This window comes from Lissotriton helveticus, chromosome 11 (assembly GCF_964261635.1).
Source record: "Lissotriton helveticus chromosome 11, aLisHel1.1, whole genome shotgun sequence".
Taxonomy (NCBI): domain Eukaryota; kingdom Metazoa; phylum Chordata; class Amphibia; order Caudata; family Salamandridae; genus Lissotriton; species Lissotriton helveticus.
The window spans coordinates 29,163,539-29,235,627 of NC_136072.1; the positions used below are offsets into that span (position 1 = coordinate 29,163,539).

At 44.4% G+C, this 72,089-nt stretch overlaps 1 protein-coding gene across 2 annotated transcripts; it reads right to left on the reverse strand.

Annotated features, from left to right (window-relative positions):
• Positions 1-7,597: 7,597 nt before the first annotated feature.
• On the reverse strand, positions 7,598-58,435 carry PDCD1 (programmed cell death 1). 2 transcript variants are annotated; one of them, XM_078665652.1, is made up of 5 exons: positions 58,230-58,435; positions 30,014-30,367; positions 20,457-20,621; positions 15,050-15,084; positions 7,598-8,557 (listed from the first exon to the last, which is right to left on the reverse strand). In XM_078665652.1, the coding sequence occupies exons 1-5, from the start codon at positions 58,261-58,263 to the stop codon at positions 8,390-8,392; spliced, it is 756 nt and encodes a 251-aa protein (XP_078521778.1). In that variant the 5' UTR covers positions 58,264-58,435; the 3' UTR covers positions 7,598-8,389. The 2 variants fall into 2 exon arrangements, with proteins under 2 accessions (XP_078521778.1, XP_078521777.1); XM_078665651.1 differs by having other exon boundaries at positions 58,067-58,435.
• Positions 58,436-72,089: the final 13,654 nt, after the last annotated feature.

Consider the following 72,089-nt stretch of genomic DNA (forward strand, 5'->3'; position numbering starts at 1 on the left):
CTGGATGACGCATCTTGTTCAATATTTCCGAATATGGGTCATTGAAGAAGTTTCTAAGTGCAATTAATCCAGATCATCTACAACCAATAACATGAAGTAGTGAAGAGACTGACAGTCACATATTTTGCAGAACATTAACCCTCCTTCAGCAATCCATAGGGAATTTGGATACTCAGTTGTGAGTGTGCCTGTTCTAGGCTTTCTGTGACTGAGGCACATCATAAACCTAGAAGTGAAAATGTATCTGCTTGTTGGTTTTCATACTTTACTCAAACTTAAAGCATCAAGATGTATGTTCCGGTGAATCCTTATATCATGGTGTGCATTGAGGTTCCGACATCTTTCAAATATTGACGGAACAGGGTGGTCTTTGGCGTCTTTTTGAAAGTATATCACTTTCTCTGATTGTGTATTCTTGTGTATTCTTGTAAGTAGGTTATTTCCTCCCCTGTGGTCTACAATAATCCCAACAACCATCTAAACTACTAACTGGCTCTCAAGGCCAAAGAGAACTCAGAAGTCTTTCGACAACCTTAAGTACCTAAGTTCAGCATCTTGCTGGAGCCACAACCTCATCCTGGAACTCCTGCTTAAATTTTAGGAAATTCCTAAAAATCTAATTGAGTTAGATCAGAAACAAGTCAGATATTTCAACAAAGGGAAGATGTGCAGAATAGTCACAGTTCAATCCAAGGTGTGATAGTCCAACTAGCAATAGTTCAGTAGTAGGAATAAGCGGTAGTTGCAAAGGTAACAATCATAGTATAGGACATTTGATAATGGTAAAATGGTTAAATAGTCAATAGTTCAATCTTACTTGCGACAGTCCTTAGAGCAGTAGAACAAACAGAAGTAGTAGGAGAAAATGTGGCTGATTGTAGGAGAAACGGGATAGGTCTAGAGGAATGTGAGGGAGGAGTTTGAACATTGAAAGAGACCAACGCCCATCAAGTGACGCAGCAACGCAGGTATATAGGATATCCAAAGTGTCTTTAGAGAGTAGTCTTAGGCGAAAAGGGAATAGAAGACAGCAGGATGGAGGAACAGTTGCAGAGTTGTCAGCTCAAGAGAGTAGGAGGTATCAGGTGGAAGAGAATAGTCTGGTGGAGAATTAGGGTTTTTAGATTAGGGATTTATTCTTCTCTGGTTACTCTTTGGTATTCAATGAAGTTATTTGTAGCATGACTGTTCCTTCCTGTGTCAGTCCTTATTTAACTTCTTTCTATGAAGATATGACGCAAGGGGTTCTATGTAAGCACTCTAATTCTCTCAGTGGTGTAGATCTCTTATATACAAATGTTAAATAATTTAATAAACATAAAGCAATAGAAAGGAGAAAGACACTGACCCTCGACCGTAGATCGCTTCTGAGTCAATGTGGTAAATAGATCTCCACTTGAACGATGATGTGTTCTGTGTGGAGCACAGTCATAATCCTGGTTTCATCCTATTTACTCTGGGTGATATCTAAAGAACTCAGGGGCATATTATCAAGGGGGTTTATCTCAGCTTTTTTGGCTTTAAAAGCCAAGAAAGCGGAGATAAAATTATCTCCCTATTACCTAGCTGTCGCTAACACCAGTTAGCGACAGCTAGTAGGAGATAGCGACCATCTTGGGCCCCGCTTTGCATGTCAGAGATATTTATCACTAATGACATGCAAAGTGGGCGTGCCAAGATGTTAGCGACTGGAAACAGTCGCTAACATCGCTATCTCCTATTACCAACTTTTGGAGATATTCGCGCTAAGCGCGAATATCTCCAAAAGCTAACACCTGCCCTGAGCAGTTCTTAGCCATGTTATCCAATGGTAGGTGGATAACATGGCTAAGAGCATTAGCTCGGTAATGCCTGAATATCGCTGACTTTACAGCGATATTCATGCATTTCGGCCGATTTGTATCGCTTATATGGCTGCTAAACCAACATAGCGATAATTATCGCTAGTAGTTGGTAATATGCCCCTCAGTTATTGAAACCCTTTAATTGACTTCTTGCATGCAAATATTGATATTTGTGGAGCCTATGATTTTTGTTGCCAAAGGCAGTCCTTTAAGAGAAACTTCTTAATACTTGGGAAGGCGCTGAGCTGGTTCCTGTTCACTCACAGGGATCCTAAGATTCTCCAGATTGTATATTGGACCCAGCTCAATATATTTATAGGAAACTCACATTAGTCAGACTGGATGGTTTGCTGAAGATTAACACTATCTTATCATACCTGCAAGATGACTTTCAACATGGTCTGGGACCTATTAATGAGCATTGAGACCCATGGTTGAGGTTATGAAGCATCTTCAACTAATCAAAGACCCACGTCTTGTGCCAAAGACAGACCTATAAACAGTTTCAAGGGCATTGCCAGGTCCAGGTCCAAGTTGGGGCAGGTTTAGGAATAGTGTAAGTGCCCCCTTTTTCTTTATCAACATTTAAAACAGTGCATTCTGGAAACCACTCAGGAGTTAGTTGGGTGGAAGGGTGAGACAACATATTTTCCATTCATCAGGGGAAACAACCTTTACAACGCAACTTTTACAACGCACTACCATTACAACTAAACTTTTACAACGCAACATCCATTACATCGCATGCCATTACAACGCACCCATTACAATGCATGACACTACAACGCATACCACTACAACGCATGTCATTACAACGCATACCATTACAATGCATAACATTATAGCGCATAGTACCCTTACACTATCCAACACTTACCCTACTGTTGCACTCACTGGAGTTAGAATAGTAATTGTTACCCCTACACTATCCAACACTTACTCTACTGTTGCACCCCCCTGGAGTTAGAATAGTAATTTTTACCCCTACACTATCCAATACTTACCATACATGCAATGTAATGTTATGCGTTGTAATGGAATGTGTTGTAAAGGTAGATTTTAAACATTCGTTGTAATGGCATGCATTGTAATGGAATGCGTTGTAATGGATGTTGCGTTGTAAAAAATGCGTTGTAAAGGTATGCGTTGTAAAAGTATGTGTTGTAACGTCATACATCCATTCATCAGTGGAGTATGGTAGCGGCGTGAAAGGGTTCCTTCTGCCTTTTTGATAACGGGGTTCATTCTTTGAGACAGGTTACATGTTGTACCCCTGTATTAGGAGGAGAATGTATAACAAGTGATGTCACAAATTCTTAGGTCATGACAGTGAAGGGTAAGGGGGGCTCAATCATACCCTCATGCAATCACTGACCCTTACCACCCACTTTCACAAGGCTATGCATGTCCTGTCCCTTTCAGCTCACTCCTCTCCCCTGAACTTTCTGCCTCTTGCCGGCCATCTTTCTTAATCTCCTGTCTCTTCATCTGGTTATCTCCCTTCACCCCTTTCTATATCACTTGTCCAGAGCCGTCTGGCAGGGAACGGGCATGGGCAGGAAGGGAGAGGGGGGTTGAAAAAAATATATATTTTAAACCACTTACCTTTTCTGCCGCCTCTCCTCCGTCTCCACTTTTCTTCTCTTCCTGCCTCCAGTCTGAAAGAAGCTGCAGGAAGCACCCAGGCACACCAGCTTCTCTGAGCCAATCACAACGCTACAATGCAGCGTTGTGATTGGTCTGAGCGCCGCGGATCGGGGCTCAGATGGGGACAGGAAACCTGTACATATTCCCCACCAGGCTGGTGGGGAACATGCAAATAGTGCATGACTATTTAGCCGGGCCAAGACGGCTGGCCAAGCAGTCATGCGCACTTAAGTGTGCACAAACCACTCCACCTCCCTGAGCCATAAGCACCACCCTAACACAGCCCTGCAGCAACAAAAAATAAAATTATAATAACGTTATTATCATTTAATTTTTTCCTTTTTCGCTGCTCTAAGAGCAGTGGGGCTACGCTTCTCCACCTTAGCGGAAGAGCCGCCACTGCACCCATCTCTGTTACAACGGTACCCCTCTTTCTCTCTTAGCTCTCTTGCTCTTTCATAGCTGACTTTCTGTCACTGTTCGCCTTTCTCTACTTTTCTAATCAGCTACTGTCACTTTTTTTCTATGTGTCTCCTCACTCGCCAGTCCATCCTGTCTCTCAACTGTCTCTTTCCCACTTACCTCTCTTGCCTCTTTTCCTCAGCATCCTTTCTCAACTGGCTCTATTCTCACCCATGCCACCCCTCTTTTGTCTGTCACCTGTTTCTGTCTCTATCGCCCTCTGAACGGTCACCAGCGCTCTCTGAACTGCCTCCTTCTCACCTGTTTGTCTCTTTATCACCTCCCCTACTTACCTGCTCATCTCTCAGGTCTTTTTTCACCTGTCTTTAATCAACTCCTACATTTCTCTTCTCAATTTTAGTTGACTCTTTCTCGCCTCTCTTCTCTTCCTCTGTCTCTCATAGCTCTTTCCCACACTTGTTTCTCTTTGTCCCATCGCTTCCTAGCTCCTGTCTTGCCATCTCACTACTATCATATTTGTTTGTCACCTGCCCTCCTTACACCCCCAGATCGTTCTCACCTTTATCTTTTTATCCCATCATTTTGAATCTCCTGTCTTCTACTCTACTATAAAATATATTTTTCTCACCTGTTTCTCTTTGTCACTTCTCTCTGCTGCCTTTCACACTTTGCACAGCTGCCCCCTTCCCACACATCCATCCTTCACCTCACCATTTTCTCACATCTCACTTCTCTGTCTACATTTTTGCTATCGCTCTCGCCTCTCTACTTCCCTTAGCTGCATCTATCTGATGTCTGTCTCTTTATCACTCTCTTACAACACTACCCACTCTCACTCTGACATGTGTTGTCACCTTCAGTTCTCTCTCATCCCTCGCCTGTTTCCTTCAATCAGGTCTTCTTCTTACCTGTTTCTTTTGAGTTATCTCCACTCTCTCCCCTGTTTCACTTAGTCCTTCACTCCTCTCTCAATCACCTGCCCTGCTCTCTCAAGTGTCTCTTTCCTCACCTGATTATAAAAATGAAGGGGTATATTATCAAGACAGGCGATAAAATTATCGCTGCTTTATCGGCAGAAAACTGCCGCTAAAGCGGCTTTAGCGGCAGTTTTCTGCCAATAAAGTAGCGATAATTGTATCGCCTGTCATGATAATATGCCCCAAAGTCCAGTATTTGGAAAGCACACAATTACCCAAGGGTGTCAAGGCGCTGGGAAGATTAAGCAAGCTATAGACTAGAGTCACATGGTGCTGGGCTAACCTGCCGCGGGGCGGGGATCAAACCGTGAACCCTGTGGTCAGTAGTCAGGCACCCTGGCCGCTGCGCCACACCTCTCACTGTCACTGCAAACTCAGCTGTCTCTACTTAACCTCTCTCTGTCTCCGCTGTCATTACCTTTCTGCCACCTCTCTCATTTGTACCCTCTCACTCTCCCAGCCGTTTCAAACTTCCACCGTCGTCATTGTAATACATCGGCGCTTAAACTTACAATGTCAGTCAGAAAGCTTTCGACCGAAATTGTAATTAGGTCCTTAATCTTTTTGGGGCATATTACCGAGATGAAGCGATATTTATCGCTTAACACGGTTAGCGGCAATATTATTATCGATGAGCTCCGCCGATTTTTATCGCAGATAAACCTTGCTATTATCAAGGTTTATCTCAAAAGCGATAAAAATTGTCTGTAATGCATGAATATCGCTGAAAAGTCAGCGATATTCATGCATTACCGAGCTAATGCTCTTAGCCATGTTATCCACCTCCCATTGGATAACATGGCTAAGAACTGCTCAGGGCAGGTGTTAGCTTTTGGAGATAATCGCGCTTAGCGCGAATATTTCCAAAAGTACCCCTTTGTAGGTAATAGGAGATCGCGATGTTAGCGACTGTTTCCAGTCGCTAACATCTTGGCACACCCACTTTGCATGTAATTAGCGAGAAATATCGCTGACATGCAAAGTGGGGCCCAAGATGGTCGCTACCTCCTACTAGCTGTCGCTAACTGGTGTTAGCGACAGCTAGGTAATAGGGCGATATAATTATCGCCGCTTTAGCAGGAAAAATTCCCGCTAAAGCGGCGATAAGGCCCTTGGTAATATGTCCCTTTGTGTTTTAAAAAAATGAATGTGTCTTTGTGTAACGTGACTTATGCTCATGTAAAGCGCTCAAATACCTTCAGGTCGAGTTCGCCCTACATAAAACTGCAACAAAATAAAATGTTTGTGTTACCATTTGGAAATGTTGTGAAGGCTGTAGCCAGGCAGGGTCTGCTGCTAAGTTTAGGGGAACTTGACACAGGCTGTGGAGGTGGCAAAGGGGCCCCTAAAAGATTCAGAAACCTGGGGTCCTGCTGCACCACAAGGGATACTGGGTTTTTGTTACACTCTTATTTTTAGCCACTTTATTGCATATAATGAAACACTTTTGTCAAGGACACCTATGGGGTTAAACAATCTGTTGAGCAGCCTCTCCACCTTATGCCAGAAGCATGGCTTGACCATGAATAAGCTTAAAACTAGATTTATTGTCTACCTTCAAATAATAAATTCAAAAGGAAAACCTTGTAGAGGCAAACACTTAGGGGCCGATTCCGATGTTGGATGGACCTGAGTTCGTCCGACATCGGTCAGGAGCAGTAACCCACCAACCTGCTGTTGTGGGTTACTGCCCTGGTAGTACAATGTGACCAAACAGGGTTCAGTTGCATTCGTATACCTGACAATGCAAGCAAGCCTGTCGTCTGCAATCTGGAAATCAGAGTCGGATTCCTTCCCGACCGAGCCCATCGGAATGGCTCGGTCGGGAACGAATCCGGACGGCAATGACCGATTCGGTCGGAAGGGCTCCGAACATGGTTCGGGGCCCTTCCGACCGAAATCGGAATCGCCCCCTAAAGTGTAACCACATTAAGATTCCCAGTTTGATATGGAGAGTAATGGGGTATATGTTTTAGTTTACTCAGTGCCAGGAATCAGCTCCTTACTACTGACTGCACTGATCTCATTTTGAAGAATATTATAGTGTCAAAAATTCACATTCAGATTTGTGATGTTTTGTGCTACTCCAACCTGTTATTCAAAAGGCTCCGGGGGTGAAAGGTCACTCAGGACTGTTCGTCTTTCTGACCAAAGCATTGGAAGCTCCAACTTGGTACAAATAATTGAAGTCTATTTTGGCTCATCCGAGATTCAAATTTTTACCGGTATGTGGGTAAATCTGGAATGGAAGTAGAATTTTTTAAGAATCCATCACACCAGGGTATCATTGGCATCGGATTGTAGTGATATCAGCACATCCTGAAACATGCTGAACAGGTGCCAGAGATGTGTTGAAAAGGGAAGGCGAGAGGGACGCAACCAGAGGAACGCCACACGAAGATCTGGCAACTCTCGGTGTAAAAGTTCCTACATTTTGTTTTCTACATGTATTAGATTTATATAGCGCTGAATACTGAAAGGTATGAGGCACTATCATGCAGTTATCATGGACCCGAGGGTTAAAAAATTGAACATGCCATATACATTCTACTAATAAATAACAACGGGGGAAAGAGAGTGGAGCGGAAGGAGGAGGGAGTCTGAAAGGAAGAGGTAGAAGGCGTAAATGATGGAGTGAAGGTAGGGAGAGGGTGGGCGGAGATGGGTGAAGGGATTGAGAGGCAGGTGGAGGGAAAGCAGAGGAACCTGAGGAGGGCCTGAGGGAAGAGTATATGAGGGGGAGGAGGCGAGAAGTACAGGATTAGGAGAGGAGAAGAGGTATGAAGAAGAGGCATGTATGAATGTGGGTAACACAGGGTGAGAGAAGAGGGAGAGAAGGCTGAGGTGGACTCAGAGGAGGATGGAGAGGTGGTTGATAATACAGACAAGGAATGTAAACATTTTTAGCAACTGAGCAAATACAGAATGGTCCAGAATCTGTGCTATGAATCTCTTAAAGGCCTTCTTCATCTCTTCAACCAACAGAGCTCCTGGTGAGAAGGTAGATGAGTTTTTTGCAGGGTATTAGCTTTCACCCAGTAGGTTATCAGGGGGTAGACCATTTAACATTTGCCGTTCAGCTCATCCCTGGTGGCCTGGGTGAACAGAAGTTAGGTACCGTCATGGGAATGTGTTTCGCTCCCTTCCTGCCCAGACACTTTCTCTCGCTTACTTACAAAGAGCCACTCATGAGTCTCTCTAGGACTCGGAAGTACTTGGAATAAGTGTATATTATAAGAAGGGGTACTGTGGAATGAGCCCCCTTAATTCCTTAACAAACAAAAAATAATGTTTTGAACTTCAGAATTTTCTGTGAAGTTTCAAGTACACAAAGATGATTCAAGTAGAGTGGAGAAGATGGATATAAAATACAAAAACTTTTGTTAAAGTTCTGTGTCATCATCTGAAGCCCTCTTAGGAGTGGTCCAGTGCACTCCATAAGCCTCCATCCAGTCCCTGCTGAGTGTTCTTCACAGACGCCCACCCCTCCTCTCTGGTTCAGTGCCAGCCTCCTGTGGCCGGCAGGCTTGGTGGGAACATGATGGTGGCGTACTCCACATTGTCCGGTACAAGGACAGAGCTGAGCCTGTCCGCCTTCTTAGCCGTCTGAAATTCCAAGACGCTGTAGTCCATAGTATCAACAGGCTCATCTGGTGTCTCCTTTTTCTGCAAGAGGAGGGCAACCGTTACAAGGGGCAGAAAAAACATACATAATGCACCGATGTTGGCCAAGGATGGTTTACTTAGTCGCAACACGGGTTCAGTCTGATGCTTCAGAACTAATATATTATTCTGAAATTGTATGCTTCTGTAAATGCAAGATACACATCACCAACCTTGATTCAATGTATGCCTACTCTCTCCATGTCTGGAGCTATGGCCACTCCAGTGCCTTGAGACACACCCTCCATGGAGAGTCCACCAGCTGACAGCCTGTGCTGCAACCCTTTCTGTGGTGCATGCTGCCACTACTGTGCCACCTGCCTGGCTCCAGGCAGTGCCCCTTCCTCTTTGGATGCTCCTGCCTGCTTCAACCTCATTTCTTCTCTTTGACTCACTGGGAAGTTCAGGGAGAGAGAAAGAAAGTGGATGACAAGTGTGGCCAGAGAGAAAACCAGCAAGTGGATTTTAGAAAATGTGAGGGTGATTTGACAAGCCTGGACTCACTGGTGTTCAATTACAATATTTCTAAGCACTATCTTCATCCGATTCCTCAAAAAAGCATCATTCTCTTTCCAGTTATGTCTCTGGAACATCATTCAGGGGTGTTATAGGGCAGCAACTCATACTCCTATGCTGCAGCATTCAAGCCCTTCTCACAGCCCTTCTCACCGCTTTACAATCCTTGGGCCTCATTTATGAGCCCTTGCGTCACTTTTACGCCGCCAGTGCGTCACTTTTTGTGACGCTCCAGTGGCGTAAACAATGCGCCTTGTTGCGCCATATTTACAAAGTGACGCATCTAGGTAGATGCGTCACTTTGTAAACCCCTGCGCCATATTATACCTGCGCCAGGTATAATGTATGCAAGGGGGGCGTTTTGACGCAAGAAAGGGTCATGGAAGTGACGCCGTGAAATCTATGAGATTTCACTGTCCCACTTCTAGGACACAAATCCGTCAATTTTTTACGCCTGCCTCACAGCAGGCGTAAGACTTTTGTGACACACTCCAGCAATGCGTCACTTTTGCGCCATACTGATACGTCAGAAATACTGACGTATCTGTAACTCCTTGCGCCATAATGCGTCATACTGTAAATATGACGCACCATTGGTCTCGCAAGGAAAGCGCAGTGAAAAGTGACGCATCACTGTTTTCATGCAGCGATGCGTCACTTTTCATAAATGAGGCCCCTTGTGTTCAACCAACATGGCATTACAAGTGGGCATCCACCTTTATCTTTTATTGGCTTGGCAAAGGTTTCTGGGCTCTTATCAGTTACATTCTGCAGGCTTCAGGGAAGATATTTTTAAAAAGACACAAACGGATAGGCTTCACACTTGTTCGGTCGAGTAATTTGATTTCCTGTAATGTCATGGGTGGCAAAGGCTACGTGAAGTCACTTCCTCTACAATTTGGGTCAGATGACACCACTGCCTGTATTTTTTTCTGCCATATATTTTCTGCTACTTCTGTTTTGTTTGTCTCCTACACTTACAACCTGGCTGTTGCTTTCAGCTATTTCCTTCCTTCTCAGTAGCACATTTCTGCAGAGTGACCTGTATGTCATGCACATCAGTACACCCTTGACTTTATTATTCCCCAGGTCTTTGGCTCAGGGCTGTACATGGAGTACATGCTAAAGACTTATGGGGCATTTTACCCTCAATGCGTTTCTTAAAGTAAATACAGCCCAGTGACTCTAGGGCTCCTGCTTCAGGAGGGTGTCTACATTCTGAATTAATTTCTATTTGTTTTATATAAAGCAATACCTAACTGATAAACACTTCACTTTTATTACTATGAAGATGCTAAGGGCACGAGCCAGTGCTGTAACAACAATGAAGGAATATGTGTTATGTTGTACAGACTCCTCCAACTTAGCTTCAGAGCTCCATCCTGTTTTTAGTTCTGATCCCTTGTGGGTGTATCATGTTCTGTTCTTCCACTTCCTGTTTTTCTAATGCATGTTTTTTTTCTCCAGACAGACTTGGTTCTAGTGGTGGATGTAGCAGGGTGTCAAGATGCTAAAGGGCTTGCTTGGCTACCTCAGAGCATCCCAACCCCAATCCCACAACCTGTTGACTCGTGCAACAGTTTTCAACCACTTCTTCACTGCAAAAGGTAAGAAGTCTGAGGCCACACACCAACACAAAGCAGACATACATTTAACCTACAATCCCAGATCTGCAAATGGATGAACTTTAGATACCTCTCAGACACCCAACTGAGACCCTCATGCACTCAAGGCCACCTAATGTGAAGGTAACATTCACCTATCGCTTCATGGAGAAGAACTAACCCCTCCCCTTTGCCTTAGCACATTCGTGGAACACTCTCACTACCTGGACCCTCACCAGGCAGGTTTTAGATCTGAGCATTCCACGGAATCCATCTTACTAGCAGTCCACGATGAGTTGAGACGTGGTGCGGACCATAACATCTCGCAAGCACTTGTCCTCCTGGATTTGTCGGCGGCCTTCGACACGGTCGACCACAAACTTCTGGTCGAACGTGTCGAGGGTGCCGGCATCCACGGTATTCCTTTAAAATGGATTTCCTCCTTTCTCAGTAATCGTCACCAAGCTGTCCGCTTATCCGACTTCATGTCGGAAAAAAAGGAACTCACCTGTGGTGTACCCCAGGGCTCTTCCCTTTCCCCACTCCTATTTAACCTTTACATTCGGCCATTAATATCAGATCTAAGGAAGAGGGACGTAGCCATCTTCAACTACGCTGATGACATTCAGCTTGTTTTCTTCATCAATTCCTCTCCTTCTACAATCAAATCCTTTCAGTCTACTTTGACGTTCATCCGAACCTGGATGAACACAAGTCAACTCAAATTAAATCCTGACAAGACTGAACTAGTATTAACCAGGCCCTCATCAAACCCTTGGAACCCCAGTTTCTGGCCACCCAGCCTAGGCCCTCCACCTACCCCCGCTGAAACAGTCAAAAGCCTTGGGGTATCCATCAGCAGCGATCTGACTCTAAAGACTCAAGTTAACTCTGTAGTCTCATCCTGCTTTTTTCACCTGCGCAGGATCAGAAAAATCAGCAAATTCCTCTCTTTCGAGGCCCTGGTTCAGGTTACCCTGGCCTTGGTAATATCCCGAATCGATTATTCTAATTCTTTGTATGCCGGGATTCCCGCCTATCAGTTGCAGAGGCTTCAGCTGGTTCAGAACCAAGTGGCCAGACTCGTACACGGCCTACCCAAGTCGCACCAAGCCAAATCTCTTCTCAAAGGCCTTCACTGGCTCCCTGTGGCGCAACGTTCCCTCTTCAAGATTGGGTGCTTGACCCATAGGGCCCTGTCTTCCCATGGGCCTGTCTTCATCTCCAACAAAGTCCGGCGCTACATCCCCCGCCGCACCCTTCGCTCTGCAAACACAAATCTCCTGACACTCTCCACCTTCAAGCGCAAGAAACACGGGGGGGATGAGATTTGCGTTCCTCGCCCCCCAGTTCTGGAACTCACTGCCACCATCACTACGTCTAACAGAGTCCTACCCCATGTTCAGAAAATCCCTCAAAACCTGGCTGTTCTCCCAGGCTTATGACCTATAACTCACACCGTCCCCTCTGCTCACGCATCCCTACCTTAGCGCCAAGAAACCGTTGGTGAACGTGCGCTTTACAAATTCTTTTTATCATATCATATCATCCCCTAAGCATGTCCATTGACTCCCTGACCAATGGATTCTTCCTGGACGACCACAAAACAGAAAAGACCCCCCTTGCCAAAAACACATACCCGGCTGAACTTGACAACTACAGACCCATCAAGCACCTCCCTATGAACAGAAAATCATGTACAGGATAAGAATGTCAAGAAGAACCATCTGCAGGTCTATCAATCAGACTTCACACCATGCTGTAGCACAGCGAAAGCACCCTGACCCGTACTCACTCGAGCTGTTCAATTACAAAGATCCCTACTGCCTGCTGATTCTTTTAGACCTCTTAGCTGTCTGAAACAAAGTGGGCGAACCCACTGAGGAAAGAATTTTGACTCACTGTTATAGTGAACTGTGCCAGGGAACCATTAGATTTGTTAAAAGACCCCTCATACACCAACCTGGTTGGTGTCATGCTTCATCATTGGGGTCCCAACCAGGTGGCCGAGTGTCCCCCGGTTGTGCTACGATGCCTGATTACACCAGAGCTGGTGGTGAATTTGTGTGAAGTGGTGTAGTGAAAATTTAAAAGTATCTCTGGGAATACTTTCCTTATGTGTTTAAAGATGGCGGCCTAGGATACAGCTAAAAACAGATAGCACAACTACTGGAGTGAATTGCACTCTTAGTTGTCTAAAATGTGGTCTACATGTTTCAGCCCTAGAGAAAAAATGTGGGGGCTTTCGTCAGGACCAGGTGAAAAGTGAGTGAGTGGCAAAAATCATGCCACTTGACAAGTGAATATTCAAGACACGCGCTAAGGTGTGTTGTGGTGCTCAGTGGTGTCAGTATACTTATGGGCCCACTGTGAAAACACTCTATTTAAGTGTTAGGTAGAAATTCAGGGTTCCGGGAGGGGTACCGTCTATTGCGACATTTGCATCAAGACGTGTAGCCCGCTAAGAACCTGCTGTGGTCTCCCGTGATCCTGGCTTGCACTATTGATCACAAGCAGCGATCAATGCGCTTGAAACAAGCGCAGGTTTCACTAAGACAGTCCTGTCACGGTTTACCCCTTACCTCAACAACTTCCACCAGCTTGTCCAGATCAGAAACTCAAGTTTTAAAACCTCCTGTTCCTACTAGAGTCCCAGGAGCCATTCTCTGCCTCATCATCTTTAATCCTCTACATGAATCCCTGGGTACCTTACTTACAGACAACATCAGAACACATTGATACTTAGACAAATAAAAAGCTACTTTACAAAATCTTCAGTTGACATCTCTCAGCGGCTTAAAACATCCTGTGCACTAATTCAGATGTGGATGTTGGGCGCCAACTTAAAACACGACCACACATAGGCAGAAGCTCTCTCCTTCTCTAACACTGCCAAACACCCTATGAACCAAGGCTGGCTAGCACATACCAGTCATGGTGGCTTCACCCAAAGTGGACAGCGAGCACACTAAATTTAAGGGGCTCACTCTCAATGCAGACCTCTCCTTTGCTAACAAACTAAGACAGGTTGGCACCATTACTAACTCCAGAAAAAGGTGAGCCTTTTTATACTTGGAACTGATTTCAGATCAGCTGTGGAAGCTTCGGCCATCTCTATCTGAACTGAGGCAACAATCTACTCGACAACATCCTCGACTCTGACTCTTAAGTCACCGTATTACAATGACGGCAGTCAGAGTTTAAACCAGCTGGGGAATCTGACTGGGTTCCGTCCAGGCCTGTTTCATCTACAGGCCCACGTGCATCAATTACACGGTTTTCAGAAACAATATTGCAACATATCAGGCTAGAAAACTGACCATCTAAATTAGATAATGTTACACAAGAAGAAAGGAACAGCATCCTCAGTCCATACACCCAGGATCTGGAACAACAGGCCCGATTCACAGTACTAACTTACGACAAAATCCTAAACTTACTACTTTCGGTATTCACAGAAGGCATTTAGTAGTCTTAAATTAGGATTTTGTCTTAAATTAGGATTTTGTCTTAAATTAGGATTTTGTCCTAAATTAGGATTTTGTCTTAAATTAGGATTTTGTCCTAAATTAGGATTTTGTCTTAAATTAGGATTTTGTCTTAAATTAAACTTAAGTTTAACTTAAGTTTGTATTAAATTTAATTTAAGACAAAATCTTAATTTAAGACAAAATCCTAATTTAAGACAAAATCTTAATTTAGGACAAAATCCTAATTTAAGACAAAATTCTAAATTAGGACAAAATCCTAACTTAAGACAAAATCCTAACTTTAGACAAAATCCTATTTTAAGACTACTAAATGCCTTCAGTGAATACCAAAAGTTGTAAATTTAGCATTTTGTCATAAATTAGTTCTGTGAATCGGCCCCAATACTCCTATTGACATGAGAAGTGCTCCAAACCTCTTGGAATTTGGAAACTCAGAGACTGAGGACTCACCTCTTATCTCCTCACCTTTTTAGATACACTACATTCTTCTCCCTTACTGTAACCTTCTTAACATACCTTGGGCTCACCATATTTTTGTTCTGTTGCTTTGTGATGTGGCATACTTCTTCAGCCTTTTGTACCATTTTTGCTTAGTTGGTAAAAAGTGATCCATAAATTCAATCAAACAAAATTGTCTATTAGCACATTAAGCGTGTTCTGAGTAATGGAGCAACTCAATGGTACTTATGTTATTGACTTCAGAAGAATGAAATGCTTAGTATGGTTTGTCAGAATTTGAAGCTTTTTTCATCGGCTTACACACTGGTCTCAAAACCCACACAGGACGTCCACCCGAGCAGTGACCCACGAGCGAGCCGCCACATTCACCTCAGCTGTCAAAAAGAAATGAAAGAAAAATGCATGGTTGATGGGAGGAAACTTACCAACTGCGAGGTTCCGCTTCGAGGTTTTCTGTTTCCTGCAAAGCAAATGTTTCTTTTTCAGTGAGCTGGTAAGTGAGTTTCCACATTAAGCGAAAGTTTTATTTTTACCGTAATCGTGTTTTCACAGCACTGCACAAACCTTAACACTGGTGGGCATAGGGTGCTTCAGCTAAATAGGACTGACCACAGAAGGGGGAGTCGAGATAACAAACCTTAAGTGAAATAGGGCCCAATGGCGCACTTTAAAATGCAATTTGAAGAATATATTGGCTAAAAACATAATTTTACAGACAGTTCTGGAGGGGCACTCAAGAACGGGAAACAACCTTTACAACGTAGTCATCATTACATCGCACTACCTTTACATAGCAGTCATTACATCTCAACACCCTTTACATAGCATGTCATTACAATGCAGCCTTTACATTGCATGTCGCTACAACGCATGTCATTACAACGCATGTCACTACAACGCAGGCATTACATCACAAGTCAATACAATGCATACCATTACAATGCATAGTACCCTTACACTATCCAACACTACCCTACTGTTTCACTCACTGGAGTTAGAATAATAATTTGTACCCCTACACTATCCAACACTTACCCTACTGTTGCGCTCACTGGAGTTAGAATAATAATTTTTACCCCTACACTATCCAACACTTACCCTACTGTTGCACTCACTGGAGTTAGAATAGTAATCTTTACCCCTACACTATCCAACACTTACCCTACTGTTGCACTCACAGGAGTTAGAATAGTAATCTTTACCCCTACACTATCCAACACTTACCCTACTGTTGCACTCACTGGAGTTAGAATAGAAATTATTACCCCTACACTATCCAACAGTTATCTTAAATGCGATGTAATGGTATGCATTGTAATAGTAGGCTCTGAAAAAGCGATGTAATGGCATGCAATGTAAAAGAATGCGTTGTAAAGGATGTTGCGATGTAAAAACTGCGTTGTAAAGGCATGCATTGTAAATGTATGTGTTGTAACGTCATACATTCCTCAAGAAATGCCTTTTGTGGGTGGATGTCACTCCCACCTCCATTAACATTTTAAGGATTAACCATCAAGATAGATTTCCTCACCCCCATAACATCAGCCAAGGAAGTGAGTGAACTGCAGGCGTTGTCTGTGGTGTCACTGTACACTTCACTCTTCAGAGACAAACTAGTCCTCGAGACAAAAGCAGCATTCCTGCTCAAAGCAGTCTTAAACCTTTAGCATCGGGTAATTCATCACATTGCCAGCTTCCTGTGCACCACGTCACCCCTCCAGCTACACCGCAAAGTGGTCAGAAGCAGGAGATACCAAGTGCCCATATTGTGAGGAACACGCAGAAAAGTATCAACATGTTCTCTTTATATGTCCCGACTACACTACCCCACGAAAGATTTGGCTAGTGCCTATGTGTAAGAACTTGGGCACCAGGCAAAGCAGCAAAGCCTTAAGAATTCTAAGGACTGATTCCTCGTCTCGTTATGCTACCCCCTTGGCCAAATACCCAAAGTGGGTTTGGTGCATCAGATCAAAAACTGTTCCAGCAGCAGCATCAATTTGATTATTGCATAGTATGATTGAACCTCACTGTGTATAATCTTTTATTACTTGCATTTTAAATCTGTTTAACAACCTTTTAACCCCTTCACCAGAGGGCAAATTCCACCGCGGTGTGAGGGGAAGCGGGTTGGGCGTAGCGCTCCGGTACTCATGGCGGCTCCCGGCCATCATATATCACGGTGGGTGTGCGCTCAACTCCGTCCACTGATTAATTCTCCCGCACAGGCGGGGAATTAACACTGCGTGGGCAGAGCGGCAACGTTCGGGCGGCTCCCGGCCGTCATGAGCACACGCCTACCGTTACTCATGACGCCCAGGAGCCGTCATGAGCATGGAAGGAGTTAAACCTTTTATCTTTATCAGGCATGGAGTTTTATTAAATGCTGATGGTATTGACTTGATATATTTTATAGGTTACTTTTTAATTGGTTAACCTTGCGTCTTGAGGTTTGTGCCCCTGAGTTGTGGTATTTTACTACATTATACATCATGCTTGTACTGTATAGTGTATTATATATAAATTCTGTGGCGATAGCATTGATGACATTTCTTATTTTTAAATCCTCTAAGATGTAATGATTAACCTTTTTTGCTTTTACCACTGTATATATTGATTTGTAAGATCAATCTATTAGTCAAATTATGTATACCGTGTTGCCTTGCTTTTATGACAATATTGTCGAAATAAAGCTTTTTGAAGTGAAGTGATTCACTGACCTACTTCTATAGGATGCGGATGCAACATGCCTGCAAACAGGGGAGCTTGAGTCTTAGACAGTGCAGCTAATTGGGATCTGTGACAGATTACGGGAGATCCCTGGACCCAGAAGCCGATAATTGCCATTCTGAAGCTCGATGGCCTCAGGCCACCCGTCAGAATGAAAATAACAGCTTTTGCTCCTCTGTTGACTGCTTCATCATATCATCCAGCTCACTCCTGAAAAGCTATGGAAACAAAAGTTGGTGATGAACAATCTGGCTGTCCAATGAGCTATTCATATCTCCATCACCCAGATATACTGGCACATGCATCAAGGTATGATTTTGCGAGTCCTTAATTGCTATAATTAAGGAATCGCAATTAAGGATTCGCAAAAGCCTATGCATGTAGGAATCTCTATAAAAATACAGATTCCAACACATTCCTTATTTGCGACTCGCAAATTGCGATTCCTTAAATGCAATCGCAATTTAATAAATCGCAAAAAATTGCAATGGGGCAAGTTGTTTCATGCATTGCAAAAGCTAATTTTGCGATCGCAAACGGCAGATTGTTGCAAATCGCACCGTTTGCGATCGCAAAAAAAGCTTTGATGCATGTGCCTGATACGATTTAGCTGCCACTGCAACTCCTGATGCTGAAGCTACTAAAGGAGAGATATCAAAAGTAACTAATAAAAACCAAACTGGCTGATCCATAATCCCCTGAAGGGGAATCCCATCCCCTCCTTACTAGATTATGTCAAGATAATATGCAGAAACCATGATGCAGTGACTGGAAAGTGTAGGCTGCAAATATACTGGAACATAAGGCAAGTTCTTAGGTCAAAAAAGGCAGTTCAGAGATATTTCCAGCTTGTTATCAGGTGGGTCAGAGGATTTAGCATCATAGTGGACACAAACGAAGGACGGCTCACACTGTAAAGCAGGGAATCCACCAATGCATATTCAAAGGCTTTGTCTATATTCTCCCCACAGGTCTGGGAAAGAAACAAGGGAATATTAACTGTTCCACAGCTCACCTCTCTGGTATTAAGATTTTTCCTGCTTCCAAGAGAAGTGGAGCGGGCTGAAGTTGAGGCTGGAAATTGGCTGCACAAATCATGTTTTGTGGGGCCGCTGAGGTCAATGGAAGACCTATGTTGTGGTTCTTGTGTTGAAGCATCTCTCTGTCTGATACCCAAGGCTGTGTCTCCTTTTAGCCTCAGACCCAGAGACTATGTATTCTGTCTCATAGTCACTATCATCATGGCCAACATAGAAGGAGGCTGCGATTCTGGCTTTCTGTATGATTTAAACTAAAGTCACATTATTCAACCCCGGAGTTTCCTGTTGTTACAGGGCTACAGGGAAGCAGGAACCCTGAGCCTCATTTATGAAAAGTGACGCATCGCTGCGTGAAAACAGCGATGCGTCACTTTTCACTGCGCCCTCCTTGCGACACCAATGATGCGTCATATTTACAGTATGACGCATCATGGCGCAAGGAGGTACAGATACGTCACTATTTCTGACGTATCTGTATGGCGCAAAAGTGACGCATTGCTGGAGTGTGTCACAAAAGTGACGCAACTCCAGCAATGTGTCCTTTCACATGGGGCAAGCCCCATGTGAAAGGGCCTGCGTCAGTCTTACGCCTGCTGTGTGGCAGGCGTAAGAAATTGACGCATTTGCATCCTAGAAGTGGCGCAGTGAAATCTTATAGATTTTACGGCGTCATTTCTAGGACATTTTCTTGCATCAGAACGCCCCCTGCATACATTATACCTGGCGCAGGTATAATGTGGCGCAGGGGTTTACAAAGTGACGCATCTACCTAGATGCGTCACTTTGGAAATATGGTGCAACAAGGCGCATTTTTTACATCACTGGTGCGTCACAAAAAGTGATGCACCGGCGGCGTAAAAGTGACGCACGGCCTCATAAATGAGGCCCCAGCTGTGGCGCCAAGACTCAGACGCGCAGGAGATGTGGGGCCATTTTTGTACTCCCCTCCACAACTCCGTGCCTGACCGCGGTAAGAGATGAAATGCACTGGTGTAAACGTACTGCTGTAACTGCACCACCACCGTGTTGTCATGAGACCTTGTAAATTATGATAAACCCTGAGAGGCCAGCCCCATAACTGGGTCAATCATGTCTTCTGTGCAGGTACCACATATCCCTAGATCACCCCTCTCCACCTCAGACCCCCTCTGAATGCCCACTATCAAGCAGGGCTGCTCTTCCTAGCCTCAAACACACTGGGGTATATTCCACTACATTAGCTTGAGCACACTACCATGGGGGTGTGGGGATCTTTAACCAGCAATCACATTTACCAGAAAATAACATAATTTACAGTAAGGAATAAGCACACACCCACTATGTACCCACTAGAAAAGGAGGCAATGTCTCTCCACAGGAGACATAAAAAAAACAGGACAACTGGTGTGGGAAGGTGATTAATAGAGAAGGAAGTTGAGGAATTTAAAAAGGAAGAAATGTTGAGAGATTGAAGTAAGCAGGAATCTTCCTATTAACAGTCATGCATGTGCCTGCATCTACGGAGCAAGGTTCTCACATTTAGTAAGGGGTGTGTTAAGAAAGGTGGTCAAAGTACTAAAGGCATCTCCCAAAATGCATTGTGAAGAATGGATTTCCCAATGTTTGAGGTGTATTCTAAGAACAACCAACCTTTTTCAGCATTATTTATCATTTAATTCCACAATCTCTTCATCCTTCTTTTCTTTAAGAGCTTCCAGGAGCCTTGGTTTATTCTTTAACGCACTTTATTTCTAATAGTTTAATAGCAGAATGTGATTGTCAGAATATTGTCTAACTTAAATATTGTATCCTAAATAGCATCTATAAAAATATTGCCCCATTAGAGTCAGAACAGAAAATGTACGCCCATTTCTATATACAATGGACTTACATGCACGTAATAACTCAACTGACTTGGATTGAAGATGCAAGTAAGCTGGACAAAGACAGACCAGTATTGGATATCAAGTTCTTGCTTATGTGCAAGCTCCTGACACACAAGGGTGGAAAATGAACAATCAGAAGACTACACAATAACATGACAAATTGCATGACTACAACACATACAGAAAGCTGAACTTACCTCTCTTCCTCCATGTAAACATAAACACAATGAGGCCCAGCAGCAGGAAGAAAGCCACTAGTGCAACCCCCAATATGATGCCAGTTTCCGCGCCAACGCTATTTGTCCTTTTCTCCTGGCATTGGGTAACATTTGGAGTTTCAGTGGATATTATCTTGACTGCTCCTAAGACACAGAAAAGTCTGGGTTAAGTCTTGCATCCTGATGGTCAGCAGAGAAAAGAGCCACTTCAGTACACAGGCTGACCCTTGAGATGATTCAACCTTCACCACATTAATACCTCATATCTAAAGTCAACTGGACTGCATTCAGGAAGTAATTCAAAAGTAACTAAAACTCCTTCCTATCACAGTCAAGAGTAGGTACCACGGTCGTGAACTCCCTTAGAAACTACACAGGGCCCGATTCACAGAACTAACTTAAGACAAAATCCTAAACTTACTACTTTTGGTACTCACCGAAGTTTGGATTTTGTCTTAAGTTTGTCTTAAGTTTGTCTTAAGACAAAATCCTAACTTCTGTGAATACCAAAAGTAGTAAGTTTAGGATTTTGTCTTAAGTCAGTTCTGTGAATCGGGACCACAGTGTCTCTTTATCCAAACTACCAGCCACCAACCATCCCCCGCATTCGTTTATCTCCCTATAAACGTAATGTTTGATCGATAGTCAAGTCAATTTGTGACTGGTACTTTACAGGTTCAATTAAAATACATCTTCCAAGTGGACTTTCATGGGAGCTAATTACACCTCATGGTCACCAGGAGAAGGAAGAGAGGTGATTTGGAGCAAGAGAAAGAGAGAGAGGAGAGTGAGAGGACTTGAAAATCTCCTGCAAAACACACAATGATGAACCAATGATGAAGTAACAAGAAGAACTGAAGGAACAGGAGTGACTTCAGCATTTTATAGACCAGTGAGAGGTGCAGTAGAATGAATGTACATTTCCCAACAATGGAAGTGTGTTCTTTCTGCAGATTCTTTATCTGGTACCCACTGATGTTCCAAAGTGTTGCAAAAGTGTCATGAGACACAAACTAGCTGTTACAACACATCAACACACTTCTGCCTTATCTCAGGTCTTCCATCTGCAGAACATCCAAGGTCTATGAGGGAAAATGGCAGATGTGAAACAAGATCCACCAAAACCAGTGCAACTGAACATGTGTTATAATTTGTCCACCTGTATACTATTCCCACTTCAGATCTTTAACTCTAAAAGAGTTCCCAGCAAGGTCTAATAATTAGAAAGAAAGGCCATCAGGTGAACAAGAAGTAGAAAAAGAGAAACAACTATTTGAAAATCTGCTTGATCACTGATCTTCCAAACAATGCATCTGCCTTGACACCTGAGTCCAGTTTCACAGATGTATGACGGGAAGACCAGGTGCCTGCCTTGCACATGTCCTGCAAAGGCACAACTCAACAGAAAGCAGCAGTGATTGTTTTGGTCTCAAGAGAATGTGCTGCTATACCTTGACACAGAGGCCTGGTGGATAAGCCCTACCATACTCTGATGATTTTGTTAGATTGTGATATTCTGTGTTTTATTACAGTCACACCCTTGGAAGTCCATCCATGGGCCAAAAAATCTGCCTGGTAATCTTATATTCTTTAAATCTGGAAACACAGTCTATGGTCTATAAGTGCTGCATAGGATAGTAGTCGAATGAAAAAAAAATGTTTGAGGCTAGCAAAAGAGGACACCTTCAAAGTGTCAAGGCAGAGTGGAGAGCAAGAGTAGAGATGCGATGCATTAGAAGAGATATGGCTGCAACACCATTAATTTTGGATTACCACTGTACGCGCCATTAGTAGGACTTCGTCTGCAGTAGTTTATGCTAGATTGAGGTATTTTGCGGAGGCATGGAGTACCCGCAATGGACTATTTTGTCCATTTGGGGAAGTTCCTCCATTGGGCTTGTTTCCTGTTAAAGTTTTATCTGTAGTATTTTTAATGTATATATGGCATTTCTATAGCCTGGTCCTAGCATAAAGGTAGTGGAGCACTGTACCGGGTCAAAGAAAAGGATAAAGTCGACAAGTTATAGGAGTGGTAGCTTGGTCGTGCACCGTTAATGCACTGCGGTGTAGCGTTCTCTAAACACGTCCGTCTTCAACTCCTCCCTGATTTGGAGCAGGGCTGGGGCGGTCCCGATTGATATCGGGATGGTGCCCAGATCCTAGGTGAACAGATGGAAAAGGCCTGCTGCCTTGTGTTTTTTCTTTTTTACACTTCTTAGCCTGCAGTCTGATGGTGTACTGACTGCGGGTGTGCTGAGAACCACATTACAGAGTGAACTTGCCTGCAAGATAAGCGGGGGTATTGGTCGTGACGGCTTTGTAAATGATGCAGCTGGGTTTGAGGGTGGTGCGGGCCTGCAAGGGGAGCCAATGGAACTCCATCAGGAGACTATTAACCCCTTTGCCGCGGGGGTAATTCCCCACGGCGCAGGGGATGGGGGGGCGGCGCTGCGATGCTGGTGACGAGCACAGCTCATCATGAGTCACAGTGGAGTTGTGCTCTGACGAGCTGGGTTCGTCATGAGTCCGCCCACTGATTGATTCTCCCTTACAGGTGGGGAATCAATTGCGCGTGGGAGTGCTGCGGTCGTTATGACGAGCCCAGCTCGTCATGAGCACAGCTCCACTGTGCCTCATGACGAGCTGGGCTCATAATAAGCAGGCAAGGGGTTAATACTGAACGGTCATAAGTACTACATGTCTCAATTCTCTGTCCACATACCTCTGCCCTCTCATCTTTTTTGGCGGGGGCATGCAAGGTGTTATGCTATGTCTGCAGGTATGTGTAGAATATTGTTAAATGTGAGATGAGTCTATTTTAATTTTCATATTTGTAATTATTTCGGTATATGCATTTGTTACGTTAACACGGTATATGCATTTGTTACGTTAACATTGTTTTATCTGTGTGTAGGCACTGTCTAAAGATATATGCAAACTTTTTTGCATGAATTCTAATTCTTGTATTTTTTTAAATATTTTAATGTGATTTCTGCAGGTTCTGCTATGTATAAGGTTACATGACCATATTTTATATTTAGTTACCATATTTTTGTGAACATTTTAGCATGTTTCTGATATACTGTAAGTCTATAATAATAGTGTATTGTTACCCAACTCAATGGCACTCATTTTATCGACTTCGGAAGGATGAGTGAACCCACTGGGACTTGAACTTATGACCGTAAGGTCAAACACAGGCCCCTGCAGTGGGCACATGAGCCTACTCAGCCACCAGACGCGACTAACTCTCCTCAGAAAGTATAGGACTCACTTAAGCAGAGCTCTCCACCCATTCTAGTAGCCTTATCTGTATGTCATATCTCTCAATACGGAGTTTGGTTCTCTTAGCTACATTTTGTATGGAATTTAAGAGTTTGACTCTTTAAAAAGGGCGACAAAAAAAAGACTCAAACTGCAAAGATGCATACAACAGAGGATAGAACCAAAAGGTGACATAACAGAGATTTTCCAATCTTAAAGAAACAAATGTAAAACAAAAAAACAAACATTTCCTAAAATAGAGTAGCTATCATTGCCTAAAATCCTCTCGCTTATTACCGAATGTTCTGTTTTCATCTGCAATAAACCTCTTCAGATCGAACCTTCCTACCAGCCACTTCCTTCTTTAAAGATGTATAGCTTTTGCCAGTTTCTGTGGTAAAGTGCTCAGTGAATAATGAGACTGTCTCTGATTGGTGGGTTGGGCTGCTATTGATTAGCCAATGGCTACAGGTGCTCATGAATCTCGCCAGGAGTAGAATTCATTACAGTAAAATGTAATAAAAACCATTAACAAATATAAAAGGACACTAAAAGCCACTTGTATACAAATTTAAATTCACATTTGTCACAGCCACCCAGACAATATACCATATAACGCAAGTAGGACCCAAATGAGGATTCTCTTTTACACCGTAGTCCGGCATGTCCACTTGATTTTACTTCTTATCTTGCTTATAGCTCTTTATAATTTCACAATACTTCAATATTCACCATGCTGCACACACATTATTCAATTGACCTACTGCTAAGACAATCATTTTTTACTTCAATCGTGAAACTTGTATTCTCTTTACTGAAATCAGGTTTCCATTTCACAACAAATACAGCAGATGCACCATCTCTTTTTCATCACAACTACTAAGTTACAACATTAGAATCTGTATGGTGACAAATCCAACTGAATCTAAATTCTGCTATGTTTACTTTCAAACACTGAAGGTGGATAGGCCTGGTCCTCACTTTTAATTTGAGTGGAAGGCCATATGTTTGGATTCTGAGTGTTCTCTAATTAGTGCACACAGTTCAAATCTTTCTATGTGAAAAATACCATAAAATCCTCATCTAGTGTCAACTTTATTACACTTCTTTGCTACATCTTTTACAGGATGAGGCAGTCAAAGTCTCCTTGCTCCAGGTTGAGAGCAACCAATGTCATATCGAGAAGACAACTGAAACAGGTAGACAAAGAAGTTACAACTTTAGTGTTTTGAAAATACTTCTTTCCATATCAAGTCTTTCAATTTTCACCTGCCTTCTCTCCTTGCTTTAAAGAAGTATTTCAGTAATAACATATCTGTCAGAAATCACAAATTTACAAAAACATGGAAATAAATGATAAACTTACTTTGATGAAAATCTGCTTGTAGACAACAAGTTTGACCAAGAACCTAATAGAGTTGACGTTATCGCTAAACTTTACCAAGCCTTACATTAGTATTTGTTTGAGTATGGCTTTTATCACAGGTAGATTTGGGACAATTGCACAAACTCTTATGTAGTTAGGTCATAACACAAGGTACAAGCAGCACTTTTGTTTCCATTTCTGTACTGGGACCTTTGCTTCCCAAGGGCTTTGAAAACCACACCTTTAAGTAAATCTTTCTCCAAAACCTGTGCCTGAAAATCAGTAGATATGAAAGACAGAGATATGGAAAGCAAATTTCTTTCATTAAAACAACTTTTTCCGTGAAGGCTATTTTTCCAGCAATTTGACTAACTTCCTTGTCAGTGCTTACACTAGGGGTAAAACTATTCTCTCTTCTTGCCTCCATCAACTAAGGCTGCTCCACTCACCCCACAACCTTCTTTCACCTCAAATATACCAAAATATGCCAGTGGGTATGATGAACGGATATATCTATAAAGATACTAACTTGAGAGACAGAGGGAGAAATTGATGTATCAGAGGGAAAGAGAAACAGATGCATAACAAACACTCAGAACATAATTCTTGTCATTTTTTCTTTTAGCACCTAGATATGTTAATTATTTATATTTCGTTAAATTTTGAAATGTATTAAATCTTTGTTCAAGCAAGATATTAGTTGTTTATTTTATTTTTTATTGTTAATTGGTTTTGGTCAATGGATTTAATGTGTATTCCATGATATGCACTTAATGGTGGATGGTGTGGGAGTATTTACAGCACTGATACCCATTGCCAACAAACTTTGTTCTCTTTCTTCTTATTCAAGACTCACACCAAAACCAACATTCTAATATAATTTCAATGTAACAGTTATCACCCACGTGGAGAAACTGTATAATGGAATTTTCAAGCTTATGTACATGTATAGGGAAATAGAAGTGATACCGACAAATTAGTCACAGGCACGTCCACAAACATGTGACAAACAGTTTCGATCACATCATTTTTTTAAGACTGCCTTCAACAGCACTTTATATGGAAGTATTTCTATTTTATCTGATAAAATCCAGATGAGTGGCAGTTGCGTAAAGGAAGTCTACATAGGAAAAACCACTCATGGAGCTGAGCACCTACTCTGATTATCTCAAGGTTTAATTAAACATCTTCCACTCCCAGAGCAGCCGCGTGCTGCAAAACCTACGTTGCAGCGCTTGGTGTGTGGAAGTCAGTACTATATCTGGGTGATATTAAAAGGTTGTTTTATTCTGCTATCGAAGAGGGCAAACTACTTTTATAAATATCTTTCCAATTTATTTAGGACTGGCCCAGTTTCAGCTTTAACTGTCGAGTCAGCCTTAAGTAATAAAAATAAATCATAAATGCAAAATACATACCTAGAGTGGATTTGCATGAGCCCTCTTCATCCATTGGTCAGTTCAGCTGCCATTCACATTTTGCTTTGGCCCATCACAGTAAACAGTGTGGAGCAATGGTTGAGTCCACTTTAGCCATTGGCAATTCTCATAACAAGTGGTAGAATGATACCTTAACACATGGGCACCTCCACCTAAAAAGAAGTGTGCTTCACCCCTGGAGAAGGTGGCCAACACTTTAGTTTGTCAATGCTTTTTTCTTTAGTCTTTAACTTTTTTTTTTTTACTTTTTCATTCATTCTTGTATGTTTAAACTATTTATTTACCATTTTTCTATACTGCTGCTGCACCTAGTAGGATTATTGTACTTTACAACTAGGAGAAACACATAATACGCTTTATACTGTACAAAGACCAAATATAGATAACACCTATGGAAACTAACAAGCAACATTCATGAAGGGTGAGGGAGAGGGTGGTCCTTGAATTGGTAAGGAGTCATACGGGCATGTTCACATTAGTAATGAAGTGTGCAGATCACAGGCAAGTCAGCGATTTAAGGGTGAAAGGAGTGTCTTCAAGACTTTTCTGAAGGAGAGAAGAGGAGATTGTGTTTTCAGATGGACTATGAGCAAGTTGCTGTTTGTGGGGATCCCTAAGAAGGATTGTTTTGTGACTTGAGAGGTTCTGTTGTTCTAAATAATCACTGCATTTGCATGACCACCTAGGCCTCCTGAATTAGTCAACAGGTGGACCATTGCATTAAAACTAAAAATGGTGTATTTGCCTGTTCTATGTCCACCTGACAGGAAGGAAGGACCTCAACTGTTCTGCTATATGTAATGACTATTTTTTTAATTTAACATTTTTTATTTCAGGCATATGGCTGCCACAGTGAGGCAGAGGCATGTTTTCTTTTTTTTGTTTTAATTTGTGGCCTTCCAGTAAAAATATAACATAAACAGTTAACCATTGCAGCAAACTAACAAATAACAATCGTGTCTGCACGCTAAAGCAAGAACTATTAGCTTTACTAATGCCTGCTTATTTATTCTTGTAATGCTACTAGAAAGCCACTTCACAGCGCTTTTTTACAGGTGGAAGATTGAAGGGTTACAAGAGAACAGGTGGGAGAGCACTGCCAGTTAAGAAGGTGGAAACAACTTCTACCCAATCGTGGGCTCTTCAATGGCGCCCTACCCTTGGGCCTTCCTGTCATGACTGACACATGGCTGTGAGATGTCCAATGTGACTAGTTAGGCCAGCCCTGTGTTTTTTCTTAGAGTTCTGGGATGTGTAGTCTTATTTATCCATGCATGAAACCAGAACTACAAGTCCCAGAATCTAAGCAAAAGCAGGCCCCGGACTAACTAGTCCCACATGCACCCGGGAAGCTTGGCTGGCATACAATAGGTCCACCCAGAGCTGAAGCAGAATCAGCAATATAAGTAAACCCGCCTCCTTCATCCTGCATTCCAGCGAGTGTAAGTGTGCGCTGACATTTTGGGTCAGTCATCGATACTATAGAACAGACCTGGGGATGGCGCGTGAGTGAGGAATATTTGATCAGGGCCACGGCCTACAACCAGCTGGACTCTGGCTAACCAACAGCAGGCACCTTTGTTCTACGCTGTGTGGTGAGTACTCACGAGACCATGCTTAGCGCTGTAAAAAACTAAACAAATAAATATAAAATTAGTTGTATCCAATTTATAGTTTTTTTATCATCTGTATTTGGACATATATTTACATATCTGGTTGTGTTGGCTCTTTAAAGTGGCTAACACCATCACTTAGGTTTTTGCTCAGATTGTTTCAACCTCTAAATAGATGTTGAGTTTTCCCCCATCTACTTTGCTTTCTATTGAACTTCAAACAAGAGAGTCCACATATCAAATTCACTGTTTTGTGTCCTAGGAAAAAACATGCTTTGTTAAATGTATTAATTCAAACTTCTTGGTTTTCTGAGTTTGCATAAAATATGTTCACTTATATAAGGTATATTTAAAGTGATTCAAGCACACAGCTCTAGGCGCTAGCAAGTCTAGGCGGTGGAGGAACACTCAAGAGAATTCCTGGGCTCTAAACTCATGATGGTAACACAGCATGGCCAGACTATGGGGAGACTGCAGGGTTGGTAGCATTCTATCAATAACTAGGGTACAGCTTTTCTGCTGTAACCTTGTGTAAATTTCCTAAAGTCCTCCATACCCAAGGACCAGGGCAATGGTAGTGAAAAGTGCAGTTGAGCATCCTGCAGAAGTAACATTGCAGGTGGGGGCTCACCGGCACAAAGGCACGCTTGAACCCACACCCATCCGCTGCCTTGGTGTCCATGTCCTGCAGCTGGGGACCAAGCGTGTCTGAACATACTGTGTTCGGCCATCTTAGGAATCCAGGTTCTGAACCTTGTGCATCCTATCCAGAGGGCGCCCGAGACAATTGGACCCACTCAGGCCATGGTAAGCCATTAGATATGCCCATCCACAAGGTCCCTGGACCAAGAAGGCCTACATCCACTGAAGCATGGCTCAGCTTATATGGTCACTGCTCCCTGTTCACTGCTTTGTGCTGTGCAGTGGCCAGCCGGTTCGGAGTTGAACTCTGAGAAGTGTTTCGATCACTAGTAGCAACTCCATGATGTCCTTCTCCTTCATGGAGAGTGGGACTGAGCTTTGCTTTCTGAAAACTAAGATATCAGGTTTGTGACCAGAACTCTCACTGTGCACATGGATGCCTCCAGAGTCAAAGTACCGCCACCAACATTCCTGCTCTTCGGTTTACGTCATGATGGTCTGAAAAGCATGCCGGCACGAGCACCACTCCCTCATGCAGATGTATCATGGGTCCGATGAATAAATCCAGTGCCCATGAGCGGCAGAGGGCCTATGTGTCGGTTTGGTTGAACAGCTCTGGATTTAGCATATACATTAGTTCTACAGAGAAATCTGAAGAGGAACCACTGAGCTCCATGTTTTCTAGCATGTGCTGAAGACAGGCCTGTTTCAGTAAAAAAGGAACTGGACAGCTTGGAAGAGAGATATGAGTAATATGAAATTAGATAGGAAAGGAGGTGAAAAGAATAACATAAAGTACCTTGAAATAATACATTCAAGGAAAGGTTGCAACCAGGTAGGACCAGGAAAGAAGGGAAAAACAATTGTGAAACTGGAATCAACAAGGGACGTAAAGAGGAAAGAAATAACATTTCTTTATAAGCGCAGGAAAAAGGGCCATCCCCATGATTTTGTACGGGGCAAAAAAGAGTGAACACTGATAAAAACCGATTTATTTCTTACAATTTTTTGAAAGATTTTAAAACACTGAAAAAAAAAACACCAGAATTCACAATAGAAACTGAAAACAGAAAATCCTATGTATATATAATGTTTTTGTGGTGGAATGCATATATCAAATAAATAAGCCAATAAATATATACAATTTTGGAATGAAAAACTTGCGTTGCTGCCTGTGACACCCTAGCAAAGAACGAATAAAAGCATTGGCACCTGTAACGTTGAGCCGCACTGTGTTGCTCTTCTCAATTATAGAATTCGGAAGGTGAATGAATTCACAATGATATTCTCCACTGTCCTCCTCCTTCAGCATTGTGATCTCCAGTTCAGCATTTTTCATGCCTTCATTCCAGGATATTCTGTATCTCCCAATTATTGGCGTTGATGAATCTGCAATCTTTTCAGGTTGGCGGCCATTATAAGATGCATGCCAGTTGACGTAAGACTTGCTGTCACTGCTGCTGGGCGAAGGGTGGTTGATCGAGGAGATTTTACAGATGAACTTTACGCTCTCGTTCACATACATCCATGATTCGGAAGGCATGTAGGATAGAACCAGTTTTTCCTCTTGAACAAAAAAAACATATTTAGTATTCAGTAACTATTTCATGGATTTAGTCATACTCAGATTTTGTGGTGCAATCTTCGCCATTTAAATGAACCTCCTTTCCTTCCCTCAAACACCTATATGTGAACGGGAGATTCCAGACTTCATAAAGATAAGCACCACCCAGGGGCTCAAACCTGCCTATTGCATAGTGTTTCATGCAGGACTCAAACTTGAAAAGTGGAAAGGGTAGAGTTATCAACCCATGGATGAGCCAAACTGCCGAATTGGATTCTGCTACTGAAAAAGATAAAGGTTCTAACTTTTCAATATGCAACAGTGAAAACGTGGCATCCTTCATTGGCATAAACTGCTGTTTAAGAGTCAAATTGAAAGGCAGAAATAATAAACTTGTGTTCATTTAATCCCATGGAACTCTGCCATTTTTTAACGTTTGCAAAGTCCAGGCAAACTGCATAACAGAACGCAATTGATTTTGCCCATGATACAGTACGGTGACATCTTCTTGCACAATATCTACTACAGATGACACAATATTATCTAGAGTGTAAATTCGGGAAGAAAGGGTGTTAATGCTGTTATCTAGAACGGCAAGCACTTTTTCTAAATTGGACTGATCAATAGCTCTAAGCCTAGAAGCAGCTTCAATTTGAGATAGTTTTTAAACCTCATTATAAGCAGCATATATCCATCTTTTCGATTTGCCTGCTGCAGGACCTTTCACAAAATCATTTAAGTCGACAGTAAGTTTGGTAAATGTGGCTTAACAGACGCTAAGGATGAATGTCTGAGCCAACTCTGGCACAATTTTCAACATAATCATAAAAGTAATTTAGGGGTAGACAAACGACGAGGGAGATACCCCTTCTTTATCCTTTGTTGCCCCCGGCACTGCTCTACTTATCCCTATTCCCAGATGTCAAGAAGGTATTGACATTAAGGGCGTGATTCCGAGCTGCATGGTACTGGGGCATGAGATTGTACCATTACCATCCAACACAATTGCCCCAGTACTGTGCAATTCAAAGGCCCTGTGGAATGGGGAATTATTGTGTGAGGCCCATTGTTTTGTTGTAAAACCACACAGAATCCACTATTCCAGGCTGTTTACCAGATATATTTACCAGCTGCTCTGATCAAGTGTTAAATGTATATGAGGGTGGATGGATGATGTTGGATGTGGAGCAGGGAAGGTGGTGTTTTTTTCTAGCAGGGTGGGTTCAGGGAGAGAGAGTGGGAGACGGGGGTGTTAATCGTTGCATGTTAGAAAAGCCAAACCCTCATGCAATTACTCTGGCCAGGATTACCATTCAGTGATATTGTGCTTCGTTCTTCCACACCCAGTAAAACCCAACCAACAACTAGCGATAATTATCGCTATGTTGGCTTAGCGGCAATAATTTTATCGCCGTGTTGCGGCGATTTTTATCGCTTAGGAGCCTTGCTATTATCAAGGTTTATCTCCTAAGCGATAAAAATCGGCCGAAATGCATGAATATCGCTGAAAAGTCAGCGATATTCATGCATTACCGAGCTAATGCTCTTAACCATGTTATCCACCTACCATTGGATAACATGGCTAAGAACTGCTCAGGGCAGGCGTTAGCTTTTGGAGATATTCGCGCTTAGCGCAAATATCTCCAAAAGTTGGTAATAGGAGATAGCGATGTTAGCGACTGTTTCCAGTCGCTAACATCTTGGCACGCCCACTTTGCATGTCATTAGTGATAAATATCACTGACATGCAAAGCGGGGCCCAAGATGGTCGCTATCTCCTACTAGCTGTCGCTAACTGGTGTTAGCGACAGCTAGGTAATAGGGAGATCATTTTATCTCCGCTTTCTTGGCTTTTAAAGCCAAAAAGCGGAGATTAATCCCTTAATAATTTTCCCCCCTAGTGAGGGAAAGCTATAAGTGATATTCAGGTGGAACAAAATGAATGCAAAAAAATATATGCTTATTTCGCTCCGCCTAACTTTAACCCCTTTGCTGCGGAGGTAATTCCCCCACGGTGCGGGAGGGCGGGGGGTGAGCATGGCCCCGCGGTGCTCGTGAAGAGCCCAACTCGTCATGAGTCACAGTGGAGCTGTGCTCATGATGAGCTAGGCTCGTCACGACTCCGCCCACTGAATAATTCACCCGCACAAGCGGGGAATCAGTCGCGCGTGGGTGGCGCGGAGCCGTTATGACGAGCCCAGCTTGTCATGAGTACAGCTCCACTGTGACTCATGCCGAGTTGGGCTCGTCATGAGCACCGAAGGAGTTAAATCAGAGCCTGAGGGGAGAGCTGTGGGAGCACTCAACTTTCTGAAGTTTGTACTTCTTGCCCTTGCATTGGACCCACAACAGCAAAGAGGAAGGGTTGAGGGGCCAACAATGGGACATCCCCACCCGAAGGGTGCATGAGGCCACTTTCATCACCCTTGCCATTTCAGTGAACTGATGGCCATGAACTTAGGAAGGTTAAGACTGACAGGGAAGGATGCTGCAAATTCCGAAGCTAGAGGCAAGCTCACTGATAGGATAATTTGATATGTGGTCGACTCTGCCCCAGACCCTACTGGCCGTTCATTGTCGCGGTTTCTAAATAATCCTCCCAAATCACTAAAGGCGAAATGACACTGGTCAGTGTTTTCACGCCTTCCAGGTAGCCCCTCCTACCAATCGAACCCAGCATCATCCCTTGCTCCACCCCTTCTTCTTATTCCCCATAAAATCAGGTTCTGGACATCCAAGTGATGCGCACATTCACTAATGAGGGATGAGTGCAGAATACGTCCTCCTCTGACCTCATTGAAAAAGTTTTGAAGTCAGCATGAACTGAGGTGGTTTATAACCACATGCTCAGTTCTGTTTCTGGGCAGCTATTCTTGATCCACATCCTTTTCCTGGCAAAAATTGCATTTGAGGGAACGTTGCGCAATAAATTTTCTGGAATATCTGCTCCCTGACAAAACTTGCATTTGGTTGAATTATTTAAAAAAACGTCTACGCCATGACATAATATACATTTACACAAACTGTGCCAAAACGCATAAAAAAATGTTTTCATGACAACACTGCATTCAAATGAACTGTGCCAGAATGGATGTACGTCAGTACAACGCGATCTTTTAGATCGCGGTACTTAAAAACGCGGTTATTACAACGCAAGTCGTTGCAACGACTTGCGTTGGAGGGCGCGGATTGAGGAATATTATAATTTTATATTCCAACACCAGTCCCCGTAACAGTAGGGAAGGTGTTGGAATATAAAATTACAATATTCCTTAACCAACAGCGCCATCCAGCGCAAGTCGTTGAAACGACTTGCGTTGTAATGGCAGCGTGGTAAAGGTCGTGCGGTGTAAACACCGTGTTGTAAACAACGTTTACCTGCCAGAATGGAAGGTAAAACAAAGGCTCTCAAGTATAAATCTGAACCTCAGCAACTATACTTCTATCTTTCTTAAATGCCATTTTTTGCCTCATCTCAATAGCCCTCATTCCAGTCTTCACATAATTGCAAGCACTGCTGCACAAAAAAACACACACTCACTGTAAGAAAGTGGGTTTTCGATTGCAGGGGGGGGTGAAAACTCTTCCCAGACAACAGCCAAAATCCATGTCAGGATGAATTACAAAAGTCACTTAATTAACCTGTGCTTAATCCTCTGGAAGCTGGGCACAAAAGCAGCCAGGCTTAACTTAGTAGGAATGTGTGAAGTATTTATGCAGCACACAAATGGGAATAAAGTGAAAACACAACACAAAAAGAAATCCCACACCAATTCAGAAAAGGGTACAATGTAATACATAAAATGAGACCAAAATGAGAAAAATCCAATCAGTACAACCAGAGATATGCAATTATACAGTTTTTTTTTTAATTGTATTATTTTATGCAAGGAAATACAGCAGTGGAAGAGAAAAAAAAAAGATAAGCAATTCAAAGCATAAATATAGGATTACATACAGACTCAAGAAAACAAAGGAAGTTAAATCCATTCCGCAATTGGTGCCCATATTTTCTTTCCCAAAGCCCTTTTTTTAGCAACCTTTAGACTGATAAATAGCAGACTCCATATTATATATAAACAATAATTTTTCTCGCCAATTAAAAAAAGAAGGAGGTTCAGAGTTGATCCACTCCCTAGTAATGCATGCTCTGGCCACTGCCATACAAATGAAGAGAAAACAAGTCAGTGATTTAGATCTTGAAGTGCTAGAATCTATACCTATTATCAACAGCTCTGCAGTTACCCTGATATCGCAATTAAGAACAGAAGAAAAAAACATTTCAATTTGATGGAAAAAATCCCCAAGCTTAGGACATTGAAAAAACATGTGCATGTCGTTAGCTGCATACAAACCACAGCGGTTGCATTTCGTTCCCACCGTCGTACTCCATTTAACCACTTTGCTAGGGGTGTAGTAGAGGTCATGAATACATATAAAGGGGCAGATTTATGTTGGGAATGCGCCACGTTTGCGTCACGCAACTGCGGCGTAAACGTGGCGCATCCCTACGACCCATTTACAACGTGAGGCATCTATGCAGATGCGTCACGTTGTAAAGCCCTGCGCCACTTGTGGGCGTTCCGGCGCAGGGTGGGCGTTCCGGGGCAGGTGCGCCTCGCAAAAGTGGCTGAGTGAAATCTATAAGATTTCACTCAGTCACTTTCAGGCCAATGCTGCGTCAAAACCCTGCGCCTGCTTGAAGCAGGCGTAGGTCTTGACGCAGCATTGTAAAGATGGGGCACCCCCGAGCCTTGCTGGAGCTGCGTCGCGCTTGCGACGCAACTCCAGCAATGCGCCACCTTTACGGCACAGATGCGTCACGCATCTGTGCCGTTTTTGCCCCATGGTGCGCCGCATTGTAAATGCGGCGCACCATGGGTGGCGGAGCAGCGGCGCAAAATAACTGGCGCATCCCTGGGGATGCGCCAGTTATCATAAATCTGCCCCAAAATGTTTAGATTTCATCATCCCGGTAATTAAGATTTCAGACGCTAATTTAACAGATTCTAGAACATCAATATCCGGGATCCCTAATTTGCTAACCCATTTCAGCTGACAATACTCTAAGTCATCCCCAAATTCCTGAATCAAACACAAATAAAGGATACCTATCGGAATTTTTCCATACAAGTGTTCCATAAGGAGGACTTTGTACATGCTAACATCAGTGATGGAGGAAGAACTTTGAAGAAAACTGTGAATCTGAAGGTATTTAAAAAAAACATTTTTAGTTAACAAAAACTTATCCTGAAGTTCCTGAAACGAGGCAAGTTGGCCATTAATATATAAATCACCCAAATAGGGTATTCCTTTCAGCTTCCATCTAATAGTAATTAAGTCACAGAAAATCGTAGCTGGTAAAAGACCGGGAGCGGCGATCGGTGTATAGGCATTCAATTTGCTTAGTCCCAAATGCTTCCGAACTTTTTGCCACACACCAAAAGCTGCCTTCAGCGTCTTAAATTTGATTTTCTTGTGATAACTAGGTTCAACCACCTTAAGAAAGCAAGCTTTTACTTTTTCACCCATGATCATTTCAAAAATAGAAGGTGTTTGGCAGAAGGGAATACAGGCCCTATCACCGATTATCAGTGGGGAGATGTATTGAAGTGTTGCCGCTAGGTAATAGAACATAAAATACGGGACATTCCACCCCCCACATTCTTTTCTCAAACTAATTTTTTTATGGGCTTTCGGATGTCGCTTTTAGCCCCACAAAAATCTGGATGTGGCCCTTTCCAAGTTTTTAAAAATCGAAGAAGGAAATTCTAAAGGTATTGTACGGTACATATACAATACCTTGGGTAAGATTAGCATTTTAAAAATATTAAGTCTGCCATGCAACGATAAATGCAGGTGGTCTAAACGCTCTAACATAGAATTAATTTTAGTCACTGCAGGGTTCATATTTATCTCAGGTATATTTGCTATAGGCAGTGAGATTTTAATTCCAAGGTATGTCACCTCCATAGCCATGGAAATATTTGTAGAAGGATTATCCCCAGAACATAGAATTTGGGTTTTATCCAGATTAAGTTTATAGCCGGAGAAAGATCCGAATTGTGTGGCTAAGTCATTAAGAGCCGGTATCGCAGTCTGAACGTCCATAGTGGTAATAACAATATCATCAGCATAGGCTAATGCACGGTAATTCACATTGGCTAAATAAATAGGTTTGATTTTTTCCTCCAAAATAAAACGATTAATTAAGGGATCAATATAAAGTGCGAAAAGTAAAGGTGAACAGGGGCATCCTTGACGAGTACCCCTGGTGATTGAACAAAAGGAAGAAAGTTGAGCATTAATACGAACACAAGCTTTCGGGCCACGTACTAAGGGGCTCATTAGGATGGCGGACGGAGGAGCTACCGCGGGCCTGGAGTACGCGGAAAATGCCTTTTCCGTGTCCGCCTGCCGCGGACACTCCGTCCGCCATATCAGGATAGGAAACAGTGTCAAATTTCCATCCGCCACGGAAAAGCACGCACCGCCGCCCAACTACACCCGACCACGCGGCGGACGGAACACATCCTGAGACTCCGCTGTACGTACTGACGTCGAAGACCGTCCCTCAAATCAAGATGGCGGAAATTACACAAAAAACAACCTGTCTGAACACGGCGGATTCCCCACAGCGAAGAAAAGATACATAGCAGAGATACCCACCACAAGCTGCTCGCCACCATGGACCCAGCGCTACACGCTTTCCCGATGCTCTTCGCGATCCACCACGTCCTAGTCTTGGCCCACCATGGACGCCGACGCAGGAAAAGGCACAAACCATTGGCTGCATGGAGGGGAATACCTGCAAGGGTCGTGACGTAGGGAGGGGGAGTGTCATGTTACCGAAACCACTGATGAGAAGCAAATTGAAATACACATTTGTAGTACGCAAGCATGAATGACAACGACAAACCACGAGACTTGATTGACTACCTTTATTGCACATAATAGGGGTATAATCACAGTGTACGCGTGAGCATGGGCAAAGTGGGCACCAGAGCATGAACATCAGAGGCAGCACGTGAGAGGGCAGAATGCAGTATCAGAACAGCAACAGGGCATTGTGGACAACAGAGCAGGTACATCATTGGCAGTAAACGAAAGGGCAGAATGCAGTATCAGAACAGCAACAGGGCATTGTGGACAACAGAGCAGGTACATCAGAGGCAGCACATCAGAGGGCAGAATGCAGTATCAGAACAGCAACAGGGCATTGTGGACAACAGAGCAGGTACATCATTGGCAGTACATGAGAGGGCATAATGCAGTATCAGAACAGCAACAGGGCATTGTGGACAACAGAGCAGGTACATCATTGGCAGTAAACGAGAGGGCAGAATGCAGTATCAGAACAGCAACAGGGCATTGTGGACAACAGAGCAGGTACATCATTGGCAGTAAACGAGAGGGCAGAATGCAGTATCAGAACAGCAACAGGGCATTGTGGACAACAGAGCAGGTACATCATTGGCAGTAAACGAGAGGGCAGAATGCAGTATCAGAACAGCAACAGGGCATTGTGGACAACAGAGCAGGTACATCAGAGTCAGCACAAGTATGTGTCCCAACCAACCCATCCCAGGGACCACAACAGTGCAAGGCTGTTCTCAATGGACAATGGACACACCATGTGAAATAACATGCGAGTGAAGTGATCAGCACCTCACATCACAGAATCAGGTGGACTGCGTGAACTACCTGCCTCGGACACACTGCCAGCACCAGAAACAGGAGTGTGAGACACAGCCACAGCCCGAGTGACAGACACATGGGCCACAGACCCAGACACACTGCCAGCACCAGAAACAGGAATGTGAGACACAGCCACACCCCGAGTGACAGACACATGGGCCACAGACCCAGACACACTGCCAGCACCAGAAACAGGAGTGTGCGACACAGCCACAGATCTACTCACTGACACATGTGCCAACGACCCAGATACACTGCCAGGACCTGCAACAGGAGAGGGCACAACTGAGACTGTGCTACTACATGATGCATGACAGCAAACAACAGACACAGTGGCACTATCTGATACATGAGAGTCAACTGCACCTGCGGCACTGGGACCACTGAAATGATGAGCCACAGGGCTGTATGGGCCAGGAGGCAGGGTGGCCCTGGGAGCTGGGGATAGCTGACCTTGAGCGACATCGGGGTGGGCAGGTGTCAATGGTGTGTGTCTGCGTTTCTTAGGGATATGTGAGTGCACCCTGGACAGGACAGGACTGCCAAGTGGTGGTGACTCTAAACAAATATCACCCACCATAGGTGGAGCATCTGCAGCCGGGGATCGGGTTTCTGGGGACGTGCTGGAGCCAGCTTGTCGTTTGCTGTGTGCCTGCCGCCTGGACTCAGATTCATGTGTAATGGGGGATGCAACAACAGGGGACTCCCTCCTCTGCTTCTGACTGGCCTGGATGGGAGTGGAGGTATGGGGGGACTCCGCCGCGGAGACATCTGTTTGGCGTACATTCGAAAACATCAGCCGCAGTGCAGCCAGGGGTGATGTAATCCTGTCCTTGACTGCGCCATTGTCCATGGTAGAAGCCTCGTCCGTAGGAAGTGCCTTATCCGTAGGTGGAGTGTTGTCTCTGGATTTTGCCTGTGCCTTGGTCGGTGCCCTGTTCCTGCCAGCAGACTTGTCGTCTGTGGTGTACCTGTCTCCAGTAGACACCTGCTCTCTGTGTGTGTCCCTGCCCTTGGGAGATGGACCTTGCTCTGTTGTGTGTCTGTCCTTGGGACTCTCCCTGCTCTTAGGATGTGCCTTTGTCTTTTGACTGTCCCTGTCCCTGTCCTTGGAATTGGCCCTTTCCTCTGTTGTGGGCCTGCCCTTGGGATTCTCCCTGCTCTTAGGAGGTGCCTTAGTCTTTTGACTGTCCTTGTCCCTGTCCTTGGGAGTGGCACTTTCCTCTGTTGTGGGCCTGCCCTTGGGACTCTCCCTGCTCTTAGGAGGTGCCTTAGTCTTTTGACTGTCCCTGTCCCTGTCCTTGGGAGTGGCACTTTCCTCTGTTGTGGGCCTGCCCTTGGGACTCTCCCTGCTCTTAAGAGGTGCCTTTGTCTTTTGACTGTCCCTGTCCCTGTCCTTGGGATTGGCCCTTTCCTCTGTTGTGGGCCTGCCCTTGGGACTCTCCCTGCTCTTAGGAGGTGCCTTAGTCTTTTGACTGTCCCTGTCCCTGTCCTAGGGAGTGGCCCTTTCCTCTGTTGTGGGCCTGCCCTTGGGACTCTCCCTGCTCTTAGGAGGTGCTTTAGTCTTTTGACTGTCCTTGTCCCTGTCCTTGGGAGTGGCCCTTTCCTCTGTTGTGGGCCTGCCCTTGGGACTTTCCCTGCTCTTTTGTGGTGCCTTTGTCTTTTGAGTGGCCTTGTCCAAGGGACTGTCCATGGACTTGTGAGTATCCCTTGCCTTGGGAGTACCTTTTGTGTTGAATGCCTGTGTAGCATGTGAAGGCATGTCCCCCAACAACACTTGTGGATCCTGTGTGTGTACTCCAGTGTATCTGACGTTGTCTTCGTAAACAGATTTTGCTGACCTAGGGGATGGTGTCTGTGCCCTCCGTGCCCTGACGTGCTGTCTGACGCTGCTTTTAGTGCAATACCCTGTATTAGAGTCCTGCTCAGAATAATCACTACCCCCTGAGACATCCAGTGGTGTAGATGGGGAAACAGAAGTAGCACCCTGTCCATGCGACTGTACTATTGCAGACGACACACTGCTTGCCAATGACTGCACTGTCCTGTGTAGACCAGCAAGATCGCCATGCATCCCTTCCATGAATGCCACCACCTGCCCCAACTTCCTATCATGGTCTTGGAAAGCATTTGTCATATTGGTCTGCCCCACACACAGCTGTCGCAGCAGATCAACGGCCTCAGCACACAGTGCATTTTGGCTCACCGTGGCAGGGGCAGCGGTGCCTGCACCGAACGCCACTCTGCTCCCCCTACTCCTGCGTGCACGAACAGTACATGGTGCAGTTGGCGGCAGTGTGGGCCCTGTGTGCTGTGTTCCGACAGAAGGTGTTGATTGCCCACTCCCAGTCTGTGACAACAGTGCTGGCTCACCAAGATTTTCCGAAGATGAGGACGATGGTGTCTCCACATGCGAGTCCTCAGGGACGGTCCTGTCCCCCTCTCCGACGCTGCCCTCCTCTTCCTCTGTGTCAGTCTGCGTGTGCCGAAGTCTGACCCGGAATCATTGCCTCGACTAATCTCCTCCGTCTGTGGCTGAGTGTCCTCTGTCATAGCTGAAATGCACATAAAAGAGGTGTAAGTCATGGGCACACTCACGTACAGAAGTATAAGGATTCCCTAATTCCATAGCTGACAAAGTTCTTGTAGCCCCCATCCTGCACACGGCCCACCTCTACCAGTCATCCTCACATTACATAAGCGTTGGTGGCCGTGACACATGTACAGCATGCGGACAGGGCAGGAGCACGTACATGTGCACACATGTCTTGCCATGGGGCCACGGACCACTACGGCATGTGCTTCAACACTCAACTACTAAGCAAGTGGCGTGTCAACATGCCGGACCTGGATGTCAAATTACACCCACCCAATGGGACCAACATGGCATCGCAGAGATACATACGCACCACGGAACTCAATGTCTGTGCACCAATACATGCATTGCACTCACAAGTTTCCTACACAGACAGTATGCTCACCGCTAGTTTGCTGTTGATCGACACTCAGACGTTCGGCCAGTTCAGGATGCGTCACTGCAATGATACGGTGCATGAGAGGGGTCATGGAGCGTCGGGCCAGACGGGGCGTCCTTGGAATCATTCCCAGTGTCACTTCCGCTACATTCTTGCTCAGCCTGGAAATGTCGTCCCAGCGTTTGTGGCAGTGTGTATGTCGTCTGTTGCACACCCCCAATGCCCGTACTTCACGTGCAATGCTCCTCCACACGTCCTTGTGAAGGTGCAGCTTGACCTACCATGATGGGAGACAAAAGGGTGTAAGTCAGTGGACAGTCGGCCTGTCACACAGATAGGGGCAACACGTATCTGTCATCCGCCATGCACAATCCTGAAAATATGTCGAGCCCACACTACACAGCTAAGATTGCAGTAGCCAGGAGTCATTGGCCCCCTCATGCACACCAACATGTCCCACACTGCACTTACCACCTGTCCGGGTGCGCCGTAGAGCCGTCCATAGTTGCGGAGCACACCGTCCACGAGGACATCAAGCTCCGCGGCGGTGAAGGGACGAGACCGGATCTCTTTGCCTCTCGACATGGCAAGATCACGGAGTATGGCACTAGAGCAGCAGTCGGAGGTCAGCTCAGCAGCAGGTCGAGGTGATGGTCACAGGCAGCAGTCGTTGGTCAGCTCAGCAGCAGGTCGAGGTGATGGTCACAGGCAGCAGTTGTTGGTCAGCTCAGCAGCAGGTCGAGGTGATGGTCACAGGCAGCAGTCGGTGGTCATCTCAGCAGCAGGTCGAGGTGATGGTCACAGGCAGCAGTCGGTGGTCAGCTCAGCAGCAGCAGAAGGTCGAGGTGAACAGGCAGCACTGGTTCCCAGGGTAGGATGTGTGCTTTTGGACAACACACATATATAGGGCCCTCAGCACGTGTCAGTGGCATACGTCGCCAGCAATTGGTCAGCCCTGGATGCGTGTTCGTAAAAGGGCCAATGACTGGCCCTGGTGTTGCGGTGCACTGCTTCCGCTACTTTCGATTGGGCATACGCGGCCAGCGGCCCTCTTCCCATTGGCTGCATGTGCACGGACCGTCACGGTCACACATCGGCAACCGCGCGTGCAAGCTTCAGGCACGGAAGCTTCAGTTGCAACAATGTTCTATCACTGGCGCCACCATGGCGGTGCACGTACTCAGCGGGGGAGGTGCAGGCCTATACACCCTTTAGATGTACTCAATGGACATGACAGTTCATGTCCCCTCTTACAGTCACATTGCATCATCCACCGTACACCGGCTGGAGCGGCCGGGCCTAGGACGGCCGTGCCGGCCATGTCCACAACCGCCGTGCCAGGCCGGGCCTAGGACGGCCGTGCCGGCCGGGCCTAGGACGGCCGTGCCGGCCATGTCCACAACCGCCGTGCCAGCCATGTCCACAACCGCCGTGCCAGCCATGTCCACAACCGCCGTCCTAGGCCCGGCCAGGCACGGCGGTTGTGGACATGGCTGGCACGGCGGTTGTGGACATGGCCGGCACGGCCGTCCTAGGCCCGGCCTGGCACGGCGGTTGTGGACATGGCTGGCACGGCGGTTGTGGACATGGCCGGCACGGCCGTCCTAGGCCCGGCCTGGCACGGCGGTTGTGGACATGGCTGGCACGGCGGTTGTGGACATGGCCGGCACGGCCGTCCTAGGCCCGGCCTGGCACGGCGGTTGTGGACATGGCCGGCACGGCAGTCCTAGGCCCGGCCGCTCCGGCCGGTGTATGGTGGATGATGCAATGTGACTGTAAGAGGGGACATGAACTGCCATGTCCATTGAGTACATCTAAAGGGTGTATAGGCCTGCACCTCCCCCGCTGAGTACGTGCACCGCCATGGTGGCGCCAGTGATAGAACATTGTTGCAACTGAAGCTTCCGTGCAGGAAGCTTGCACGTGCGGTTGCCGATGTGTGCCCGTGACGGTCGTGCACATGCAGCCAATGGGAAGAGGGATGCTGGCCGCGTATGGCCATTGGAAAGTAGCGGAAGCTGTGCACCGCCATGGCGGCGCCAATGATTTTATCTTGTCAGACGCTGCACCGTGATGTGTTGTCTGCAGTTGCGTCATGAGGGTTGTGAGCGTGATAGGGAAACTTCATATGTCATTCACTATTCCATGTGTGTCCATACTATGCCCATCGGTGGGCACACAATGTGCAACAGATGTGCATTTTGACGTGTTGACGTCGGATGTGACCCTACAGACGTTATTACATCTTCACAACTACACAGTACATCACGGCTGTATGGCCAAATTATGAATCTGTTGTCAGTGTGTGGTTCTGGCGAGGTGACTGCAATGGTGGTGGTACACATGCATTCAGTGTATGTGTCTTGGATGTTGTGTCACCATGCATGTAATTACCGTATGCTCAACATTATTGGTGTTGGCATTGGTGCATGATGACATGGTGTATGTGTATCATTATCGTTAGTGTGCATGCACTTGCATGTGTGTCTGTGATGTGGCTTCTAAACATTAGGGTCAAGACACACGTATTGTCAGTAATGTTCACATGTGACTAAGTTGCGTTGTACGTGTTGACACACTTCCTGTTGCAAGTGGCTGCACATTGTTAAAGGGCCACTCCGTATTGTATTAACTATCAGAGATGTCACACATATGACCATTAGCCTAAACATTTTTGTTCTTGCTAATGTTGGCTCACATGTGATGGAGTTGCACACGTATGCGTCGTTTGTAAGTTGACTCAAGTTGCATCTCTCTCCCACACAGGAGGGCTCCAAATGTGCATCGGCCATACACTGTGCTGGAGGACATGGTTGACGAGGAGGTGATTAGGAAATTCCGGCTGGATCGACGTCGGTTGATGGAGCTTGTTGCCCAATTTTCTCCTCATCTGCAGCCACGAAGGACGTATCCTGGTTCTATTACACCCACAGCAAAGGTTATGGCGGCACTACATTTCTTTGCTACTGGCACCTTTCAGTACACAGTTGGATATGCCGGGGGGATGTCACAGTCCATGTTCAGCACGGTACTTCGGGATGTTTTAAGAGCTATGATGCTGTACAAGAATGACTACATCCATTTCCCACGGCCGGAAGAGTTGCCAGCAGTCAAAGCAGACTTCTATGCACTGGGCCAGATACCACACGTAGTGGGTTCAATTGATGGCACACATATCGCTATCATTCCACCACGGGCACGTGAGCAGGTTTTTAGGAATCGCAAGCACTTCCATTCGCTGAACGTGCAGGTGGTGTGCCTGGCAAACAACATCATCTCCCATGTGTGTGCAAGATTTCCAGGCTCCGCACATGACGCCCACATCATGCGGAGCAGCATTGTCCCCCAACTGATGGCAAATCTGCGACCCGGTCAAGCGTGGCTTGTTGGTGAGTGTGCAGTGGGGACTTCTGTGATCTCTGTGTGGCATGGGGTACCCACCATATCTTGTTGTGATATTTGTGTCTGTCATCCCCCTACATAGGCGACTCGGCGTACCCAAACTGGCCCTGGCTCCTGAGTCCCCTACGTAATCCTACAACAGCGGGTGAAATGCGCTACAATGATGCACATGGAAGGACACGGAGAGTGATTGAGCGTACCTTCGGACTGCTAAAGTCTAGGTTTCGGTGCCTGGATAAGACCGGAGGGGCCCTGCCTTACTCACCAGGCAAAGTATGCAGGATCGTGATTGCCTGCTGCATGCTCCACAACCTGGCCGTGCGCAATGACATTGAACTACTCTTGGACCCTGAAGACGAACAAGTTCCTCGGCCTCCCATCCCACCCATGTCGACTGATGAGGATAGTGGTGAGGAGGAAGGTGTGGACCAGAGGCGCCAGCTCATTGATCGCTACTTCCCTTGAATGTGAGTAACTACCTCTTGTGCCGGTTGACAATGCCTTATGTATGTTTGCTGGTGTTGTGTGGATGTAGGGTGCATCAGCTGTGTCTTCTGGTTTGTGATGGTTGCATATGTGTGTCTTCATTTCTTTGGACATACATGTCTCCATGATGTGTGTCCTCTCATCCCATGCTTTTGTGATGAGTGTAGTTTGTGGAATGTTGCTGTGCAGTGTGTTGTGATGTGTGTGAATCTGTTTCATGACGTGTGTTTGCTGTCTCTGATTTTCCCTAGGTCACTCCCGCAGCGCCATGATTATGTACGACTAGGATCCCTGCACCTGTTTACGTCTGTTTCTGAAGGCAATCTTGTGAATAAACATGGAGGCAAAACATCATTGAGTGTGTAAGTGACATTTATTTACAGGTTGTGCATTTGTGCTGGTGATTATTTACAAGTAAGTGGGGGGGAGGGAGTTGGAGTTGAAGGTAATGGCAGATGAAATGTCCGTGCTGACACCACATTGGGGGGTGTCAGGCTAGTCCAGCAGACCAGTGGCAATGATTGTCTATGTGGGACAGGATACTTTGCAGGGTGAATGTCTGGCACAGGCAGTGACAAAGTCATTGGCGGCCCCTCTTGGAGCGTGTGGATGGCGCTCCAACACTGCTCTCACCCACTTCCAGCCTCGGGCGGCCCCTCCGTCTTTGAGGTGGAACTGAGTCAGCTGGGGGTGCGGGTTGTTCATGGGCCACATCCGTCGCCAGGGGCACAGGTGGTGGTGGCGGTGGCGGTGGCGGTGGAGGTGGAGGTGGAGGTGATGGTGGCGTTGGAGGTGGAGGTGACGATGGCGGTGGCGCAACGACAATTAGTGGAGGGGGGGGTGGGGTTGTTCCGGGCAATCCATTCCCTCCACATTGTTGTCTGCTGGCCCATGATGTGCACTATCTGACCAAGGTACCCCGAAATTTCGCGCAACATGTTCGTGTTGTTCACCGAGTCCTGGTGTGCACGATCTGCATGTTCCTGGGAACGGTCGTATGACGCCTGGCACCTGGCTAGGGCTTGAAGGGACTCTGCCACAGGATGGGGTAGCTGTCCTTCCTCTGTACGGCGGAGTGTGGGTCGCCTGATTGCCTGATGTGCCGTCGCCTCTCTCCTTTGTGGCCCACTCACCCTGCTTGGGTGTGAGGCCGATGGACCTGCATCGTGCGCTGGGTTAGGCAGAGTGGCACAGGCAGGAGTGGTGGTACTGGTGGTACTGGTGGTACTGGTGGTACTGGTGGTACTGGTGGTGGTGGTGGGGATTCTGCAGATCACTGAGGCAGGTGTCGCTGGAGTCACACATAAGACGGTTGTCGGGCCCGAGGAGTCCCTGTGAGCCAGCTGGCCCTGGCTGTCTGATTGGCCCCGCACCATCCTCCGCACCGGAGCTGCCTGTGTCATCATCCCCAGAGAGTCCGGTATGTGTGGGAGGCGAGTCTTGCGGCCGGGTGCTGGTTTCCCCAGTCAGTTCACGATCACCTGAGGGACAAGATTGAACTGGTCAGTGATGTGGACATTACATGTTCATATCGATTTGTAAACATTTCTGTGTCCTGTCACACACACCCCACACACCCTACCCTCCACCACCCACCGCCGCCCTCCCCGTGAACATGGGGGCCTGTTGTGAGTTGTAGTTGTGAGCTCTCACACACCCCACCCACCACCACCACCGCCCTCCCCGTGAACATGGGGGCCTGTTGGGAGTTGTAGTTGTGAGCTCTCACACACCCCACCCACCACCACCACCGCCCTCCCTGTGAACATGGGGGCCTGTTGGGAGTTGTAGTTGTGAGCTCTCACACACCCCACCCACCACCACCACCACCCTCCCCGTGAACATGGGGGCCTGTTGGGAGTTGTAGTTGTGAGCTCTCACACACCCCACCCACCACCACCACCGCCATCCCCGTGAACATGGGGGCCTGTTGGGAGTTGTAGTTGTGAGCTCTCACACACCCCACCCACCACCACCACCGCCCTCCCTGTGAACATGGGGGCCTGTTGGGAGTTGTAGTTGTGAGCTCTCACACACCCCACCCACCACCACCACCGCCATCCCCGTGAACATGGGGGCCTGTTGGGAGTTGTAGTTGTGAGCTCTCACACACCCCACCCACCAAGACCACCGCCATCCCCGTGAACATGGGGGCCTGTTGGGAGTTGTAGTTGTGAGCTCTCACACACCCCACCCACTACCACCACCACCGCCCTCCCTGTGAACATGGGGGCATGTTGGTAGCCATGTACATATTGGTGAGTATGTGTCCGACGTGCATGGGTTGGGGCGTAGGAGATGTGTCTTCTCAGTTTTGTGAGCCTGACCATGTCGTACTGATCGTGGTGCTTGGTTTGTACTTACAAGCCTCTTCTCCTTCATCAAGTCCGTCTAGGCTCTCTGGGTGAAGTATCACCAGCACCTTCTCCTCCCAATCGGTGTAAGGTATGGGCTCCGGGGGTGTTCCGCCGCCAGTATGATTGGCTCTTGCATAGTTTTTGTCGCGGATGCCTTTGACCTTGGTCTTCAGGTCATGCCACCGCCTCTGAATTTCGTGCTTCGTCCTTGGCACGGTCCCTGATGCATTCACCCGACTGACGATTCTGTCCCACATGTGATTCTTTTGCGCCACGGAAGTCTGCTGGACTTGGGCCCCGAAGATGTGGGGCTCAACACGGATGATTTCATCTACCATTACCTTCAACTCCGTCTCCGTGAATTTAGTTTTTTTTTTGGGTGCTATGGTGTGTGGTGCTCAGTGTGTGGGTTGAGTGAGTTGGGGGGTGCAGGTGTGTGGTGTGTGATGTGTAGGAATGGTGTGGTGGGTGTTTGTGTGGTGGGTGTGGTAGGGTGGTGGTTGTGTGTCTTCTATTTGAGTAAGCTGTATATCGATTAGGGCCTCTTGCTAGCAGCAATGCTGTGATGCAAAGGATTGTGGTAGTGGGTGGGGGTCATTTTATAGTCGTGTCTCAATGGTTGATTGGCAGTCAGGTGGTAGGTGGGCGTGTTGACTAGTGTGCATTATTGGGTACTTGGGGGTGTCATGGTGGCTTGTGCTTGGTGTTGGTGTATCAGGTGGGGGGGTTGTCAATTTTCGTGTGTTTGCTAATTACTTGCGGTACACTTTCTGACATTTGTTTGACGTTAGGGATGTTGTGCGTATTGGCCTTCCGCAGTGATGCACTGTTTATCGTTACATTCTTTCCGCCGCGGACGTGGACGGCTGTGCGTACCGTGGTACAGGCGGATTTGTCCTAATTGCGGACACGGAGTTTTCACAGGTAAGGCGGTAGATGTGTATTTTTCCGCGGTCATTGCCGTCCGCGGCCGTGGCTGTTCATTAGGCTCCGTCCGCCGCGGACAGAGTTAGATGTGTTCTGTCCACCGCGGACGGTGTTTGTTATGATCCGTCCGCCGCGGTCGGAGTTTCGTGACATGAATATCCTAATCGCAACCGCGGATTCTCCGCAGCGTGGCCGGGAGTAACAATTCCCCGACCATGGCGGACAGTACCCGTTTCCGTCTGCCATCCTAATCAACCCCTTAATTGTGCTTGGCTAATTAAGAAAATCCATGGCCCCTCGATGTATGTGATTCTGAAACTTTTTCCACATACATATAAATGTGACACTTGCTACATTGTCACCATCTGCAGCATGATTTAAAGATGTTAAAACTGTGATTCTAGCCCAGAATAATGTACAGTTATTAAAAATGTTGCAAACTGGGTGCAATACAGCGCCTGACACTTTGCCAAAGTTAATTAGTAACCTCTTACTTCTTTATTGCTCTAGTCATACATTTAAAGAGGGAACATTTTGTCCAGGTGTGGTTAGCACTTCCAGTTGATGAACTGACAAGCCTCAAAAAATCATTAAAATGTTACCAGACGTGCTTGCAGGTCTAGTGACTTGAATAATCTACTCACCCTAACCGCAATGAGATTGAACCCTACCCTGGTCTCAAATTGTGTGATCCTAGGCAACTATTTTATTTCACAGAGTCTCTTTTTAATTTGTTAACACATAACAGAGCACCTTGAAACATGTGAGTTCACCATGCCTGCTGTTCAAAAAATCTTTTGTTTGATTTTACAGCCTAAATATTGCTCCATGTAAAATACAAATCTAGCCCACATGTAGGGTACATAACCCTCAACTTGCCTCTTGGTTCATTAATAGCATTGTCATCAGAGTGGAGGCAGGAATGTTTCTCAGTTCATGTTTAAAAACTGTCAAACATATATTCCTAAATCATGATGTAGTAGCCCACTATCATTCACACACAGAATGTTTTTACTGAAATACTCACAAACTTTCCCACTGATATGTAGTTTTGCTGCTAAAAAAATATATAATATAAATATGATAATGTGTGGTAAATCAGGTTTCAACACAGTTATCATTTGCACATCACCAAGTAGTGTTCTGATTTGCTTTGACCCTATAAACATCTTTGTTTGCATTACACTTCAGAATTAAAAATGTGCTTTCCTAATTACTGAAATATATTTTGAAATATGTGTACAGTTCATTTACAAGCTATTTAAATGTTGTTTTGTTAGACAAAAACTGACATCCGACAGCCTCTCATTCAAAACTGCCTGTACCCAATCACAATTGCCAGAAAGTTTGTTTACTTTTCTTCCTCTGAATGCAAAGTTAGAAGATTTTGTAAACACCAAACTCTTGTACAAAATAAGCATCAGTTCATAAGAAGACATAAACTCACATTTGACCTCTATCTTTGAACCACAGCAAATGTGACAAGATTAAAACAAGATTTAAAGGCATATTTACTCTCGTTCACTTTCTGAATGAACAGAACACCTGTTTTTTTATTTTTTATTTATTTATTTATTTCATGCAACTTTTTATAGCGCAAACTTTACCCGAAGGTGTCAGAGCGTTTTACATAAGAACCAGTTGCGATAAATAAGGACTTAGGATTACATGCGTTACATAAAAGATACAAACAGAAAAAAATTGCAAATGTACAAGTTATAAAGTCACACAGGGAAGAGATACAAAAAACATTGCAAATGTTAAGGTAGTTAAGTCATTCAAGGAAGGGATACGAATGGATATACTCTAAGAGTCACATAGGACTGGTAGATAGTACAAAGGTCTACTGCATATACTAGTGATTAGAGTTATCTCAATATACATAAGGAAGGGATACAAATGGATATACTCTAAGAGTCACATAGGAATGGTAGAGAGTACAAAGGTCTACTGCATATACTACTGATTAGAGTTATCTCTATATACATATATATACAAATAGTGGATTTTCTCAGGTCAAGACCCAAAAAACCAGGAGAGCAGTGTTCCATTAAGTGGGGTCGGAGGGGGGACGTAGTCACAACACCAAGGGAGGGTGGGAGGGATACAAGGGTATGGAGACAAGGCAAATCAGAAAAAGGAAGAAAGTTGGAGCTCTCTCGCCAGACAGGGCCAGTAGGCCCTAAAAACAGCTCCCTGTGATAAAATCTGACTCGACATAGCGAGTGGGCCGGTAGATTCCTAGAGGCCTGTCTGGGGTGGAGTGTTCGTCTGCAACAGGAAACAAAATCTTGAACACTTTACAATGATTAAATGGGGTGGAAAGAATGATTCCTTTGTTGTCAGGTACACGTTTTGTTTCACTATTGATGCAAATTCATTTTAGCATTATATACTTATTATTTACTTTTTCTTTAGTGCAAACTAGACCTGCAGTGTCAAAGCACTTCACGTTTAATCACAATAGTGAGTATTTTAATATATGCTGCAGTTTCTCAAAAAGATAGGGAAAATACAATTACAAAAAAAAAGTATCAGCGGCCCCCGGAGAAATATATATTGGTGTGTTCTTGCAAAAGGGCAGTCTAAAAACACTACACAAACAAAGATGCAAGTTGTTAAGGACTTAAAAAGCCTGAAACAAAATTATGGTATGATAGAGCTTTATAAATTATTCAAGTACCTACTTTCTTGAGATTTAGTCTAGGTGGCCCAATGAGGCATATTCTTTCTTTCAAGCGTTGAGTTATTTCTGCCAATGTATTAAATCTTTGCCACACAAAAGGTCAGAAGAAGTACATCCTTTTAAAAGATAAGGCTAATAGATCAAACGTCATTGATTTACATATCATTTATAAAATTCTCTTATTTTATTGGAATACGTTTTTAAAGACTATTTTAAAGGTATTTATTTGACTATATTGTTTTTTAATACAAACTGATATTTTTATGTTTATTCCTCAAATCCACTTTTTAAATTTTTTTTTAATCATGATGTGATACTGAGAAGTTTGAAATATCTTTAGAACATCAATAAACTGGTCAGCCAAATCCATGTAGAATCCAGATGAATTAGTAGTATTGTATTTTATGTTCAATATGATGTATTGTGGAAATGTTTGTATTGTTTTTGCTGAAAACCTTTTATGGTTATTTTTACCGAAATAAAGATTAAATGAACTGAAATGAGCAAAGGTCAGGTGACAGTTTTTTAATTTAATAAAACATTCCAATTCACTTAGGGCTATTTAGGCAATAGTGGTTTGTGGTGTGGAGTTAACCTACCTGTGATGAAACTAAATGGTTATTTGTATAATACATAGATTTTGTCTTTAAGGGATATTCATAAAAATAGATTGTAAGACACCATATCAGTAATATAACTATGGGCCAAAAGACTGCTAGTTGTGGATACCACGATGCTGTATTGACCGAAAAGTGCTGTCTTGGAAGTTTTTCGATACAATCTACATCAAAAAGTGGATATTTTTCTGAATGAAAAATCGGAAAATAATTATTATGCCGAGGAAATCCATCAGAGATTAGAGTAAGGGACAAAACGGTATACACAGTATTGTTTATGGGAACGCTCATAACCTGATTACTTTTAAAGAGGAGGGGTCAGATAAGTGAAACAGCTCTGTATATGCGTTACACACATCTTCGTATGAGTGGGCATGGATAAATGGCCCATGTGTTTTTTTTATAATAATTGTGTATATCTATGGACACTTTATGTTTTTTCATAGACATCATTAATGTAGCCCTGCCTTGTGACAATTACATGAATTAAGAACTAGATCATACTGTGCTCACCAACATTTTAGGAGAAATATGTACTTATATAAATAAGTACAATGTTGAAATAAAACAATTTTTGTTCTAGAATCCAAGGTTGAAATGTTATTTTACTGGGAAGGTTGGAGCATTTCAAAATGTAGTTGTACTTCTAAAAGCTGAAGTGAAACACTAGACAGTAGCAAATCACTTTAACTCTTTAGTTCTTAATGTACGCTTTATTTTTGCTGGCAATTACCAGTGCCACCTATCATCCATACTAAATTACGTTTGCTGTGCGTGTGCAGCTCACATGAATCAAGCTAAGGATATCAACTTATTTTTAGGCTCCAATTTCAAATTATTTCACATTTTCAGAGCATATTAAATGTTTCAAATTTAAATTCAGTTTTTTACTTTACAAATATGTTACCTGCTAATATTGGCTAGTTTCTAAACAGTTGCAGCCCCCTGAGTTGGAGGATCACAGATTAATAACTGCTAATATACATTAGGCCATTGCTAATAATTCATAGTTAATGCTGAGCTAGAACTTAAGTTCAAGCCCAGACAGTCAAAGTTCATTTGTGAGCTGTGCAACAGATGACAGGAAAAATCTCTTTAAAATTCAAAAATAGTTTATTATTTTTAAGCCCAATGGTTTAATATATTAAATCCCAATGCAGTATAGAATAGAAATTATTACAATTCTGGATTTGTAAATATAAAAAAGTTACATCTTGCCTTTAGTTAGCTTTGTTTTAGCCGCCAAGGGCCCAAAATACTCAAACTGCTTAATTTGTCAGTGACGCAGCCAACAAAGAGAGTACTTTCAATTCTTATTCATGTCTGTGCATTTGGTTTACCTTTGGACAAAAATAATAAGGGCGTGCAGTCAAAAATTATTTGTCTACAACTAGAAAAATATATTATATTTTTTTTATACTGTGCTTTGAGCTCATGTCTTTATCAACTGCCAAAGAAGGAAACACTTGTTAGAGTATCATGTCTTCAAAATGTAAAAGAGTGCATTACATTTAATATAAAATGCAAGTGTGAAGAGGTGGAACCAAAGGCAGGTGGGCTGGGACACTCACTCAGTGTCATGTCAGGGAGAGCCTAATTAGTCTTCAGCCCATCAACCTACAGTAAAATTTCCATAAAGCCAGGGGAATTTTGTAATCCTTTATTTATATTACAAGACTTGGCCAGATATAAAAGTTCCTAATGCACACCTTTCATGGTCCTCTGAAACAATCACCTGGGCAGCATGATACTCTACAGAGCCGAAACAAGATGAAAAAGTGGGAAAAAACAGGCTTTCACAAGGGCATAGATACCAATTCTAAAAGCTACTGAGTCTTAAAACCTCATAAGTGTGTTTGTTTTAAGTAAAATTGCGACTCTTGATTTTTTTTTACTTTACAAATATGGACAGTGGCTAGGAGATTAGCAGTGAGAGAGCAGGGAGTGTACAACTGGTGCAAGTGTGATGGTGTGAGGTTGATGCAGGAGTGAGAGTGGATGCAGAGAAATATTGTGGATGTGGTGAGAGTAGATATGGTGGAGGAGTTAGGGTGAAGTGAGAGCTTGTTGATACAGAATGCAAGATTGTGGATTGGGATTACATAGTTGATTGAGTCAAGAGAGAATAAAGTATGAGACAAGGCGATAACAGCAGTTGGTTGGACTGCGAGCTGCAGAAATTGAAATTAAACTGAGTGGATTGTAAATAAATACAGAACTGTAAGTAAAGACTTGCTTCTGGTGTTTTGTGATGGTTGAAATATGTTATTTTTATTCATTCAAATATTCTTGAATTTCTACATGTGGAAGTAGTGACTCTAACAATTTTAATTCATGCTTAGATATTTGGAAGCCATTGGCTTCGGTAAAAACAATTTGTCTGCCCAGAAACATTTCAGAAAGCAATTAATGAGGGAGTTAAAAGGCTATTACAATTTTGGTGTGAACCATTAATATGGTCCACATTATTATTATACCAGAAGCACTACCATAGTCGTGTTATATACGGATGAGTTTCTTTCTGGATCTCACACTCTCAGCTACATCAATTCTAACTGCTACTAATTTTTGATTTTAAGGAAAAGGAAGCACAAATGAGGTGAAACAATTTACCTTGAACTCCCAATTCAGATAAGCCGGTGATACAGGATTTGAGGACCAGTTTCCTAGTCACTCTGACTCCAGCTCAGCCACAAGAATTTCCAAATTTCATCTCAGAACAAAGTTTGTGCACAGATGTCTTTTAAGAGCTAACGAAGTACACTTTTGAACAAATGCAGGAAGTAAACCACTTAACTTATTTGTTAAAATCAAAGACCATGCCTGATGTTAACATCAAAACTATTTTGTAAGAAGCACTACACTTCAACAGAAGAACAAAACTAGATTCACAAGTTAATGATGAAAACTGTTTCATAGGAAGCACTACATCTCACTATAGGAACAAAACTAGATTCACAAGTTAATGATGACAACTGTTTCATGAGAAGCACTGCACCTCACTACAGGAACACAACTAGATTCACAAGTTGATGATGAAAACTGTTTCATAAGAAGCACTGCACCTCACTACAGGAACACAACTAGATTCACAAGTTGATGATGAAAACTGTTTCATGAGAAGCACTGCACCTCACTATAGGAACACAACTAGATTCACAAGTTAATGATGAAAACTGTTTCATGAGAAGCACTGCACCTCACTATAGGAACACAACTAGATTCACAAGTTAATGATGAAAACTGTTTCATAAGAAGCACTACACCTCACTACAGGAACAAAAATCGATCCACAAGTTAATGATGAAAACTGTTTCATAAGAAGCACTACACCTCACTAAAGGAACACAGATAGATTCACAAGTTAATGATGAAAACTGTTTCATAAGAAGCACTACACCTCACTATAGGAACACAACTAGATTCACAAGTTAATGATGAAAACTGTTTCATAAGAAGCACTACACCTCACTACAGGAACAAAAATAGATTCACAAGTTAATGATGAAAACTGTTTCATAAGAAGCACTACACCTCACTACAGGAACAACAATAGATTCACAAGTTAATGATGAAAACGGTTTCATAAGAAGCACCACACCTCACTACAGGAACACAAATAGATTCACAAGTTAATGATGAAAACTGTTTCATAAGAAGCACTACACCTCACTACAGGAACAACAATAGATTCACAAGTTAATGATGAAAACTGTTTCATAAGAAGCACTACACCTCACTACAGGAACAACAATAGATTCACAAGTTAATGATGAAAACTGTTTCATAAGAAGCACTACACCTCACTATAGGAACAACAATAGATTCACAAGTTGCTGGTCAAATCTATTTCATGCAAAACACAAAACCTCAATAGAGGAACAAAAATTGTTTAACAAGGTAATGGTCAAACCTATTGCATAAGAAGTACTGCACCTCATTAAAGGAACAACAATAAACTAACAAGCAGCAAAGAAGTTAAAGTTTTTTTTATTTTAGATACATTACTCAGGGGAAGTGAGAGGTGCAGCCTGGCTCAGATCTTGCCTACCATTCACATAAGACCCCCTAGTCAAATCTACTTGTTACCTGTCTCATTTATAATCATGATTATTCGCACTTGTAGGATCTTGTCCACTGTTTAGTGCTCTGATGTTACCCAGCTAGGTAAGCATCATACAAGTATGGCTTCATTTATATACAGATACCAAGCCTGAGTCAGACAGTTGCTCCAAGTCACACTTAAGCCTGTGTTGCCTCCTCTTCCCCCCAATTATATAGCACAGTCAAAATTAGAACATATCCATTAGTGGCCTCTTGTGTACTGATGTAAAAACAATTTTACTTTGGTGAACATTATCAGCACACACAGAGAACTTAAAAAAACAGTGCATAAATAATGACTATTAGAATAGTTCACAGCAAAAACAGCATTACCTCTTGATAGTTAATAACAGGTGGCATTATTACCCAACTCTAATGCACACTTGTACTGAACTCAGGCTGTCTGTGTTCTAGTGAAACCTCTTTTCAAGGAGCTTTGTTTGGTTTTCTCACATTTCCATTTCACAATTGCTCTTTCACACTTACAGCCTTTCACATAACTCGAACGTGTCTGTTTCTTCTTGTTTTAGCTACCAACTGGCCCCTTCCTGACGCAGGACTCGAGTCGGGGTACCACGCGGGTGGAAGGCGTACCCCCACTTATTTTACTGGGAGCTCGATAACTGGAGCAAATGGAGCCACACATTCTCTCTTTGGCCTCTCTGGGGCGAGATCTCGCCCCAGAGAGGCCAAAGAGTGAATGTGTGGCTCCATTTGCTAACGGGTGAGCGAGGGGAGGCAATGAGTCTGATGATGCAAGCCATCTTTCGTGACGTCACTTCCTGTCGTCACGTCAGCGTCCCCCGCACTGCTTTTTTTAGGACTTGAGCCCTGCATAGGGGTATCCTTCAATCAGCCCTGACCTTGAGCCAGCATCACTTTTGACCCTTGAGTTTGTTGTTTCACTTTCCCAAGTATGGACTTGGCCATCCCTGCAGGCAAAGTACTGTGGTCCAAACAAGAAGGCTTGGCTTGGGGAAACCACCATGACGTCAGGCCAAAGGGCGCTTATGTCAACAAGAGACAACTTTAAATGCAGGAGTATAGTCATCCTTTCGTGCTTATGCGATTTGAAAGGATTTCGGGGCAGATTTACAAGCCCCTTGCGCCACATTCGTGTCCCTTTTCCCATGTTAAAAATGACTCAAAAGTGGCGCAAGGGCCTTGTAAATAAGCCCCTTCGTCTTTTATTTTACTTGTAAACTGAAGGTTGTGCTGAGCTATATGGACGTTATTTTATTATTTCAATTGTTTTATTGGGTGTTCCGCTCTGACTTACACTACTCAAACATTTAGATGACCTCCCACCGGAGCCTGACCTGCTTTTACGCTATACCTGTTTCAAGGTAAGGTAAGCAGCTGCTTTTAGCAGTAAAATAATTACAGTTCTGCTGCCTAAAGCTGCATTTGCATCACTGATGCTCTTCGGAACTCAGTCGGAAAACATTGTTTTAAAAACTAAAAACTGTAAAATGACAAATTGCAAATAAAATTCAATTAGCCAAGGCATACTTAATAATTTAAGTACAAGTGTTTAATTGAGAATTATATTTTAAACGGTAGCTCTGCTCCATTAATTAAAGGCACCTGTCGCATATCACGTTACCTACATTTCAAAAGATTAACTATCGACAAAGAACGCAAAAAGACTGTTTCCCAACACACGGGTACATCTTGAAAAGCGAGCAAAAAATGTTGAGTTTTTGGAAATATGACTCATTTAAATTCCTTGAAGCAACCACTACGCTGCTGTCCCTAGCAACTAGGGGCCATATTATCAAGAAAGGGCGATACATTATTGCCGCTTTTATCGGCAGGAAATGGCCGCTAAAGCGGCGATAATGGTCTTGATAATATGCCCTTGTGAATTCCCATAGAAGCCCAGGTTAACACCAGAACATGGGCTTCAATGGGAATTCACAAGGGCATATTATCAAGCCCATTATCGCCGCTTTAGCGGCAGTTTCCTGCCGATAAAAGCGGCGATAATGTTTAGCCCTTTCTTGATAATATGGCCCCATGTTTTTTGTTGGGGGGGGAGCCCCTCTGCTGTGACTTGTAGGTATCTTGAAACGTAGAGTAGCTATATCCATATTATTACTATGAAATAAAAACCTGCAATTTAAAAATGCGGACCTTGGCCGCGCACTGCTCAGCAGCCGACCCCAGGACAGCGGAGAGCTGCAGGGCGGGAGTTAGCACGTGGTCAGAGGCCTTCCAGCAGGGCCCGGCGCGCGCTGGCCAACAGCAAATGCCTTTTGGGGTGTGCAAGCGCAAACGCGCTTAAAGCAGTATGTACCGGGTTGACATCGCACTTTGACTGGCTAGTGGTCATGCGGCGGTCAGCAGCAGGTGCCACTGGCAGAGGAGTGCGCAGGCGCAGCGTGAGGGCCGGCACGCGGTCGGAGTGGGAGGGCCTGTGCCCGCATGTGCAAGGCGCATTACGTACCAGAGGAGCGTTGCAGAAGGGATGGTCGCGCGCTGCCCATTAGGAGACACCAGAAGAGCACGCACGCGCAGCGCGGTAGTTGGCGCTCGGCAGTGGCCGTTACGCGGAGAGCCTCCATCAGAGCCGCCAGCCGCTCCTCAAGCCCGTGGTTCGTGGAGCTCACCGTGGCTGTGGAGGGTGGTTAGATCCTCCGCCATGGGTCACAGGCTAGCCTCGCTGAGGAGCTCCACCGCGGCTCCGGAAGGTGGTTAGGGTCTGCGACCACAGGCCCCAGCTTCGCTGAGGAGATCCTCTTCGACTCGACCAGGTGGCTACTTATAAATAAGCCCTGAATGGACGAGAGCAGCCTCCCGGCCTCTCCTCCCACCACAGACATCCTGCAGTTGTGAAAATGGAACCAGAAAACACGCCTCTGGTGAAGCAGGAAAGGCGGTTCTGTGTTTTTTTTAGTATAGTGCGGGGGAAGTAGGTTTATGGTTTGATTTTTCTCTGTGAAACTATAAACCTTGTGCTCTCGATTCTGCTAAGGGGAACCACATTCACCAGATTATTGTTGACAAAATGCAAGTTGTTTTTTTGAGGCTAGATTCCTTCTGTGACGCATGGGAAGCACAAGCACTTCAGCATCCCATGAAAGAGAATTTGGAAGGGCAACTGAGCTTAAAACGCATGTATCAGTTTTCTGTTTCACCAGGCAATCCACGCCAGACCCGAGATTTACCCCTGTCTACATTGATCCTGGAAAAAAGTACATTTTTGTCATAATTTAAACATAGGAGTAAAATGGGAAGCAACTTTTACAACGTAGTCAATACAGCGCACTATCTTTACAACACAAGCCATTACAACGCAGCCATTACAATACATGTCACTACAACACATGCCATTATAATGCATGTGACTACAACGCATGCCAGACAACGCATTATAAGGTAAGTTATGGGGAATAGTAATTTTTAACCCTACACTGTCCAACATTTACCCTACTGTTGCACTCACTGGAGTGAGAATAGTAATGTCTACCCCTACACTGTCCAACACTTACCCTACTGTTGCACTCACTGGAGTGAGAATAGTAATGTCTACCCCTACACTATCCAACACTTACCCTACTGTTGCCCTAAAAGTAATATGGGTTGTAATGGTATGCGTTGTAATGGAATGCGTTGCAAATATAGTTTCTAAAAATGCATTGTGATGGCATGCGTTGTAACGTTATGCGCTGTAATGGATGTTTCGATGTAAAAAACGCGTTGTAAAGGCATGCGTTGTAACGTATCCTATTTGAATAAAATACATAGAAAAACGTGTTCTAAATATATCAACTTTTACAATTGGAGAATAAACTGTAAGAGTTCTTACAATTCCATGTCCTTCCGCTGTGCCAGCTCCCCACTCCTGAATTTTTGTGTACTCCTCAAACCAACATACTTCTCATATCTTACAGATTTGTCATTTGGATTTGAAAAATTATTTTTCTCCACTGTTGCTTGTCTTCGCCTGTGACATAATCCTGTGCAGGTAGCTTTAACAGCCTCTATTCAATGTGTTACCAGGACATTCTGTATGAATTCTTAGTGTTTCATTCTTTGCTTTGTATTTCTCCATCGGGTAAGATATTGGGCCTCACTATAAAGTAATTTCCAACAGATGGGCAGTAAGGTATTTCTGCGCAATGTCTGATGGTTTAGGTGTTTCTCTATGAATTATTTTATAATCTGCTACTAAGGCAGTCCAGGCAGTCACCACCCTATACTGCCAAGTTGCAATTTGTGACAATTGCAATGATAAAGTCTCGCTTTGATAGGTCCCCCTGAGCAAGGAGTATATAACTTTTCTTATATCGTTTCACAGTACTTTTATTCTTCTTCAATTCTTATCTTCACATGGACTCGTGAGACAATATTCTTCAAACAAATGTATCTTGTGTTTTAGATCACAACACAACAGCCAACATGCATGTTTCGTCTTTGGTGCAGCACCATAAAGACTTCCTCAGGGCTAAAGCAACAATCTGTATATTTATTAAATTCCTTTTTAGTGTTGAGGCGAGTAAGGACCACTTAAACGTAAGTCAAAACGATGCATATCATTAATTCCAACATCTGATTTTCTTTACACGCAATAGTATTATTCTCCTTCGGTATTATGCAGCCTCTCGCCCACGAAATCTGTAAACTGATCAATTTCTGAGTACTGCGAAGCGATATAAGAAAAGTTATATACTCCTTGCTCAGGGGGACCTATCAAAGCGAGACTTTCTCACTATAAAGTAGATCACTGGTCACCAACCTATGATATTGCAGAACCAAGAAAGAACTAAAGGCTCACTTCTCGGGGTATAGGATGGCTCAGCTCCACAGCTGTCCTCATACAGGCAAATTAACATCAGTTTTTTTAGAAACCAAAGATACATTAGGTTTCGAGCAAGCTCTGGATGTTATTAACCTCTTCTGTGCTCATGACGAGCTCAGCTCGTCATGAGCTGCGGCGCTCCGGTGCTCATGACGAGCTGAGCTCGTCATGACCGCGCCCGTTACTTGGAACGCTCGCACACTGGGCTGATTCCCCTGCTGTGCTGAACGTTCAATTGGAACGTTCAGCACGGAACGTTGGAACGGCCGTGGCTCATGACGAGCTAAGCTCGTCATGAGCACAGGGGCGCTTACGCGCCCCCCCGCCCCCCAGCACAGCGGGGGAATCCCGCCAGCGGCAAAGGGGTTAAACCTGTAGCTGCTAGAAAGCTTTATCTACAGTTCAGGCACGGGCCTTCCCTCTTGGTTGTTTTACATCGAAATGGAAGGGTGTGCAAGTAGTGAATTGCCCGGCATGCGACTTCCCCGAGGAATCTGTACTCCACGTCTTCTTTAGCTGTCCTGGTTATGATAAAACAAGGAGACGCTGGTTGAAGCCGATTTGTAGGAACCTTGGCAGCAGACGGTGCTCTGAGGCGTTCGAAGTACGACACCAGTATACCTATTGTCTACTCAGTTGCAGGCTTCCTATTTTCTATGTGGTGTACTCATAGGATTTTTATGAAATCAGTGTAGGATCCTGCAGTACGCCATTGAGGGGGCATAAAAATAATTGTTTTCTAACAGCTGGGAATAACATCACCCGGCAGTTGACCCTGATATTTACACAAAGTTTTGCTCCGTGATTGTACTAGAATGAAAATAATCACTGGCAGTGGTTGTCTAGCTGTAAGGAAATGGCAAATTGTTGGTTTATGTTATTAAAACCCATTAAAAACTCTTGTATAGGGAGGAGCCAAGCTCGCGAGCGTAATGGTCGCCTTTTAGCTCGGCTCTCGCAGCCCTCCGGCCTGATCGTGTATCCTGTCTAATATCCTGTCCGGAGACGACACATTATCGGGGAATTGGAAACGGAACACCTTGTTTGTACTTACCATTTGGCCCGGAGATTTCAACGTGCAGCGGCTCCGAAGTTGTGCCCTCCACAAGATCGGGGCCTCCGTGGAACCTAGACCGGGACCTAGCCTGTGGGATCCGACGGCTCTCGGCCCCGGCCGAGAGCGTGAACCAATGATGAGAGCCGTTGTGCGAAAATCCCGACGATCCTGATCCGGGCCTGCCCTGGTGACCGCGCGGCTGATGTGGGTGAGATGCACCGGGGACTGATTCTCCGAAAAAGAAATAGTAAGAGTTAAGCATTTAAATGTTTGATTAATTTTAATTTTAATCTCATTTTAATTTTTTTTCAAACATTTAAATGCTTAACTCTTACTATCTATTTAATATGAGTAACAAGAAAGGATATAGAGCATAGACAGCACCTAATATTTAGAATTCTACCCTGACTCGTACATACGATCCAACTAGTCTTTTTACCATTTCTATCTCACGGGACATACCACGTGACACCCAAACCTTTGAATTTAGTAAACGCGGGAAGCCATTGCTTCCACCGGCGTTTTTCGGAGACGAGTCCCGGATAGCTTTCTTCTAATCGTTACCCAACAGGTTAGTGCTCACCAACATTGATACGGAAAGGTATCACGGATTAACGCTTTGCCCACAGGCATTGACAGAAACCCGTTTTTGTTTACCCGTTTTCTTTTAGATTCCTGGATAAACTGATAACGAAGGGCATGTAAGCAAACTATTATACTTTTCCCAACCCCCTGTTTTTGACTTTATCACACACTACGCATGTTGTGAATTTTTCCACACGCACTGCTTGATAGCAACGCATGATTCCGCACTTGTATTTTGTATTTTATATTCTTTAACAGTACGACAGCCGGTCAATGTTGATTAGTCATGTCACAAATTGTTTACCAATTTTTTTGATTTTTATTAATAGTTGTCTATATGATTGCTCCTAGTGTCTATTCCCTGATGAAGAGCATGCCATCAAATGCTCGAAATGCATTAGATATGTGAAAAATGACAGTGCCTGATTTTTAAGTTGATTCTTGATCATGAAGAAAGTTGATTTAATTCTACAAAAATAACACTAAAATAAATGGAATGAATTACAAATGAACATTGAATGGAAGTTGTTTTCTTTAATCAAAGAAACATCAAGAATGCGAGTGCCTATCAAGGGATGAGACTAGAGGTCCTCTAGCCTCACATTTGCCAATCTTGTATTTAGTATCTCATTTTACACTGTCATGTGGTGGGTGGGATTTGTGGTTCGGAAGGGATGGGGGTGATATGCACGACTCTTGGTTGATTCTTGGTATACGACTTAGTGGCGCAGTTGTTTGTACCCATGGAGCGGTGGGAGGTCCCCTCCTCTGTACGTTTTATGGCGCTTGATGGGGTGTCGTCCTGGTCTGTTTTTGCTGCGATTGTCTGGTTGGGCGGAGGGCGGCGGCCGACCATATTGATTTCTGTTCTTATGCTCCTCCCTCCTGTTTTCTTATTTCCGTTTCTGTTTCTTTTTGTCTCGTTCTTCTCTCTTTCCTTCTCGCTATATTTCGGGTTCTGGTTTAGGGCGACAGGCACGCTGTCTGAAGGGTGGGCCATAGCCTTCTACAGGGGTGCAGGGTGGGATGGGTGGGTTGGGTTCTATTTGTTGTTTGTTTTATGGTTCTATGGCCCTTTTGTATCTCCTTTTCGTAATGCCGCGTCTGTCCCTGCCTCCCGTGGTGTGTTCGGGGTGGGGTGTGTGGCGTCGTTAACCCTCCTTTTATGGTTCGGTTGCTTTTCTTCTCGATCGCTGTACCCTCACTGGTGCTGATACTCCTGTTGTCTCCTGTATTCCCGCCACGGGACGCCTGTGTCGACGTGTCTTCTTTCTTTCGTTTTTATATTTCATCTTTTTTCCTTTTCTCATTGTTCCACCTTGTCCTCCTCCCCTCCCCCTCCTTCCCCCCCTCTTCCCCCTCTTTTCCTCGTCCCCGCCCCCCTCCCTCCTTTTTCCTAGAGGTCACTATGACGGGCTAGTTTTGATGTGATGTTTCTCCGATCCCTCTGTTCTGGCTTAGCTGTGGTTTGGGTAGTGGGCATGTGACGATGATAATGCTCAGGTGTCGATTATGTCTCAATTATCCTGATCTTCCTGTGTGCATTGTGTTGTCTCTCCTGTACTGCGGCCCCTTACCCCCTTATTGACGCTGAGGCTGGTTCTGGGACTTCGGACGTCTCTATATTGAAAGTGAGCCTGTCGTACGCCTTATCCCCATATTATAAAATTAACCTTTTTTTGCTCCTGTGTCTTGGCCCTCTGGTTCCTAAGTCTCTTCTCCCCTTTTTAGGTCTCGCCTGTCGATGCGCATGCGCATCCAGCAAGCGAGACTATAGGGGCTCATCGACTCTTTATCTAACTTGCAAGGAATCGCCACGATTCCTTGCAGTGCCCGTGACTTTTAAGCTCAATGCGCATGTGCATTGAGCTTAAAAGCGCGTGCACAGCTGCCCGCATTCCTCCGACACCTTTGAAGTGAAGCTTAGCTTCACTTCAAAGGCCCGGCTTCTTCACACCCACATGCCGCTCTGCCCCGCTCCGCCCCCTCCCCTGAGTCATCCTGCCTGCCCCTTCCCGCCGTGTCGCATTTCTCCTCCCCCCTCCCCTCTCTTCCCTCCGTCTTGTTTATTTTACCCGCTCTGGCCCCTCGCATTTCTCCTCCCCCCTCCCCTCTCTTCCCTCCGTCTTGTTTCGCATGTACCCCCTCCTTTATCCCAATCCCTCTCAGCAGTTTCCCTTTTAGCAGCTCTCGTCTTTACTCGCACCCGCCTCCCACACCGCGGACGCTTCCATCTCGCGTGCACCTACTCCCTTCTTCCATTTCCTTTTAGCAGTTTTATTTCCACCAGCTCCCCTGTCTTTACTTGCACCCGCCTCCCACACAGCGGACGCTACCATCTCGCATGCACCTACTCCCTTCTTCCATTTCATTTTAGCAGTTTTATTTCCACCAGCTGCCCTGTCTTTACTTGCACCCGCCTCCCACACAGCGGACGCTTCCACCCGCCCACTGCCCCTGCGTCCATCCAGACAGAGGCCATTTACACCCGCTGCCACCGTTTTAGCACTGTCAAAGTTTAAATATTTTAAAGTCTTAAAATTATAAAGTCTTAAAATAAACATTTATTTAAAGACGCATTTTAGACGAGAGCGTGTGAGTGTATATGTGCGTGAGCATGCCTCAGTGCCTTTAGTTGCACCCACCTCCCACACATCTGACGCTTCCACCCGCCCACTGCCCCGTTTACTTTGTGTACTCCCCCACAGAGGACATGCCCACCCACTGCCACCGTCTTAGCAATGTAAAAGTTTGCATTTATTAAAGGGCTAAAATAAATTTTTCATTAAAGTCGCATGACAGACAAGAGAGTGTTTGTATATATGTGCGGGAGCATGTGTCCATGCCTTTATTTGAACCCGCCTCCCACACAGCGTACGCTTCACATGCCCACTAACCACGTTTAGTATGTGTACTCCCACACAGAGGGCATTCCCACATGCTGCCACCGTATTAGCACTTTAAAATGTTGCATTTTTTGAAGGATTAAAATAAATGTTTCATTAAAGTCGCTTCACAGACAAGAGCGTGTGCGTGTATATGTGCGGGAGCATGCCTCCATGCATGTGTGTTTGAGTGTGAATATGTGTAGGTATGTAGGAGTGCCTGCATATGTGTGCTTGTTTATGTGTGTGTAAATTGCTAATGCCCTATATGTTTGTGCATGCTTTTTTTGTGTGTATATTTATGTGCGTGTGTAAGTTTGTATGTGCTGGTCGCTGCATGCATGTGTAGTTGCATACATCAGTGTATACGGCTGCAAGTGGATGGGTTTCCAAAGGTGTGCCTGGTCTGTGTTTGCACGTTTTTTTTTCATCTGTGCTTGCGCGTTTGTATGTCTCTGTGCATCGGTGAATTTAGAAGTTTTATTTAATTGCAATTAAGTCTCTGGGGTGGATGAAATTTTTTTTTTTTTTACTAAAACCGAGAGGTGTGACAATAACTAACGGCGCATAATGAAGAACCCAATGCAGGGAAATCTCTACAAGCTTTAAAAGTTTACACTAAATTAATACATCTAATTATTTTGCTACGTATTTTGAGACAAATATAACATCTATCCCTTCTTACATGCAAACCACCAACATTTCACTTGGTAGCGAAACAAACGTACCGAAACAAACGTACAAGATTGAAGGGATTCAACCTATAACCTGTAAAGATCGCTTTTCAGGATACAGCCTGGAATTATTTCGCACTACTCCTTTACATTTGTGTACAAGTACACAAGGGAAGCACAGTTCATTTTCATACATGCCCAATTATATTACATGTGGTTTGAAAACTCAACAGGGCTTAGTATGCTTGTTCCACAATATATAGAGCGCGTGCATTAAGGAATTCTGTTTGCGAGGTGCAAGGTAATTTTCAAAAAACAAGCGCTTTTATTACATTAAGTATTTACTGAAGGGAAAAACATTTGCGTGGTTGTGCATTTTGTTACAGAAATACCGGTTCTACACTCTGTTGGTACACATCTGTGTCGTTTTTTTTCATTTTCTCTGCTACAATTATTAATTAGCAAGTGTTACTTTGGAACCGACAACTGGCGCCACTGGGGACAAGGCAGACAGAGCCATTCTTATGGGGGTACCCCCTCCCTTCTCCCTTAGCAGCATGTGCATCCGCCTTCTCCAGCACTTCTGCTTGAAACAGACAACAGGCGCCAGTGGGCAACAACATAGACAGAGGCATCCTGCTTGACGATGGGTTTGTCAATTACGTGTTAACACTAAACCGACCCGAGGAGCCAGGAGAGCACAAGCTCTCTCTCTACACATCGCTCTCTCTAACTCTCTCTCCACACACCTCTCTCTCTCTCTTTCTCTACACACCTCTCTCTCTCTATATGCATCTCTCTCTCTCTATATGCATATCTTTCTCTCTCTACACACCTCGCGTACTCTTACTATCTCTCTCTCTCTCTACACACCTCTCTCGCACTCTCTCTCTCTACACAACTTTTATTTAAGTATTATTATTATTATTTTAAAAAAAGCCATTGTTATTTGTAATATCAATATATCCAAGTCTCACATAAATACAACACATATTGCATTACAAATACTATAGGTGTCACATTTGCTATTGGCATTGTGAATGACAAAGCTATTAATTTTGCTATTATTTTTATAATTGTATGGCTAGTGTTGACTAGACTTTGAAGCGCTAGAAGGCCTGCTTTGCACTACTTGGGAACCCAAGGCTCGAGTAACCAGACTTTTGTTGTTTTTCTTCCCGGGGATTGGGTTGCAGCGTGTGAGGTGGGACGCCAAAGAATGAGGAGCTTTCTCGTGTTCAACCACTCCGCTCTGCGAGTTTTAACTGCATCAGTGACTGGAGAAGCCTCGCCCGCGGTCTGAGTCAAAATAAACATCGCCCTTTCACTTTCCTATATTATATTTTGTTAAAAAAGCGTCCATACACGGTTTGCAAACTTCTCACAATTTCCGGTCTCCTTCCCATGCCCCAAATAAAACACAGGGAAACTGTGCTGTTCGTCATTGCAGAACGTTTTATCAACAATAAGTTTTTATATGTATCCAACCAGAGACATTTTGGTATGTTGCATCTTTGACCAAGTCCATATGGAGCAATCGTCCTGGCAAGACTGACATCCCAGAGACCAGGGACCCAGGTCAGCTGTGAAACAGCATCCCCCACTCTGCCTCATTCCGCCTCACTCCACCTCACTGTTCCTTACGGTGCCTCATTCCACCTTATTGTGCCCCAGGCTCTGTACATGGGCTCAGCTGTGTAACAGCATTACCCATTCTGCCGCAGTGCCACATCATTATTTGCAACATAATTACACTGCACTCCATGCAACTTACACTCCAAATACCACTCAGTGCCACATAATTACAAGCCACATAATTACACTGCGCTCAATGCAACATAAATACACTCCACATAATACCACTCAGTACCACATAATTACACGCCACATACTTACTCTACTCAATGCAACATAAATACACTTCATATAATACCACTGAGTGCCACATAACTACACCATATAATTACACTCTCCTCAATGCAACATACACTCCACACAATACCACTCAGTGCCACATCATTATTTACAACATAATTACACTGCACTCAATGCAACATACACTCCAAATACCATCTGATCTGCTGCTCTCTTCCATCCCACCTCCTCTTTAACTCCCTGTTCTCTTCTCCTGTGCTGATCTGCTGCTCTCTTTCACCCTGCATCCTTCTTTAACTCCCTGTTCTTTTCTCCCGTGCTGATCTGCTGATCTGCTGCTCTCTTTTACCCCGCCCCTTTTTCAAATCCCTGTTCTCTTCTCCTGTGGTGATCTGCTGTTATCTTCCACCCGCCTCCTTCTTTAACTCCCTGTTCTATTCTCCTGTGCTGATCTGCTGCTCTCTTCCACCCCACCGCCTTCTTTAACTCCCTTTTCTCTTCTCCTGTGCTGATCTGCTGCTCTCTTCCACCTGCCTCCTTCTTTAACTCCCAGTTCTCTTCTCCTGGGCCGATCTGCTGTTCTCTTCCACCCGCATCCTTATTTAACTCCCTGTTCTCTTGTCCTGTGCTGATCTGCTGCTCTCTTCCACCCTGCATCCATCTTTAACTCCCTGTTCTTTTCTCCCGGGGCTGATCTGCTGCTCTCTTCCACCCCGCCCCCTTCTCCAACTCCCTGTTCTTTTCTTCTGTGCAGATCTGCTGCTCTCTTCCACATGTATCCTTCTCCTACCGCACACACACATACATACAACCACGCACACACACACATACAACCACGCACACACACACATAACCACACAAACACACACAACCACACCACGCACACAACCACACAAAAAAACAACCACACAAAAAACCAACCACACACACAACCGCACACCGCACACACACAACCGCACACAACCACACACACACACACACACACACACCACACACCACACACATCAATCTGTCGCCCTCACTCTATCTATCTATATGTCGCACTCACTCTATCGATCGCACTCACTCTATCTATTGCCCACACTCTATCGCCCTCACTCTGTATCTATTTATCAATATATCGATCTATTTGCCTCACTCTATCTATCGCCCTCACTCTAGTTATCTATCTCTCTCTCTATATCTATCTATATATTTCTATCTATCTATCTATCTATCTCTATCTCTCTATCTATCACCCTCACTCTATCTATTTATCTATCTATCTATTGCCCTCACTCTATCTATCGCACCACCACAGCATCACTCAGGGAAATGCAATAGGTCTCGCAGCATTAGAGTTTGTGCTTTTAGAATTGTTTATGGTTTTTTTTTTTAAATCTTTAGCATTTTTGTTTCCTGTAGGCAATGCTAAAGAATTACAAAGAAAAAAAAGCCATAAACAAATCTAAAAGCTCTAACTCAAATGCTCCGAGACCTATTGCACTGTGTGAGGGTGAGGGGTTGAGGGTGAATGCAATAGGTCTCGCATTAGGAAAGTTTGACCTATTGGTATTGTAAATGACACATTTTGTATTTATGTGGCATTGCCTACAGGAAACAAAAATGCTAAAGATTTAAAAAAAAAACCCATAAACAATTCTAAAAGCACAAACTCTAATGCTGCGAGACCTATTGCATTTCCAATGCTTGTTACGATTGTATTGCCTCTGCTTCTTGCTGATTGATTCTGTAATGTTTGCCTTGGAACCTCTGATTGCTTTACACATTGCGGCCGGCCGATTTGGTTGTAGGCCTAGACTTGTATATCCTTTTGATGCCAATAAAGGTTTAAAAAAAAAAAAAAAAAAAAAAAAACCTCTTGTATAGGAGCAATTTGTAGACCTGGGGAAGCCAGTGCAAGTATATAAAAAAAAAAAAATTATTGGACATATGGGAATAACGTCGGTCATTCCGTTTATGATCCTTTTTTATCTATTTACTAGCAGCCCGTCCCGACGTTGTCCGGGTATGAATTGCTGCCGGCCAGTAGTATATTGTTTTGTAGGATTTCGTTTTGATAGCATTTCTTATCTTTGACAGGCCTGTGAAACGCTCCGGTTCACAGTGCACTGCTGATGCACTTAAGAGTGCACGTTCAGTAGTGTGTGAACTCGAGTTTCCCTACTTTATTTTTCCTTGCAATATTATATAGCGCGAACTCGACAACATGGCATGAGCACAATTTACATTACAGAAGAACACATTAATTTGTGGTAGGCACGGGGAGACAAAGCGATTTGCCTGGAATCACAGGATTTTGAGCTGTTGCCGAGATTCGAACGTAGCTCCCCAGCTCTAAAGTTCGCAATTCTAGAACTTGTGGCGGGAGGTGTGTCTAAAAGTGTATGTTGGTGCTGGCCATCAATGAGAGAGACCTTTGCATTTTTCAAATGGATGGTGAAAAAATATGAGTATGTTGCTGGAGATGTGGGCCGCCGTGACACCAACGTACTAACCGGGGGAGGGTAAACACCCATTATTCCGCAACTTTCTTTCCGCATACCATCACTCCACATACTTTCATTACAAAAGTACCATGACTCTGCAATGCCATTATAACGCATGGCATTACATTTTATATGCTTTTACCATGCATACATTTACAACAAAATTCGTTGTAAATGCATGAATGGTAAAAGCATGTTTTTTTTAATGTTTGGATAAGGTAAGTATGGGTACAGGGGTATATGTTTTGAGGTACTGAGGTATATGTTTTGGGCTGTTTGGGTATTTTAAGGGTTCAGATATAGTTTTGGGTTATGGGGTACAGGGGTAGTTTTAGGGTTTAGGGATAGGTATGGGTTTTGGGTACAGGGGTATTTTTAGGGTTCAGTGCTAGCCTTGGGTTTTGGGGTATAGGGGTTTTTTTAGGGGTCAGGGGTAGGTTTGGGTTTTGGGGTACAGGGGTATTTCAAGGGTTCAGGGCTAGGTTTGGGTTTTGGGGTACAGGGGTATTTTTAGGGTTAAGGGCTAGGTTTGGGTTTTGGGGTACAGGGGCACTTTAAGGGCTATGGGCTAGGTATGGGGTTTGGGGTACAGGGGTATTTTAGGGTTCAGGGGTAGGTTTGGGTTTTGGGGTACAGTGGTATTTTTAGGGTTGAGGGCTAGGTTTGGGATTTGGGGTACAGGGGTATTTTTAGGGTTCAAGGGTAGGTTTGGGGTTTGAGGTACAGGGGTATTTATAGGGTTCAGGGCTAGGTGTGGGTTTTGGGGTACAGGGGTATTTTTAGGGTTTAGGGATAGGTTTGCATTTTGGGGTACAGCATGTATTTATAGGGTTAAGATGGGTTAGTGTTTAAGGGTGTTGGGGTATTTTAAGGAGTAAGGGTGGGTTATGAATATGGGGTGCAGGGGTATTCTAAGGGAGCAGGGTGGACACCGGAGCTGGAATGTACAGAACCTGGGAAGAAAAAACAATGAAATATTGGGCACAACGCTCGTTTTTTTTTCCGCAATCCCGCGCCCTTCACACGCCCACGCCCCCAGCACACACCCACAGTACACGATATGAGACATGGAATGAAGGGCGGAACGTACCACACGCCCCCAGAGTTTGTCACACCCCCAGCACATCCCCACAGCACAACGCAGACACGCCCACAAGGGACTACTTTGCTGGCACGGTTCTTTTACCTTTTAAATGTATATGGTGGGCGTCTGCATAGCCTATGTCCTTCTGCTGCAACTGCCCTTTCCAACGCTGTATTGGGTGTTATGATTGGTGCTGTGGTTCCTGAGATTACCCGCCTCCAAGGTTTGGGCTCTCTCTTTATTATATTAGTATGGATAGATACAATTGATTTCACAAGCATAGCGCAAGCGGTATGCAGGAATAAACTAAAAAGTGCAGACAATTTATAGCGCCACAGTCTCATAAACTTGGGCTTCTGGTCGCAGTGGTGTCTGCAACCCTCGCCAGGGGGTGTGTAAAAATGCCTGTTGCAATCTCACTGTAATGTTGACAAACCTTAAAATGTGCAGACAATTTATAATGCCACAATTCCAGTAAACTGGGGCCTCTGGTCGCAGTGATGCTGGTGTCTTCACGCACTGATTAAACGCCTCATTAATCACTATGGAATAAACTAAAAAGTGCAGACAATTTATAGCACCACAGTCTCATAAACTTGGGCTTCTGGTCGCAGTGGTGTCTGCAACCCTCTCCAGGGGGTCTGTAAAAATGCATGTTGCAATCTCACTGTAATGCTGACAAACCTTAACATGTGCAGACAATTTATAATGCACCAATTCCCGTAAACTGGGGCCTCTGGTCGCAGTGATGCTTGTGTCTTAAACGCCTCATTGATCACTGTAAAGCAGCGCTTTGGCAGAGACCTGATAAAACCTCAGCACCCAAATTGTTTGCGATGTAGAATTCCATTTTTTATAAATGTGATGTTATAACAGGAGAGACATTTACTGTGCATGGTGTTAAAGTGGAAACAGCCACAAATATGAAATGAATATCACAAACCACTGATTCTCTCTCCCTCCCTCCCCGCCTGCCGCGTCCATGTTCCGTTATCAGGTGTTTTTATCAACTATCTCTG

Coding starts and splice junctions, on each gene's coding strand:
- PDCD1 (XM_078665651.1), bottom strand. CDS start 58,184: ATGGAGGCTCTCCGCGTAACGGCCACTGCCGAGCGCCAACTACCGCGC. Junction 15,085..20,456: donor GTTTACATGGAGGAAGAGAG/GTAAGTTCAGCT, acceptor TTTGCTTTGCAG/GAAACAGAAAACCTCGAAGC. Junction 8,558..15,049: donor GAAGCGGAACCTCGCAGTTG/GTAAGTTTCCTC, acceptor CTCCTCTTGCAG/AAAAAGGAGACACCAGATGA.